Genomic DNA, 72,089 nt, shown 5'->3' on the forward strand with positions numbered 1-72,089 from the left:
TTCCGAAAAGACATTTTTTTTCAAAATTTTTTGAAAATATTTTAAGATATTTTCTCCCATCGACTACTTGTGAGGATCGGAATGGAGGCATCTTTAGGCTCAATGATAAAAACCACCAAAGAATGCCTCTAGGCTGCCTATGGGCACTGAATCAGGGGTGAAGGAGAAAAATAATTACAAAAATTGCGAAAAAACAGTTTTTATGCACGAATTTCGAACTAAAGATGCGGGCGATTCGTCCGCATCTTCAGTGCTCGTTTGAAAGGGTATGCGGACCCGCGTCCGCATCCGCATCCGCGTCCGCTCCGTGTGAAAGGGCCCTTAAGCTTTACATGAGAAATTTTGATTTCTGAATCAATCCTGAGGTGCTCGAGCACCTTCTGACAGGGCCGTAACTAGGATTTTTGGCACCCAGGGCAAACAACATTTTGCCGCCTCCGTGCCTCAAACATGGGCGGAGATACGGGGGGGGGGCAAAGGTGGAGTCGACTGATCTAATGTATATATGAGCTGCCATCATCATCATCGTGCCCCCCCCCCCCCCAGACTTCCAAGTCAATCTCCGCCTATGGCCTCAAAGTACTGGAAGTGCTCGAGCGTCCTCCGCCACTGTGTATTTATGGTTTTGCTGCCTGTAGGCTGTACAAATTTCGCCACCCTTCTTATAAAAATAATCTATGCTGTTTTTTTCCTCTTCATTTTGTACCAATTACTTTGCTTTTAAAGTAGTATGTGTACGAAAATTTAACACAAAAAAGTTTCGAATTGAATTTGAAATCTAAAATTGTGCCTGCGTTCGAGTTTTTGCCTGGAATGGAGAAATATTTCTACAATATTTTAATATAAACAGCTGAAAGGCATTATATATGCTAATGTTTTGCATATATAATGTTTTTCGCAAAAAAAGTCAGATTTTTTCAAACACCGCTTGTTCGTCTTTAAACATTGTATTTCTCTCAGCACTGAGGTGTTACATGTTTTGGCATAATTTTTTTAAAATTAAAATGCCGAGAAGAAATTTTGTGGCACAAGATATGGGTAAATTTTGGTTATTTTTTCAGAAGGTTCCATGTTGTTGAAGTTAATATTCGAAAACAAATAACAACTAAATTATAAAAGTTCTCGTTCAATTGTATAAATATATCCAAAGAATTTGAGGGGAAAAAATCGAGTTCCTAAAGTGAATAGTAAATTTTTAAATGATTTTTAAAAACGGGGATGTTTCTCATAGGAAAGCATGGGAAGCCACGGTTTGTTTGAGCTTACTTGGTCCCTTTAATAGCGCGATCACTGGCTTCATCTGGCAACCCAGATTCACCATGCTTTCTCAACGGAGGCGCTGGTCGCGTCACCTCATGGAGGAAAGAATAACAGGAGATGACATCAGGAACGAAAATTGAAGCCGTTGTGGCAACCCTATGGGCTGACGAGTAAGCCCAAACAAACCGCTCGTTTCCCTATACTTAACACGTGTTTTGCCGGATCGAATTCTTTTAAAATATTAATAACTAAATAAATTTAAGCACCATGACCATTTAATGCGTATTCAGGTAATCTACATGATCTAATAAAGGGGAAAAATAAAATCTTATACTTAATAAGGGGTTGTTATATTTTTAATTTATTTTTGAAAAAGGGGAAGATCTCGACTCGTCATAAGTTTTTAGTTCAGTACCTTCAATTTATTTTAAAAATTTGATGCATCACATTAATGTCTATGGGAATATGATTAATTAAAATAATATGAAGCTGCAATAAAATGCAATTTCATAATTTTTTTCTTTTAACTGTTTATCTTGTCTTTTTGTTTCGTTCATCATTATCATAGATCCGGGACATTTCGAAAGTGTTTCAGGCCCGTGGACGCTCGTCTTAAGATTTACATGAGGAATTTTGATTTCTGAATCAGTTCTGAGGTGCTCGAGCACCTTCTGACAGGGCCGTAGCTAGGATTTTTGCCACCCGGGACAAACATGATTCAGCCGTCCGGGGCAAACAGCATTTTGCCACCCCGGTGCCAAAAAGTACTGGAAGTGCTCGAGCGTCGTCCGCCACTGTGTATTTATGGTTTTGCTGCCTGTAGGCTGTACAAATTTCGCCACCCTTCTTCCGTTCCACTCTCATATTCTTGAATACGTATTACTGGAAATATATGCCGCCCATCCGAACTTTCCACTATGTAGATGTATTGAGAAAAAAATATTAAAAAATAAAAAAACTTTTTTTTACGAGCCGCGATAAGTCATCTCTCTCTGGCCTATAGTATTTCCGAAAATAATCACTTGGGCTGCTTTTTTTCTCTTCATTTTGTACTAAATACTTTGCTTTTAAAGTGGTATGTGTATGAAAATTTGACAAAAAAAGTTTCGAATTGAATTCTAAATTGAAATCTAAAATTGTGTCTGTGTTGGAGTTTTTTCCTAGAATGGAGAAATATTTCTACAATATTTTAATATAAACAGCTGAAAGGCATTATATATGCTAATGTTTTGCATATATATAATGTTTTTCGCAAAAAAAAGTCAGATTTTTTTCAAACACCGCTTGTTCAAGCGTCTTTAAACATTGTATTTCTCTCAGCACTGAGGTGTTACATACTTTGGCATAATTTTTTTTAAATTAAAATGCCGAGAAGAAATTTTGTGGCACAAGTTATGGGTAAATTTTGGTTATTTTTGCAAAAGGTTCCATGTTGTTGAAGTTAATATTTGAAAACAAATAACAACTAAAATTGTAAAAGCTCTCGTTCAATTGTATAAATATATCCAAAGAATTTGAGGGGGAAAAATCGAGTTCCTAAAGTGAATAGTAAATTTTTAAATGATTTTTAAAAACGGGGATGTTTCTCATAGGAAAGCATGGGATGCCACGGTTTGTTTGGGCTTACCTGGTCCCTTTAATAGAGCGATCACTGGCTTCATCTGGCAACCCAGATTCCCCATGCTTTCTCAACGGAGGCGCTGGTCGCGTCACCTCCTGTTATTCTTTTCTCCATGGCGTCACCTCCTGTTATTCTGTCCTCCATGAGTCCAGTCTACAATACAATAATAATTATACAGGGCTCTCGGCTACTAGGACTATACCCTGATCATGAGAAAAAATAGAGGGGAAAATTGACAAGAAAGAAGATGCTCGATCATAACAAGAACCATAAATAAAGTATTTTCATAAACAATGACAATAACAAAAGCATTAATAATGCCTCATAGTTAAACAGATAATGAAAAAAAAAAATTATAACAGTACAAAGTTACGAGTATGGAAATAACTGGAGAGGGAGGAAAAAAAAAAAAAAAATTATATATATACATAGGGTGACCATACGTCCCGTATTTCCCGGGACAGTCCCGGTATTTTCTCTTTTTTTGGCCGTCGCGACTTTTTGGCAAAAGTGTCCCGGTTTTTCCCGTATTTTACACGAAGCCTACTTGAAGTTTTATTCTTTATTGAAGTCGAAGATTGAAATTATTTTTCAACTCAAATTATTTTATGATAGTTACAACTATATATGGGATATTAATTTCCCACATTTGCCTTGGTAAACGTTTTTTTTTTTTCGTGGAATACATTTCAATCCACTGCAATTCGCAGTAATGCATCATTTCCCGCCATTGTGATTTTTCCGTAATATCAACAATATTTGGCAACTTTGTTTGGTTTTGGCGTCGTTTTTGGCGATAATTGGCGATGTCCCGTATTTGGAATCCCGATGTCCCGTATTTCTCTCGAGCAAATATGGTCAGCCTATATATACATATGCACATGCAAATAAGTAACAAAAGAAACAGTAGCACGCATTAGCCGAAACACTACGAAAACAAAGAATCAAAATACAACAATAAATATTAAAATGAGATGTACCTTACATTCAATGAGAGAACCTTAATACTGCTGTCACATAATTCATTAGGAGCAATCAGGAGAAATAAGTAAAAAAAAAAAAATATATATATATAATAAAAAAAAAAGGGAAAAAATACATCTGTTAAAAACAGCCCAGACTGATGGGAGGAAAAAAAAAAAATTTAAACAAGATAACAATGAACTCTTTTCACTGAAAGCGGAAAGAAAAACAAGAGAGAGAGGGTGGGGGAACACAAACACAAAGGCAACATTATCTACTTGATAACAATCGGGGAGGGGGGGGGGGAAACCATCAAGTTTTGAGATGGGGCTTAAAAACCCTTTTTTTTTTTAAATGTTCGACGTTTCTTTGCTCTTGCCGCGGGCGAGATGAAAGAATCGGTACAATCAATTTCACAAGAATTATTGGAACCAGGATCTTCATCAGATGGAAGGGGGTCATTAAAGTTTATACCTGAAAAAATACCTGAGGCCTCAGGTGGCATGCACGTGTTTTGGAGAGATGATTTAACTGAATTCACGATCACCGGTATCAAGGATCTAATAGAGTTATGAAGGGATTCTTGGAGACTGGAGCTAAGCTCCTTGAGAACGATTTCACGAAGCGCATTTATTTCCTCATGTACCAGAGATATGATCTCAAGTTTCAAAGAGTTAATGTCCGACGACGTTGAAATATTAGCACGACCAGCATACGACGAATTATTTGATTTACACCTTGCGCGTGCGATATTTATAGGGACGTGGTTTTCAGCTTTGTATTTGAGGACTTTAGCTTCAAAAATAAATGACGAACAATTCCGGTCAGTGGCTAGGTGTGAAGCTTTGCAGTTTATACAAGAAACTGAATTTTGACATAGCTCAAAGACATGGTCATCACCACCACACTTTTTACACAATTGAAGAGGGGCTCTACAAAACTTCTTTCGGTGCGAGTAACTAAAACATCTAGGGCATTGATTTGGATGATCGATGAAGCGACGGGAATGGAAAATCAAGAACCACAATTTTACCTCACTTGGTATACTTTTACCAAGAATCGTAACTAATACTGTGTGTAAGGGATTATTGTCTTTGATGAAACGGCGAACACTGATAACATGGAGGTTTTCACCAAGAAGCTCTTCAGCAATCTCGCTGACTGGAATATCAGTAGGAACATTATTGAGCACAAACTTAGATGAGATGGATTCCGTAAGAAGGAAAGGTTTAACCGGAATATCAAATATATTCTCAATGTTTAAGAACTCCTTCGCAATTTGTGGATTACCTGTGGGGATAAGAAGCTCACCAGCACGTGTGAAGCGGATTTCATGAACATCTTTGGAATTAGAGATTTGGCCACATATAAATTTTTTCAGTTCAATAGGTCTTGTTTTCGGAACGGCTACCGGACCCGAAAATTTGATAGTATACAAACACGCAGGTTCAATAAGATCGATGATTTCAGCATCACAAATCGAGGACGACCAAACATTAGAAAGGCTGGGCACCTTACCTTTGTTGGCCGAAGAAAAGGAATCCGCCTTGGCAGAACACATGGTTTTCGGGAACTCTTTGGCACCTTCAACCATAGATTGAATTAGTTTATCATTGTTTTCATCTTACAAACAACATGACCACGTGGGGTAACTAAGCCTTTACTTATAGACTTAACTGTATAAAAATTCACTTTGAAGCGAGAAGGAAAAAAAAAATTAAAATATAAAGCAGAATTTTTTTTTTTTTTAACACCGAACCACTCAGATTTATCATGAGTCCAGTCTATGAGCATTGTTTATAACGGAGAACTGAATGGAGAATGAGGAGTATAGTTTTTTCAATTGGAACTTCATTCACACCACATACTTTTGATTTCGACATTAGATGGCAGCACCAACGATATTAAAAAAGGACTAATGGAAGTGTGGTAGCATTGGGGGTTCTAGCCATCGAGCTTAGGGGGATCATCCAACCTCCGCGGCGGCAGTGACATCAAATGCAAGGAAATCGCGTGACTCGGTGGAAACAGAGTTCCCGCCTGGCAATTTTTCCATAGAAATGTACAATTCGATCTTTAAATATTCGGTTTTAAAAATTAAAAAAATGATAGAGAACTCATCTAAAAATAAAAATATATTGAATTATTTATTTCATCAATTCTGGAATTTTCTTTCATCAATTCTGGGATTATTTCCTTTATTAATTATTATTTCTTTCATTACTTGTGGAATAATTTCTTTCCTTAATGCTGAGATTATTTCTTTCCTTAATGCTGAGATTATTTCTTTCCTTAATGCTGAGATTATTTCTTTCCTTAATGCTGAGATTATTTCTTTCCTTAATGCTGAGATTATTTCTTTCCTTAATGCTGAGATTATTTCTTTCCTTAATGCTGAGATTATTTCTTTCATTGATTCTGAAATTATATATAACTAATTCCGGAATTATTTCTGGAATCATATTTCGAATTCATTCTCGAATGATCTTCCATCGATTCTGGAGTTATTGCTTCAATTATTTTGGAATTATCACTTTATTAAAGCTAGAATTATCACTTTATTGATGCTAGAATTATCACTTTATTAATGCTGAAATTACCTCTTTCATTAATTTTATCTCTTCCATTAATTTTATAATGGTTTTCATTAATTTGGAATTATCTCTTTCATTAATTCTGGAAATATTTTTCATTAATACCGCAATTATCGCTTTCATTTATTTTGGAATTATCGCTTTCATTTATTTTGGAATTATCATTTCATCAATACTGAAATTCTTTTTAATTAATTCTAGAATTTTGAAAGAGAATTTCAGTTCATTCCCCTTGTCATAAAAAGCCAGCAAATCGGAAACCACCCCCCCCCACTCCATTGATGATGACGTAATACTTGAACGGCCCCCCAAGCAAAATTTCCTGCTTTGAAATATATTTCTCCCGATAGACCCAAACGTGCTGCCATCTACTCATACAAAATAAAAATTCAAACATTTCTATGCTACGAAAATCGCGATCCATTGCACTTCTTCTGAAAACACATTTATATTTCCAATGAAGCAGGGAGATTAAGCTTCGTAGAGTAACATTATGGAAGCGCTCGAGAGCAATAATATAAGGATTTCTAGCATATATATCCCAAGCAGGAGTTGCATGAACTAGTGAAGGACGTAAAACCATTTTGCAACAAATGAGTTTGTTACCTGTAGAAACACAAAGGGCTCCTCTTGTCTTTTTTCTTTTTAAAGAAAATAGTGAAGTTCGAAGTGAAGTTGAACTTCGGAATAGTGAAGGGCGAAGAAAGTTGTTTGTTGATTAACCCATGGAACTATATAGGGATCACAACACGCTTATCAGAGGGACACATGCATTACCCTACTTCAGTAGTCGCCACAATATCGCAACCTCGCTTACATCATGAACTGACAGCATTAACATGGAATCAAACAGAATTTGTTTTTCCTTTCAGTCACAATCAATTATGGAGGGAAACAATAAATCGTTCCTTTTTTTTCCCCCTTTAACGGTATGCTCAGATAGGAATAGTCTTTCTCCCTCTCACTCCCGGGGTTACTTTAGTACCTTTTCAAGGACGTAATATTGCGTCCAAACGCTAGTGGAATAAAATCTTTTTTTTTTCTTTCTTCCTCTTCTCATCATCGATAATCTTTGTTGCAACCCTATGGAAAAAAAAGTTCTATTTACTTTCGTGATGTGTATCCTACAATATACATACTAGAGAGAAAGAGAACAGGTAGGTGAGAGTGAAAAGAGAAATCTACTTCGAACCTACTCTATTATCTATAATAGAGATAAGTATATCTCTTATACTCATCTACTATACTGTTTTCCTTTCATTTGTTTTTCTTAGTTTTATGCTTTTTCTTTCCTTCCTTTTCTAAACGGGGATTGGGTTAGAACAAGGTTACCATATTTATCGCCGATTCGTTGAACAAAGATCATCCGAATTTTTTTTGCCAATCGCTTGTAAGCGGAGGGGTTAATATCCCATTTTTCGCGCCAGTGACTTAAATTCCATGTTAACATGCGGTGGACATAAAACTAATTGGTGACCTTTCAAAAGTTGTTTGCTTTCACGTGTGCTATCACCAGTCTAACTTCAGTTTCAGAGTTCTTGGATAGTCTGTATGGAATGGGGAACTATGTCGCACAAACACACATAATTATTTTATTCCTTATTTAGTGAATGTTAACATGGAATTTGAGCTGTTAGTGCCAAAAAAAAGGGGGAGAATAAAAAATGCAAAAGTAATCCTGGGAATGAGAAGGGGGAAGTTGTTTTTACACACACACAATACCGTTAGAGAGAAAAAAAAATCCCATATCCCCTTCCTCCATTGCTTGTGACTGGGTGGAAGAAACTTTCCTGTCGCTCATTATGTCCTGTAAACACGGTTGTCGTATTTTGGCAACTTTTTTGGAACATTTCTTCTTTTTCATCTAAAAACATTCATAACGAATGGTCGTATAGTAAAGCTTATTTTACTATTCAAAACTTACATTATCCGAAATTTATCATATTTTCTTATATTAAGTATCATTATTGCTAAACATGGTATATTAACATTTGCCTCTCGTATTTCTTGCAATATGCTGTTATCCGAAGTTTTAAATACGAATTTATATTGTAAATTTGGTCTTAATAGAAGTAATTGCTGCGATACTGAAATAATTAGCTCTTGCATTTAGTGAGTTCAAGTATTTTGGCAACTTCGGAAATTAGGTGATGTGCGTATTCCCCGAAATAAATGGGTTACGAACTCGCGATACAATTCCTTTTTTTGACGTGTGCTACCACTCTTTTTATCTTGATATGGCAGAGTTCTGGGGAACAACCTTCATATATATATATATAGAATACCATGGGGTAAATTGTATTGTGTCACTTTGGTCAAGGTGTCTCTTTTTAAAAAGAAGTCCCTGGGTGTACGGGGCCGGAAGTGGTACGAGATTTATGTCAAGAGTTTGGTATGGCGCAATCATTGTCTTTATGGTGATTCCATTAATAACATGAAGTGTGTTTACATGACTTTTTCCGATCCTCTGGTCAAAAAAAGGTCATGGTTTAATTTGCTTGCTTGGTAACCATAGGGGCCATTCAAGTATTACGTAAGCAGATTTTCACCCCCCTCCTCAGTAGTTTAGAATGTTTCATATCTTCAAAAAGGGGGAGGTTGATGACGTAAGCAACCTTCAAACCCCCGTCGTCATCAAATCCGAAACCCCTCCCCCACCCCCGATGCTGACGTAATACTTGAATGACCCCATATGCAGTCTTTTTGGGATTTAATTTTCCTTACGGACAATGGGATTTTCCAGGATATTCAATTTGACATCTTACCGAGGCACAATTTTTATAATTCGGGGGAAAAAAAAGTACTGAGCACCCAATTTCTCAAAATCTTTGTTTTGAACGAGCATTTCAATTAATGTTAATTGAACTTTCAACGTCCACGTGAGTGAGAATATAATCAACCGGGCCAAGCTGCAACAGGTGCCCGATCAGAATACCAATAGAGATGTGACTCTGAGTAACTTCACAACAATTCCGCATAATACATAATAAAAAATACCTTCATTAAAAAACAGTTGATTAGAATTTGCACATTAATGTGAGAAGAATTAATTGGGGAATATATTTACGGTATATACGAATAATCAACGGCAATAAAACATTTTTCAATTATTAACACTATGCGGTGAAATCTCGATATAACGATACCCTGTGGACCAAAAAAAAAAAAAATCTCTTCCCCCTACCCCCCAAATTAGCCGACACGCCGGGAATTAGTGGGAGAGACCAGCATGACAGGATCAATCGTATTTTTCGGATTGGCGGGAAATTTGCGTCACTGATTCTCGAAAAATTTCTTACATATCTAGTCTAAAAATCTATCGAATTAGCTGAATGCACACTGTGATCCCCCATTAAACCTCGCTTTTACCGGCATGCCGGGAACGGACCAAACTGGTATTTCCAGAGTGGCGTGGTGGTAAGATGCTTGTCTACCTCCGTGAAGGTCGCCGTCAGGTTATAGGTTTGATCCCGGAGGAAAAATTTTGAAAGATATTTTCCCGCCTAACGAGCTTGAGGCGACCACCGATAGATGGCGACTTAATTTACAACCCAAATTTTTTGAACGGCAGTAAATTGCGTAAAGCGATGTGCCCGGAGTTGGTGTGTGCGGTGAAACACACCCTGATATTCAAAAAGCCGGTGTCCCCCGAGTTCTACGACAGGCCGGTTAATGCGGCGGGATATCGAGAGGTAAGGATTGTTATTAAGTGCCGTCAGATTTATGCTGTGGTTGCCGTCTGTTCTGAATTGGCGTTGTGGTGCTATCACATAAATTGCATTTATAAGTATTTATTCACAGAAAAAGAAAAATCTAATTGATTAGCTCAGGGGTTCTGAAACTTTTTCCAACCGCGGCGTCCCTTACCCTAATCAACGTCTATCCGCGGCTCCCCAGAGCAGTTAATTCGAATCTTTCACCTCAACATGCCAGCTTCTTTTTCTTCTTTATTGCCCACAAGTCTTCTCCTCAGTTCTTTTGAAATTCCAAGCTGCGGTCCCCAGCCCTTTTGTGCCACTGGGCGGACGTGCAATTTTTCACCCTGGTCAATGGGTTCAGCTATACATTTCAGTCAAATGGTTTGTACGTCGCATCAAATTGATGGCTGTCTTCATGGGGAGAACCGACGCAAGTGATTTGATACTTGCGAGCACGGGACAAGGAGACCCACCATTATAAATCTTTGCTAATTTTTCCGACACAACTCTGCCGCTTTTGATGCAACGGAAGTAAGTTGCTTTGCATCAGTCCGGGGTTGTGAGCGGTTCTATCTATCCATCTATACCACGTGTGATTAAGTATTTTAGGGGAATGATAAATAAACACACCAAACGTTTGCTTTTAAGGAACGTTCTTTTTTCAAGAACCTATCGGCAACGTACAGTTTTAAACGCGGAGATAGTCCGCTTTACCCGCTATCAATGCTGTTTTTCCTCCAACTTTCCTCCGTTTTTCAAGATAAAATATCTCAGCCATTATTGATACACTTTTAACGCGGATTTTTTTTTTTTGGCATCAGGAGAGACATGACAACAACTTTCTAATTGGGTTTTTGAGCACATTGTGTCCGTATAAAAATTTATTTTTGTATTGTAATAACTATACAACTACTTGCAACATGAATGACATATGTAAATAATACGCGTTATTTGGAAACATATTCTAAGTGGAAGTATGATTCAAGGATAAACGGTTCACCAGTAAAATGCTATATACGCCCTGTTACCTATGTCCCTGTATATTTGTCATTAACTGCTAACTATTTTAATAGTCGGGTTTCTATCGTCAATTCTCTCAGAACGGTGCTCGCTTCAAAAGCATGAAAAGGAAAGCAGTCCAGGAATGCTACACAGAAGAGACCGAATAACACAGAGACAATAATCGGAGTTGGTGAGTGGTAAAGTGATAGTAGAAACAATGAAATATAGTAAGTATTGCAAAACACCATCAATAGTTCAACTGTACCTGTGCACACTTGATACAAATTCAAAATATGGACTTTTACTTTTCTGTAGATAAATATTTGATATGCCAATCAATCGAGATAATTTCCAAAACAAACAAATGAATGAAAGATCCGATTACGTGGAGAAATGAAATTTTTTTAATGTACTTAATGCAAATCGATTTATGACGTTACCACTAGTATTTAACACAACAGAATCATCTCGCAGATTGATATTTATGTCTTTAAGAAAACGAAGCTAGCTGGTTTCATATAATAAAAAAAAAAAAAAAAAAAAAAATTGGACCGTTATGACAATTTTTCAATCTATATTATCGATTCCGATCTGTACTTGGCAAGTACAGGCGTACTGCTGACAAGGGTCAAAAATGGCTGAAAATCTGCTTACGTAATACTTGAATGGCCCCTATGATTACCAAGCAAGCAAATGAAACCATGACCTGTTTTATTTGACCAGAGGATCGAAAAAATGTCATGTAAACACATTTCATGTTATTATGCAATCACTATAACGTCGTGATCTCCTGTCTATCTATAACGACAATGACTTCGCCATACTAAACTCTTGACCTCGGACCAATGGTGCTCCGGGGATATAGAATGTATATAATTTTAACATGTGGATTGAAAAGTGGTAATCGGGAACACCAAATTCCTGCTCGCGGGTTGTTAATGCTGTTGCCCGAGTTTTGTAAGGTGAATTGTTAACCTCGGACCAATGGTGCTCCGGTGATATAGAATGTATATATTTTTAACATATAATTATTATTATTATTATTTTTTTTTTTGATTGAGAAAATAAATGCTCCCTTCGGGGAACCCCCGTATGGCGAATCACATTCGCCGGGTCGGGGTAAGTAACTCATACTAAACTCTTGACATAAACCTCGTACCACTTCCGGCCCCGTACACCCAGGGACTTCTTTTTAAAAAGAGACACCTCGACCAAAGTGACACAATACAATTTACCCCATGGTATTCTATATATATATCTATATGAAGGTTGTTCCCCAGAACTCTGCCATATCAAGATAAAAAGAGTGGTAGCACACGTCAAAAAAAGGAATTGTATCGCGAGTTCGTAACCCATTTATTTCGGGGAATACGCACATCACCTAATTTCCGAAGTTGCCAAAATACTTGAACTCACTAAATGCAAGAGAAAATTATTTCAGTATCGCAGCAATTACTTCTATTAAGACCAAATTTACAATATAAATTCGTATTTAAAACTTCGGATAACAGCATATTGCAAGAAATACGAGAGGCAAATGTTAATATACCATGTTTAGCAATAATGATACTTAATATAAGAAAATATGATAAATTTCGGATAATGTGAGTTTCGAATAGTAAAATAAGCTTTACTATACGACCATTCGTTATGAGTGTTTTTAGATGAAAAAGAAGAAATTTTCCAAAAAAACAAAACAAAACAAATACACGCTCATGCAATATATATATTTATTTCAAAATGAATTTTCGAAACTTGTACTTCATTCACAAGTTAAGTTGGAAGAAAATGAAATGGAGACGTTCATGGAATACACAAGCAGAAAATGAAATGATGGCTGCAAATTATAATCAAAAAGATTTGCATCCCGGAAAATCACATAATCCTCGTAGATCAATTTTACCGCTGAACATTACTAATAATTGACTATTTTAGAGGGAAAATTGTGTTTCACAAAAACAAATATCTATCTATCTATCTTCTATATATATAAAATTGATTTTCTGTGTGTCTGTGTGTCTGTGTGTGTGTATGTTCTCTATACAAATCTACAATTTTAGATCGATCGTCGCCAAATTTTGCATATATACCAAATGCGACCCGACTTGAACGATAGGCTACTTTAAAATTTCGTCAGACCAGGGCAAATGCCCCAAATGGGCAAAAAACTGTCCGGCAACAATGGTTTTTGGGCCTCAACAATCACTTTCCGAACGTTTACTTTGGTTACCGTGGTTCCCTAGCGATGAGTTTCAGACGTGTTTATGTCTTTACAATGGTTTGTCACTTCTTTAATGCTGCCAGTTATGTATAATAGTTTATGCCTTTATAATGGTTTGCCACATTTTCAATACTCTCAGTAATGAGGCTTTTTGAATAGACGTCATAATCATCACCATCATCGCTTTGAGGGTCAGGAAAAGGGTGATCCTCATAGAAATCACTATTAAAATTGCCGATTCAACTGCATAAATACGGAAATTTAGTGGGGGGGGGGGGGGGTTCCCTGCCACATCAATAATTTTAAAAATTAAATTGAATTCTCGATTTTTGAAATATGGAATTCACTTGGAGATACGAAGCCCAGAAAATTAAAAATATGAATAATTAGCCGGATCTACTTTTGAGTTGGATATCCATGTAATAACATTGATTTCAACTTTTTATCTATATCTACTCAAGCATGAAAATTAAGTTCTCCGTATTGTCTCTTGATATTTATTTGCATAAATTCATATAGTTTAGGATGTTTTTAAAATTAGTTATGGGCCCCGTAAAGTGCATCGAAAAAATTCCACAGCTTTAATTAAACATTTTTGGAAGCTCAAACAGGCAGAGATGGATAACTTGAAGTTCAGGGAGAGGGAATCGAAATACCTAACACCCATTAAAAAAAAGGGGGGGGGGACTATTCATTTCTACGTTTCTTTAAATTTAGATTTATTTCTTTCATGAGTCGCGCAGGACGTCGCCATATTGGTTAACTTAGACACGGTTTGCATGTCCCTCAAAGAAAGAGGGAGATATCGCATGATCCAAAAAGCCTCATTGAAGAAAACCCGGGCAGCGCCGGGTATTATAGCTAGTTAATTATAAAATATGTTTTTGAACCTCAGTTTAATCACTTGCTTGATGGGATTTCAGTTTTTTTTTTTTTGCGCAGAAAATGTCGGGTTTATTTTTTCATTCACTTTATATGTCTATGAATAACAACAGACAATTACATAAAATCGTACTTAAGTTTCTAATTTGAAAATCTGTAAGTTTTGATTCTCATTAACTTTTTTTTAAATTAATTTTTCTTCGATATCTCTTATTTGAGTTTTTTTTGCATGAAATGTAAATAATTCATTTTTTACAAAGATTAAGTAACTGAACTACGTTGTGTGTGTTTATGAAATTATACTACAGGATTCTAAATATCATTTTACTGCCGTTGCATGAAGCCATAGCGTTCGTGCATAGTTGAACGTTTACTTTTCGTTAGCGTCCTCTAGGGGCTGACGGGCATGCCAGTTTCAGGAGGAAGCACATGCCCGTGCCAGACACGGGCGAGTGGTTAAGAGTTGAAATAAAAAAATATAGATCCATAAATTAAACAATTAGAAATCGAAGTAAGATTTTCTGACGTCTTAAAGAAACTAGATATGCATCTACAACATTTACGTGCACACATAACTTTAAATGCAATTAAAGGCATATAATAAAATGCAGTAAAAGATTTGTGACTTAATTACGATTAGACTTTCCTCGATATGCCAAATTTTATGCAATACCGAAAATAGAATTATGGTATCAAATATGAGTATCAAAATTCTGAATAAAATTTAGTTGAGTCGAGAAAAGTACTTAATACATAAGAATAACAATTTTCGGATGTTAAACTGAAATATATATAAAATTCCACGTTATTCTCCTGATTCAACCCTAACTTGATTTCGAAATTTCGATTCAAAATTGATGAAATCTGAATGTTTGGTTGAAGAATAAAGCGTTAAACCAATCTGTATATATGACAAAAATATTTTCATTCATGAATACACGTATTAAACTAACATTATGTGACGTGGGTATAGAATAACTTGTTGACAAACTCGTTCCAAAAAAAAAAACGAAGAAAATGTTAAAAGTGTAGTTGAATTTATACATATACCAAAACATATTTCTTGGGTAAACTCGACACGCCATCTTAAGTGACGTCGTGAGAAATACTAAAACTCCGCGAGACCAGTTATGAATTCAAAAACTCAGATGATCTGTAATGCTTTTTTTTTGGTTATTAAGTTATTTTTGCAGTGAAAAAAGAGGTAACGTTACACAAATTTCGTCCCGAAGTCGTTCTCTCGTAGAATAAATATTTACATAGCTAATCTCATATCGTGTGACATGCGCGATTTCTCATGAAAGTATGTTCGTGAAAACGACGAAAAACTGACGGAGAAGTAACTGAAGTACAACAACGATTTCTTCGCTGTAATTCAATTGCGATATTTGAATTCTTCTATAAATGCTCCTAAATCTGTAGATTCCCGATGAATAGGATAAGGAAATAAAGAATGATTATGATTTTTGGGCTTCTACAGTAAATTTTAATGTGAATGAATTTGGTTGATCATTTGATAGTTTTTGTTGCACCACATTAATCGAAGTGATAATTCAAGCATTAATGAAAGATAATTCCAAAATTAATGAAAGAAATAATTCCAGAATTAATGAGATATAAATCTAGAATATCAATGAAATAAATAATTCCACCATTAATAAAAGAAATAATAATTAATATAGGAAATCATTCCAAAATTATTGAACGAAAATTCCAGAATTGATGAAAGAAATTGTTCCAGCATTAATGAAATAAATAATTTAATCTTTTTTCATCTTTAATGAGTTCTTTTTCTTTTAAAATCTTTAAAACGCAATATTTAGAGACTGAACTGTGCATTTCAATGGGGAAATCGCTAGGCACGAAGTGTTTTCAACGAGTCACGTGATTTCGTTGCATTTGCTGTCGCTTCCGTCCTGCCGCTCCTCCAGATAGAAATCCTCCGCAGTCTGCTTGTGACGTCAGTAAGTAGTTCATTTTCCCTCAGAAATATTCAGGGGGAAAAAAATTCCTGTTCGTGTGCTTCTGAGGAAAGAAAATGACCGGGCTTAGAATTGGCGATTTCTATGCCCCATATCCAATCACTATGCGGTATTTGTGAGCCAAACAGAGGCGTGGGTCCTAAAAGACACCGAGTCATGTTCATTCAGGTGCAATTTCAAAAAGCATGTGCGGGATGGGAGGCGGGGCGGCAAATACGAAAATGATCAAGTTATACAAGGAGTTCGGGGAGGGGGGGCCTATTTTAGGATGCCTAGACGACTTTTTGATGATAGCATTGTGACGTATGTATATAAACTTGTTCTCTCTCTCTCTCTCTACGTCACCAACTTCTCTCACCCTCCACTCTATGCAGGAGAGAAAATATATAAAAACGGGAAGTTCCTCCCAGCTCTGGCGATCGTTGATTTAAATTCAAGTATGATAAAATGAGATGATGGAAAACCAGCGTTTTCCTTATAGCATTCCAATGAAGCCACAACCAAGTCTAGAGAGCTTATCTGGATCAATTTTCTCCTGCTCTTCATTATTATTTATCGTTGAACCACAAGTGAAATGATATGGACCCCTAGGAATCCGCGGACTACTGGTTGGGAAATTTCGTATTGCAATGGTGCTAAAAAGAAAATCAGATACCCGCGAATCTCAATAAAATAATTTCACCCTCAAATTAATGTAAGAAAAGAACTTTTAAGGGAATTTTTTTTCTCCGGCTATATTGAAGAAAGGTAAAATACAAAAAGATTAATAGATTAATAAAGGGAAAAAATTAAATATGTAAAAATCCGTCAGCCTTATAAAGTTGAGGTAAGAACTACGAATGTGAGAAAAAATCTCAAACGTTCATTGGCAAACAGTTACGTAATAAAAGTAGTAAACTTCGTTTCGGGCGAAATAGAACCGATGAGTGCAGCTGGATAAATACCACTACTACTATTTAACCACGCATGCACCTCGTACGCATTCCTATACGGAATTTCTAACTATTTGATACGCCCCGAAATGTGAATATACGTGTTATGTAGTACTTGAAGTTTGTTTCTGAATAATGCTTGTTATGCGTAGCGCTGCCATCTGAAATCAATTTTTCTCCCTATGAGTGAGCTGTAATGATTGAATAATTGCATGTTGTGGGCTCTCTGTGGCGAGACTTTTTAACGGGAAGATTAGCTCGGTGAGATCAGGGTAAATACTGTACTTTAACCGGCACAGTAGAAATGAACTGAACCTCCAGTGTAATATCATTTCTTTTCTATGATGTATGTAGGCTTTTCCGATTTTCAGCAAATGCGAAGTAACGGGGATAGGAAAATGCGTTCTCATGAGAATTACAAAATATAGTATCTGGGCTTGTAATTGCTAAAATAAAAATCATTTAAGGTGGCGAGATATTTCGCAAATGCCAGTTTGAGGGTTAAGCAAACTTGTTTTCTAAGAATATCGATATTACTAAAGCCTAAAACGGTTTACTAATGGAATTGATGGCCGAGTAAATGAACAAATTGCGATCGATGGAATATAATATTTTCCTGGAAATGGATTATAAACTGAAGAGCCAAAAAAACTGGTACAGGCATGCATATGCAAATAAAGAGATATGGAACCAATCAGAGTACGGCGCTGCGGTCGGCAATGCCTATATAACACAACAAGTGTCTGGCATAGTTGTTAGATCGGTTACTGCTGCTACAATGGCAGGCTATCGAGATTTAAGTGAGTTTGAGCGTGGTGTTATAGTCGGCGCACGAGAGATGGGACATAGCATCTCCGGGGTAGCGATGAAATTTGGATTTTCACGTACGACCATTTCACGAGTGTACCGTGAATATCGGGAATCCGGTAAAAAATTAAATCTACGACATCGCTGCGGCCGGAAAAAGATCATGCAAGAACGGGACCAACGACGACTGACGAGAATCATTAAACGTGACAAACGTGCAACCCTTCCGCAAATTGCTGCAGATTTCAATGCTGGGCCATCAACAAGTGTCAGCGTGCGAATCATTCAACGAAACATCATCGATATGGGCTTTTGGAGCCGAAGGCCCACTCGTGTACTCTTGATGACTGCACGACACAAAGCTTTACGCCTCGCCTGGGCCCGACAACACCGAAATTGGACTGTTGAGGACTGGAAACACGTTGCCTGGTCTGACGAGTCTCGGTTCCAATTGCTTCGAGCTGATGGACGTGTACGGGTATGGAGACAACCTCATGAATCCATGGACCCTACATGTCAACAGGGGACTGTTCAAGTTGGTGGAGGCTCTGTGATGGTATGGGGCGTGTGCAGTTGGCGTGATATGGGACCCCTGATACGTATAGATACGACTCTGACAGGTGACAGGTACGTAAGCATCCTGTCTGATCACCTGCACCCATTCATGTCCATTGTGCATTCCGACGGACTTGGACAATTTCAGCAGGACAATGCGACACCCCACACGTCCAGAATTGCTACAAAGTGGCTCCAGGAACACTCTTCTGACTTTAGACACTGCCGCTGGCCACCTAAATCCCCAGACATGAACATATCTGGGATGCCTTGCAACGTGCTGTTCAAAAGAGATCTCCACCCCCTCTTACTCCTACGGATTTATGGACAGCCCTGCAGGATTCATGGTGTCAATTACCTCCAGCACTACTTCAGAAATTAGTCGAGTCTATGCCACGTCGTGTTGCGGCACTTCTGCGGGCTCGCGGGAGCCCTACATGATATTAGGCAGGTGTAGCAGTTTTTTTGGCTCTTCAGTGTATATAGGTTCATCAAAAACATTATCGAATTTTTTTTTAAAGCACAATTGCTTGTTTTTTTTCTTCCAGCACAACATTCAAGAAGCTAAATTTATTTCCATTAATGGTAATCCGTTACTGTTATATATAAAAAAGAAAATATTCATGAATTCCGAAACGTAAAATAAATTCATAAATGTAATTCGTAAATTCTACGGAGCTATTCTTGTACTTCGATGAAAGTCTTCGTTGATCTGTGGTATTAACCCTTTAAGCGGCAATGAAGAGATATCTCGCCACTCGGCCCTAGCCTATTATTTTAGCATTGACAAGCTGCGAGTTTTGTAAAAATGATTTCTCAATGGAAAACTTTCCCCTATAACCATCTTAGTTTGCACTTACAAACCGAACATGTACCTCGTACATATTCAGTTTGGCCCTACTGTAAATAGAAAAAGGAAGACTACTTATAACATTTTGAAGGAAAGTTTAGGGATTTTTTTAATTGCCGTTTAAACGGTTAATAAACGCTGACTTCCATGAATGGCAAAATGTTTTGTGTATATCTGTACATCCGATAAATGAATTCCTCGGCGGAACAAAACGAAAAGAAATACATTCTTATCCTGTACGTTGAGACTTGAACCGATGCCCACGCATTTTACATACAAATAGATATTTCGTTTCATAAACATAACTCATTTTAGAGAGATATAGATGGCTTTTTTCTCAGCCAGAGATATCAAGGAAACAGTTATTTTCCGGATATTATGCTGAGGTGAGCTCGGAAAGAAAAGTCATCACGTCTCCGCCGGGACACGAACCCAGGCCCTCTTGCATACCGGGCAAGCATGCTACCATCTACACCACTGGAGACACATGAATCTGCCTTCCAAATTTCACGCACTGTGTCGTGAGGCGCTGAAGTAGAGGCAGTAGTAGAGGCAGTTTCCTGAAATTAAGAGAGGCTACTAATGCCTCTACTTCAGCGCCTCACGACACAGTGCGTGAAATTTGGAAGGCAGATTCATGTGTCTCCAGTGGTGTAGATGGTAGCATGCTTGCCCGGTATGCAAGAGGGCCTGGGTTCGAGTCCCGGCGGAGACGTCATGACTTTTCTTTCCGAGCTCACCTCAGCATAATATCCGGAAAATAACTGTTTCCTTGATAACTCATTTTCTCTATACATTTTAAAATACATATTTAGCACATTGGATTTTATATTTCTAGTAAACGTAGATTCTCTTTTGGTTCTTCGTTGCTTGTGATCTCCCGAATTTCATTTGCGTATGATTTATCAGTGTCACATCACTTACATCCACTCTTAATCATAATCCTCGAAATTTCCCAGAAGTAATATTAACTTCCGCAGACATGAATATCCTAGAAAGTGCCGTTTCTGAAAGGGGGGGGGGGACAGTAATTCAATTCAGTCGGCATTTATATTTACAATGCCGTAAAATATTTCCGCTCCGAGTAAAACCGAGACTGAAGAAAGTTGATTCGATTTGAGACTTTTTTTTGTTTGAAGTGCCTGAGTTTTGAGTAATTTCGTCGTCACCGCCTATAACCGAAGACGTGATTCCATTTGACATATCATACAGTAAACCATTTATTTCATAAATAAACACGTTCTTTTCTTTCTAAATTTGAACTCACAGCATGAATAGAGATGAGACATTTTATTTCAATCAGACAATTTTTTATCTTCAATATATCCGAACCAGGGCTAGTATAATCGCTAAAGCGGTATCTGTAGACTCCGGGCCATTTTGCAAGAAATTTAAACTGGTGGGGCACTAGAAAAAAAAGGGCACTCAAAGCAGAATAAGCTCCAGTGTGTTCGTACAAATGACATAGCAGGCGAATATTTTAAATTTTAATAAAAGTATTAATTAATAAAATCATTGACTAATGAAATAGTTAATTAATAAAAGTATCAACTAATGAAATTATTAAACTCATTAATTAATTATAACTCTCTACCTCTGTGTTGACGCAAAACAGGGAGGGCGGCGATGTACAAATTTGAAAAAGCATAGCAAGAAATCTTTCGAAAGTTACAGAGCGAGCTGCAATCGAAAATTATGCACAATGGGGATAATGACACATTGTGTTGGCATTGATTCAAAACAATATAAAAAACATATGCGAGGTAGAAAATTATTGAAAGTACAAAAGGGACTAAGATGACATTGTATAGCGCATGCCGAAAAATTATAACGTTTTTCAAAAAAGAGATGCATCGCTTTATCGAAAACAACTAGAAACCGGACTTGACAAGAATCAATTTTAATCATTATTTGGATGACCATACGTCTCGTATTTCTCGGAACACTCCCGTATTTTCACGTGATTTAATAATAGACTAATACACAAGAAATTTTTTTGAAAAAGACAAACAACTTGCAACTAGATGTGTATTTTTCCATCCAAATGGCCAAGAAAAAAGGCCTGCTGATCTAGTTTGAATACATAAGTTGTCAACACTGTTCTAGCTTGAGCAGGCACTGAAGAAACACATGAAAACACTCAAACTTTATAGAAGAATGACGTCACTCTCCGCTACCATACGAAGGTTTCTTTACAATTGGCTGTTGCAAAGATACATTTTGGAAAGAGAGAAAATTCAACTGCCCCTGCGAAGAATCGAACCCACGTCCTTTCACTTTCCGGGTGAACTCCCTAGACTACTAGACTACCGAGGCACCGAATCTCTCAATCTTTCCTTGGAGCTCGTGTACACTGAAAGGGACCGTACATGGACGGCCGGACCAGACTCAGGCCAAGCTCACAACTACTGACGCTGCCACCAGATGGCGACTTATACAAGGATGACGTCACGAGAGTGGGTTCGATTCCCTGCACAGGGGCAGTTGAATTTTCTCTCTTTCCAGAATATATCTTCGCAACAGCCAGTTGTTAAAAAAACTTCGACTCAAAATTTAGAATGGAAAATAAAAACAAGAAAAAAAACTTTCTACCTTTTTTCCGATGTTAAAATGTAGATGTTGATTTCTATCTTTTTTTCAATTACAACAAGAAAACAATCAAACAAGGACGCAAGATATGAAAAACAAATATTCAATTAAAAAAAAATAATTTTATACAAGTCCGCGTTTGTGAATAACAAATTATCAACATGGAATTCCCGGTTATAATCATCTTTTCAAATTTCATCTTACGTTATAACAGCTTCTCCTAATATGATGCATGTTGTCATTTGAAACCCCGGGTATTGATTAGTATTTTTTTATGGCTTGTTATTACTTTATGGCCCCGTTTGAGAGTGGCCATTGGCTAACTTCATCACAAAGAGATACTGTCACCGACAAATTCCCCCAAAGAGAGACCATGTGCCATTCTCCCTTTCCCCCACCTCTCTAATTATTACAAACATTTGAGATTCAATAGTGACGGAATCACTATTGAACCAAGTATTGTAATACGACTCTCATTTATACACACACAACTTTTACTCATTCAATATACACGTTTGGCTTCGGTTGCAGTTTATTCCAATACATATTAATGTTAAAATATGTAATTTATTAGACGCACAATATCATTTACACGTTTTCATTTCCCGTAGTAGCACAAAACCAAGCAAATTCGGACATTGGGTTGTGCTTATAGCCTACAACCCAATGTCCGAATTTGATTGGTTTTGAGGTGCTACACTGATGTTTAGCTATCTATATTTCTCTAAAATAGAATATTTTAACCCCGGTATCTGACGACGACCCGGTAACTTTAGATCCTTTCTACTTCCAGGGTTATATAACTAAATCGTTCCTACTTTAATAAGCATAAAAAAAGTCAATCAATGGTCATATCATTCACCTTGGCTATCCTCTATCTGTTCTTTGTCAGACTTTTTATGAGAGAAAAATACCTATTACAGAGAAGTCAGTCCCTGGAAACCTTTTCAGTTGAACTTTCCTTTTCCTTCGTGGAAAAAAAGAAAGATCAGTCATAAAAAATCGGTTTCACAAATGGCAAAATCTCTTTCTTCGACTCTTTTCATATTGGTAGGGTTTGAAGTTGAAGCTGCTTCAGGAAAACAAGAAAAGGGCTTTGCCCCACCAGTGGTCATTTTTAATTTTCACTGGTGGGGCAAATAGAAAGGCTAGTGGGGGAAAAATCCTCACCAGAAACATCCGAACAACGATTTCCGAATAGCGGCTACTCTTTGAAATTAAGAGAAAAGACATGTGACGCATTTTATCGCATAAGAAAAACAACCCTAGAGAATTGATTTGAAGGAGGTTTTCCTTCCTTGAGCCCCTCGAACATAAAAGTAACTACGGGTACTTTTGCTACATCAGTGGTTTCCAAAATGTGGTCCGCGGGGGTTTATTTAGGTAGGTGTTAACAGGTGCGATAGACGCGCGTTTTAGAAAAAACAAAGCAGAAATTACGGTTTGGCAAGTGGCTATGTCATAGACCGAAGAATCAGCTAAGCAGTAACTGAAAATACTGCCTGGATAACAAGAGAAAATAGCTGATTGCATTTCAGATTCATTGAAGACATTCAATAAAACTGATCTGAAGAATACATGTTCCAGGATATATTGTATATTTTGTATACATTGTGTATTTGGACCATTTTCAAATCTCTCCCACTTCAACATGCCAACTTCAACTTCTTCTTCTTACTTGCCCTACAAATCTTTTCCACACTTCTTTCGAAATCCCAGACTGCGGTCTCCGGCACTTATGTGCCACTGGGCGCACGTTCACTTTTTCTCCCTAGTCATTGGGTTCAGCTATACATTTTAGTCAAATGGCTTGTACGTTGCATCCAGTTGATGGCTGTCTTCATGGGGAGAACGGCGCGAGTGATTCGATACTTGAGGGCACGGGGCAAGGGGAGCCACCACTATAAATCTTTGCCAACTTTTCCGACACAACTCTCCCTCTTTTGAGGTAACGGAAGTAAGGTGCTTTACATCAGTCCGGGTTTAGTCAGCAGTTCTATCTATCTATCTATCAAATTTGCAAGCCCGTTTTCTGGACCGAAATCAAACTACACACCAAATTTTGTGGATAGCAATTTCTAAAATAAAGTTTTCAAAATCATGTAAAGCGAAACCGCGTAAAGTAAGGGATACCTGTATTTATGTGACAACGCCGGTTGAAATGATTATGTATTTATGTGATTGTGCCGTTGAAAGAGTTATTTAAGCCACGTCGATAATTGAGCAATACGCAGTACTTCAATTCAGAAAACTACATTGATAATTCAGTGAAGATTCCGTTGAAAATTAAATTTAGAATTTACAAATATATGGATTCAGAAATTTTTCTTGCGACAATGTTTTTTCTTGTTTAATTTATACCCTAACTTAAAAAAAATGCAAAAAATGCTATTCGAAAAACGTTTTTTACAAAATAACTTCATTCAATAAATCACTTCAATGTAACAGAGAAGAAAGAAACAGTATTCGTTTCACGTGAATAGTTTGAACTGTAAGAACACTTCTTTTTTTTGCTAATGTTACTCCGCTATGCTCAATCAACCATTTTTAATACATTAAGTGCTCGGAGTTGCTTAAAACAGTTTTGCGCTTTGTTTTTGTTTCATTCTACTGAATGAAAAGATTAATTTTACGCTTCTCTTGAAATCGTGTAGCAGCCGATGAAATTTGACATGTTTTGTTTTTCTTCTCTTTCAAACTTTACTACTTTTGGTAAGCACATATATTTTTTCTACGGAAAGATACAGATATTTACTAAGGGATGGATATAAACAAAACGTGAGAAAACAAACACGAAATATTGAAATGATTTCTTCCATATTTGTCATACTTACCAACCTCATTTGCGAAATTATGCATGATTACCACCGGTAAAAGTCATAAATTAAGCTTTCTGAGACGATGGGTGACTATGCATAATAACCGGTGATTACGGATTATCACGGATTTATCATATTTTCCGGAACATTAATTTCAGGCTGAAAATTCGAATTCGGCATGAGCTAAGAAAAAGAGGTTCTGTTATGTTGAATTCTCAAAATTCATCTTAACATTACATTAACTTAATCTTAAAATAGTTTTAATTGTAGAGAAAAGAAAAGATTATTATTTTGAATAGATTTTTGCCTTATGTTTTATTTGTACAGTGGAATCTTGCATAATTAATCATTTGATTATACCTATATTTAATTGTATATATTATGGTACATATAATAATAATAATAGTGGAAAGCAAAATCTATTCAATAGAAAGTTTAGGCCTTAAGATACAGTTGTACACGGTACTGCTGCCTTGGGGCCCCAGATGAGAAACACGGATCGAATTACAAAGGGTTGTAAGAGAGTGAAGGAGATGGCCATCGAGCCATATAAGGTAATGTTTGTTTTTCAGGGGGTGTGATTAAGGGTCCTTGGAATTTCTCCGAAGGTCTTAACGGTCCCCTTAAGATTTTCCCCTTTTTCTGTTGTACCTCATTCCCCCCCCCCCTCTCTCTCTCCCTTCTCCGCCAACTGTAAATTAAAACGCCGAATAATTCCGTTCAGGACCTGTACTCAGTACATTTTCATATAGTTTTGTATCGCCAAGGGGCCCTTTTAACATACCCTCTGGGAAAGTACTCGCTTGCAATTGAAGCTTGCGTCAAGGATGTGAACTCTCGATACCTTTCATACTATGAGCGAGTTGTATATTTTTCACTCGCTGGTGATTTAAATTCACTATGTGTCTCGCTTGAAAATAATTACGCTGTCAGAAATGTAGTATTCACGACTCCTGTGATCTCCAGTAAATCACGTGCGTCTACCGCTATGTGCTAAATAACGAATGTTTTGTGTGTACGAAAGAGCAGAAATCCTATGGATGGAGGGTCAGGATCAATGGCCATTCCAGCAATTACAATGATAGAGGAAAAGAGAACGGCTTCGCCTTCAAAGAGGCCGATAGTAGCCAGCTAGCGATAGTAGCTAGTCGGTGAGTGCCCCTACCAACCTGTCCCTGAAAGGTGCTCCTAACAACAGGGGTGCTCCTACGAACCTGCTCCTGAAAAGTGCTCCTAACAGCAGGAAAAGGATTCCTAGCCGCCTGTGACCTTCAGAATACGTGTGAAAATAAATTCCGTCATCATTATGGACAAACCTCCATGTTCACCTCTTCGAGATAATATGTAAGTTTTTTATTAAAATCATTGTAAAGCGATGTTTCTTGTCTCGGAAAATCTAACCTTCATTTGGTAGATGTTTACATTTATCTGTATAACCTTTTTAATTGTTAAAAGCTACCTACCTACACCTAGTATTTTTTTAATTGTTAAAATTAAATATTTTCTTTTTCCTTAAAATTTGACTCTGATTTACTTGCTCATGAAAGTGTTGTGTTGTTTTCTTTCATCTTATGGATTGCTAAACCCCTTGTCTTGATCCTGCAATATTTATTCGAACCTGGGTGAATGGATTCCAATTTTGAATCAAAGATAAAAATAAATTAAAGAAGAAAAGGATCAAGACAGTTCAATATTTTTCCCTATAATTCTAGTTATTCAGAATTGTGATAGATCATTCTTGAGGGGTTGGTGTAAGAACTTGACTTCCCATTCTTTACTATAGTAAACATCACACATTTTAGGGTACATAAAAAAAAGTCTATATAAATTTAAAAAACTCTTTTGTCCGTTAAATTTTGTTGTGTATTTCATACACTTTAAGAAAAACTTGTAAAATTTTAATCGTCGGTTTTTTTCGAATATTGCAACATGAAACTTTTCAGAAATGACTGGATTTTACTTCATATTTTTAACCATGAAATTGTTTGAAATAATTTCAGAAATTTCAAAAGATGAAATTAAAAAAAATATATAAATACTTGGTGAAATCAGTATAAAGTGCAACAACAAGGCTGTTGTTAGCAAGATATCTCATTTAATTAATTTATATTTATGAACTGGAAAGATGCTCAGACCCTTGGGGGTCATGCAATTTCTGTATCATTGTCATCTTTGTCATTTTATGTTTTCTGTTTTTCTTATGTTTTGTCTTTTCTTGCTTGATATGTACACTTGTCTTTCAAGTGATGTATTAATTAAAAAATAATATAATGATTTTATTAAGCACCCTTTTCTCTTCAAAGCATGTAATACCACAGTATCAAGAGACGTATGAAGTTTCGAAACATTTCAACATGTAGTGTTTGAAAGAAAAGCAAGTAGAACAAAACTTCGAACGCCGTTACTCGCAGAAATGTTTGAAAAATTTCAAAAGCACGCATTTTCCGATTTTTGAATTTTTAAAGTATATCAATCACCTACAAAGATTGATTATTTTGAATACTACAATAAATGAATGAATCAAAATGAAATTTTAATTATTTTGTTCCAAACCCTCGTTAAAAAGATAAATTCCTTGCATACAAGAATGGCAATGCGAGAAAAATTTTGCAGTTGAATATAACGCTTCAAAATAATGCAGTTTGAATTCTCAAAAATAATTTTCGATTTAAAAATGAATTTCAATAAGAGAGTTTTGATATTTCCATATCTAATTTCAAGGGAACACGAGCAATGAATACTGATTAAATGATGTTTCTGCAAAGAACTTAAACTAATATCGAAGTTCAAATAACGTTTTTCGTTCATCTAAAATTCAGTATTCTTCATAAGATAACATTATTAATCAGCACTATTCTGAAAATTGATCATTAAATACGGCAGAGCAGATTGAGGCTGAAAGGTAATATTTTTTGAAATTCAAATCATTGAAAAAAAGATCAATCTGTTCTGGATCGTTTGCTGGAATTAAACAAAGGTGTGTACGAGGCATGAGCTAAGAATCGCTTCCGCTGTACCGGAGCGTAATTAATGACAATTTCGAACCTGATGTTTTTTTTTATATCTTACATGTTCAAAAAGTAATTACTCTGCATGATAAGATTATCAAAATGAAAAGAATAATCATATTCTCGAATAAGGGGAAGCTTCTTGGAATCGGCAGAATTTTGGTGCAGAATTCAAAAATATTCCTCGTATTTAATCTTAACTCAATTTTGATATTGATGCGTATGAAAATTTATGAAATTTGAATTTTTGTTCGAAGAAGAAAGAATTGAACCGAGAAAAATTCGGTATTTCAAAGTAAAATATTCTCGCTTATGTGCACAGAGTGAAGCTAACGTCACGTGAGGCATATACAGATTAACTTGTTGACATAGACGAGCTCCGAGAAAAATCAAAGAAAAGTAAGAAATAGAATTTATATGAAACCCACGCGGATTTCTTAGGTAAACGCAATACGTCATCTTATAAATATATTCGTCACAAAAAATTTCAAAATTCACTATAAAATACTTGTGAATTCCAAAACTTGAAAATCTAATTTGTACTAGACACTAGAAAAAAAATGTGTAACGTTAGACGACTTTTGTTGGCAACGCCGTTTTTGCTCTCCAAATACTTGCATAGAGGTTCGGCCACAGAGCCCCCCCTGACGCCTACGGCGTCCAACCCCCCCCCCACTCAACTCATCCAATGGAGCTAACTACTCGTACCATCTTCTTTAATTATAAAGCAAAATATTCCTCAGGCACTGCGAATGCCTGCAAAATAGTCATTCAATTGCCAGTTTCCCACTCTGATTTTGATAAGCAATGCACCGCCATCATAAATACAACCGAATACTCGATGCACCGCAATACATACGTGATACACCACGATAAGCAATACAGCACAATAAGTAATGCACCCACTATATGCAATGCAATGCACCACCACCATATCAGCAATACAGCAAATTTAGTAGTGACTCACTATATACGGTGTATCACAACACGCAAAGCACCACCATCGGCAATAAAGCACAATACTCAATCCACCACTATATGCAGTGCACCACAATAAGAAATATAGCACAAAACGCAATGCAGCAATAATGCACCACTATATGCAATGCACCAATATCAGCAATACAGCAAAATAAATAGTGCACCATGATAAGGAATGCACCACAATACGTAATATAGCATAATACGCGATGCATCGCAATAGGAAAAGCACCATACACCGTAAGCACTGCATTACAATAAGCAGTACAACACAATATGCAATGCACCACAGTACGCAATAAGCACTGCTTTGCAATAAGCAATACAGCGCGCGATGCACTACAATATGGAATGCACCACTATTTGCAGTAAGCCGCAATAAGCAATACAGCGCGCGATGTACTACAATATGGAATGCACCACTATTTGCAGTAAGCCGCAATAAGCAATACACCCCGAATACGCAATAAGCACTCATAAAAATAAGCAATACAGCACGCGATGCACTACAGTACGCAATGCATTACAATCAGTAATGCACCACTATTTGCAGTGCACCTCAATAAGCAATACGGTATAATATGCAATCCACCACAATATGCAAACGCGATGTATCGCATCAAGCAAAGCACAATAATACACTGCACCACAACAAGCAATAAGAATTGCATTCCATTAAGCAATACAGCACGTTATGCACTACAGTACATAATACATAACAGTACAAATCAACAACCAAGAAAATCAGCAATGCACTGCAGTCAGCGAAGCATCGCAATAAGCAATTTACCACAATACAGACTGCATCGGACTGCATTATAATAAGCAATACAGTATGCGAACGCGATGCACTAAAATCAACATTGTATTTGCAGTTGCACCACAATAAATAATACCGCACAATAGCAATATCTACTGCATTAGCTTAAGCAATACAGCACGCGATGCACTACAATAAGCAATGCATTACAATAAGAAAATACAGCAGGTGATGCACTAAAATAAGTAATACAGCACGCGATGCACTACAATAAGCAATACAGCACGCGATGCACTACAATAAGCAATACAGCACGCGATGCACTACAATAAGCAATACAGCACGCAATGTATTACAATAATCAATACAGCACAATACGCAATGTATTACAATAATCAATACAACACAATACGCAATGTATTACAATAATCAATACAACGCAATACGCAATGCACCTCAATGCGGAATAAGCACTGCATTATAATAAGCAATACAGCATGCAATGCACTACAATGCGTGATGCACAACAATACGCAATGCACCACAATCAGCAATGCACCATATTGAAGTGCACCACAATAAAGCCTACAGGACAATAAGCAGTAGGCACGGCATTATAATAAGCAATACGGAACACGATGCACTACGTAATGCACTACAATCAGCGGTGCACCACAATACGTAATGTACCAATACATACGTGATACACCACGATAAGCAATGTACCAATACATACGTGATACACCACGATAAGAAATACAGCACAATAAGTAATGCACCCACTATATGCAAAATCCCGAAATCTATAAAAAGTTAAAAAAATCTTTGTCAAATTTTATGAAAAAAAAAATTTACTTAATTTTTATAACGTAATGCGGCCTAAAACAAAATATGTATAATAGCGCTTCACGAAATAATTTTCAGAATTGTTTTTACACAAACTTTGCATTAAGATTAAGTAGAAAATGATGTCCTAATATTTAAAAACAATTAAATCCAGGGAACAACATAAGAAATCAACATAACACGTGGAAAAAAAAGTGACAGTTCATTGCGAAATGGGTTTGAAAAAAATTTTTTAATATAAAAATCGGCTCTCACGCGATTTCGTAATTAGACATAACATCAGTGCTCAGTGTTGGATACAAAATATAATTTTTTCAATCTTTCTAAAAGTTTTCTTTCTTAAAATACTGATGGTTTCAAAACTTCCTAATTTTTCCAGAAAAAAAAAATAGACTCATTTGGAACTTGGAACTATTTTACATAAATGCATTTTAATAAATTTTATTAAAAAATTTAAGAAGGGAAAAATAGTGTGTGGTGACAGTGTCCACCACTGGATGACGCTGTCTGCGTAATAGTCAGGGAGAAACCACTATTTACTCTCTATGTGGCCCCATTGATTCATAGACTTAATTTTTCAGATATCCCAGCTGTTTATCTGGATTCGAACACTGCAATCCATAGCCTTTTCTACGCCGATGATACAGTTATCCTTAGGGATAGTCAAATAAGTCTACAAAAGAAACCGAACGTTTTACATCAATAATTGATGTAAAATGTTCGGTTTCTTTCGAAATTCGAAATCAAGGCAGAATAATTCTGCCTTGATTTCGATCTTCAATTAAACTTGGGCGAAACAAGGATTATATGGTCTGCAGAAGAGGTGGACGCCTGAAAAAATGTGAACATTGGTATTTCGACAGTGTCACAGTACCTTTATTTAGGCCTACTCTTCCAATACACAGGCATGTTTCACTCCGCAAAGCTCCACTTTGTTACAAAAACAACATCGGCCAGTACAGCTGTATGGCCAGTTCTGACTAGCTGTCGAACTTCCTCCTTGAAAGCAGCTATAACGCTATTTCCGTCATTAATAAGTTCAACAGCATTGTATAGTGCTGAAATTTGGGCTGTTAAATATCAAGGTGACATTGACACTTTGTTTCGCTCTTTTGTCCGTAGATTTTTCACTCTCTCAAAACTGATACCACCTTACATGATTCACGCTGAACTGGGTCAATCGAGCCCGAGTATAATAATCAAAAAGCGTATTCTAAATTTTTGGCTTCGCATGTTGAAAATGAATGAAAAGAGACTCCCGAACATAAGTTTTCTTGGCCTTTGAGAGAGGGCTAAGGACAACTCAGATTCTAAGTATAATTGGGTTTGTTCTCTCTGGGATATCCTTGATAATGTAGATAATGTAGATGTTGATAATATCTACAAAGCAAGAAGCATACACAAGATGTTCACCTTGTTTAAACTTAGAATGCCCATTCAAATAGGAACGAGACAAATACAAGCCAACGAGGTTCAAGAAGAAGATCAGGATTTTGACGAACCGTGGAAAATGACAATTCTAAACTACGACAGAAGAGAGGAAATAGACACTAACAGATACTCAGCATACACAGATGGATCAAAAACAGACTTTGGGACTGGCCTGGCCTATATCATATTTGAAGCAGAGAACATTTTATATCAAGATAAAATAAAATTGTCAGATAATACTTCAGTTTTTATGGCAGAATTGCTTGCAATAAAGCTGACAATTGAAAAAGCAATTGAGATAGGATTATCTCAAATCGACATCTACAGAGACTCGATGTCAGCCTTAGAAAAATTGAAATCATTAAAGAAGACAGATAATATTATCAAAAATATTAGACAACTGCAAGAAAAGATCAGAATAAGATTACATTGGGTAAAAGCCCATGTAGGCAACCCTCGCAATGTACTTGTAGACAGACTGGCTAAAGAAAGTACAACGAAGACTACCATCGATATTCACTGTAAATATTCAAAGTTCCAGATACGAACTTTATTAAATCGCGATAACATGATCCAGTGGCAAAACCTATGGGACAACTCTACTAAAGGTCGTGCTACATATTAATTATACCCGAAGGTAAGCTGTGGCAGGATTAAAGGCAACTTTTATGTTAACCAGATACTGACCGAACACGGCGCTTTTGGTTATTATCAAGGGTGGAGACACCAGAAAGATGACTCTTGTGTATTTTGTGGTGAAAGGTGTGCAAGAAGAAGACATTACCTGTACGATTGTCGTTACTGGAAAAGTGAAAGAGAGATAATCATACCTCCGGATAAAAGAAATCTCGACATATTAACTCTTTTAAGAAACAAGGAAATTTATGAATTTTACATAGGAGTCATCAGAAAATCAATGGAGATATATCTCGAATATTGGTAGGGAATAGTGAAAAAAAAAAAAAGGGGAGGAGAGAACTTTTCCTAACTATATTGCGAATAATGTGTGAATACTGAAGTTTGTGTCATTTTGATTTGAGTTTTATATTTTTAAGTTATCCCATGAGATTATGGGCATATATTTCGTATTTATTTTTACAGAGTGAAGTTGTTGTTTTGCATAGTGGATAATCTTTCTTTTCTTTATAAAACCCCAAAAGCAGAGGGGATTGTTATTATTTTTATGTATTTTATTATTTTATTTATTTATTTTTCCTCGCGAACAGGCTGTTCGCTTTGATGGTGTTTTTGTAACCGTATAGAGTCTCGTGTGATCTTTCGTATCTTTAATATTGTTTCCGGCGATTTGTTAATTGGAAGCTCCGGTCCGGAATTATGATCTATATGTTGTCGAAGCCCTGATTGTCATATTCCACCATTCTTTGTTATTTATTTTTTTATTTACTTGTTTTGCTTATTGTTGTGCAATTGATTTGGATGTAATTTTACTTTTATTCGTTGTTTTTTGATATAGAGTTGAAGTAAACGGAAAGGGGGGGGAATGGAATGGAATAAATGGGAAGCTTAAATAGCCAAAAAAAAAAAATATATATATATGTGTGTGTGTGTGTGTATATATATGTGTGTATATATGTGTGTATATGTATATATATATATATATGTGTTTTTGTAGACATCTCTGAGAAAATTGGACTCTTTGTGCTGAGAGGGATTGATTGAAATATTGAACTTCAGAACCCGCTGTATGCCTCTAGGGGCGGGACAGCAAAATATATATGATTGATCCTTGATAATGCTGGTTTCTCCTTCCTCAAACTTGAAACGAACTATCTAATTGACAAATCCCCCCTACCATTTATAATATTAAATCTGAAGGATAAAAATGCTCAACATGTTTCATCTCGAATTACTAATTCCGTTCGTTTTACCCTCTCTGTAAAAATCTAAAAACAAATATAGCTTCGGAGGAATATTTAAATTTTAAAATTGATCTACGCATAAAAAGATTTCTTATTCAGTTGAGATTCCAGAGCGATGCGCTAATTTTGGATGGAGTGAGGCACCATATTACACCCGAGTGAACTTGCACACATTGCACTTCTGGAGAGTATGAATCCTGGACTTACACATCATTATAACCTGCGATAAATATACTGCAATACGAAGTACTGTCTTTGGTGATTCTACTCCTATTAACCTTGAAAATATTTTGCATTTTAACGACTACACTCATCACCACCTAGAGATAGAAGGCCTCTGCAGTGTTTGCCATAAACGTCATTCAGACTACCTAGCAAGTTTGCCACATTTTGAAACACAGCATCCTATTTCGTTTCTTCTTATTTTGGCGTAGAATCTTCCTGATTGACTCACAAATAGCGCATAGTGATTGGATGTGGGGCACAGAAATCGCCAATTCTGAGCCCGATTATTTCTTTTCCTCGCAACGATGATACTGGCACGATCAGGGAATTTTTTTCCCTGAATATTCTGAGGGAAAATAGATTGCTTACTGACGTCACAAGCTGAGTGCGGAGGCCTTCTATCTCTAGGTGGTGATGCTACACTACGTGCTTTAATACATACAAATTTATTGTGTGTATCTGTGCAATGAAATCAAGATCTTTGTGAGTAACTCCTCACTGTAATCGATTTCTCATATGTTTTGTATGCTTTGTTTATATTTTTATCCCCATGTCATGTTTAAACTGTCTTTTAGTTCTTTTGCCTCCCGCCCCCCTAGCCTTTTTCCCTTAGTTATTTCATTTTGTGTTTCATATGTAATTTTGTGTTATGAAACATACTTTTTTTGCCAATCAATTGTGTTAAAGGCCAGCGTCCAAAACAATAATCTTGATTGATTGATTGATTAATTTTGGAATTATTATTTTTTCGCCAAAGTTGCAAATTTCAAGATGTAAAATTATATTAAAACCCAGGGCCGTCATTTCAACTTTTTCCGGGACGACGACACACATGTACTCAATGTATGTATATATATATTTGTATATATATATATATATATACCATTTTTAGTGTATTTTCGAAAGCCGGGGGGGGGGAGGGTAACGGCCCCCCTGAAAAAAAGTGTTCATTCAATGTTCCTGATCATCTTAAAACAGAATAATTTAAGCAATGTGCGGATGCCTCGCGTGAGAGTGGGCTCCGACAAGCCTGCTGGAAAGAGGACATGCAGTACAATGAAGGTTTATCGTAGGCTGGCAGCGTTTCGGGGTGAAAGGTTTCCGTGCCTCATATTTGGACCACCATTTGAAAGATTACGATATTCGAGACTTTTTTAATTAATAGAATACGAGGAATAGTTCAAATATGTTTTCCCTTCATCTTAGCATATTTTGGGTTATATTAACCTATCAAAACTTTTAAAAAGCAGGTACACATGTATAGCTTTCTTTCTTTAAAACCGAGCACAACTCCGATCTATGGCTATGGGCAATTTACTACCGAATCTGTTCTGCCGGAAGTGCTCATGTACCTAACAGTCTGAGTGCGTATAAAGTGCTGTTCGTGAATCTTAGAGACACTACCTATATTTGAAACTGTGATTGAAGTGTAATGATTAAATATTTGTAGGTCCGCTGCCCGACTTTTCAACGGGGAGATTGCCTCGCATTTGCACCTAAAAGTTGGGAACCACAAAAAAAACAGCCGACAACCATTGTACTGCCAGTGAGATTCGAATCCGAGTCAAGCGCTATGACCACAGGACCACACGGCGTACATATATGGTACATAGTACATCCGACTTCAACAGGCCTGTCAAAGGATGACTTACCGCCTGCTGCTCACGATGGGGTGGGTTGAAGCAGAAGGCTTCCACACTCCGGAGCCTCGGACAACTGCATGGGCAACTGCGTCCCTCTAAGCATCTGATTCCCCAGGCCATCAGGGTAACCCAGTGGGTATCCCACTGCTCACATCTCAGCTGGATCCAGGTCTCCCAGGACTGTTTAGTGAATTCAAAATCGGTACATAAAAAAATGGGTGGTAGCTGCGGAAACAGCAAATCGCAGGCCCTACGCACATTCCAGATTATAGGAAGATATTTAGGAAGAATATAAATGCTGACTGGGGACGATTTCGTTGTTGACTATAATTCCTCTTGTGGGGTCATCCAGACACCAAGGGATACCATTGGAGGTGCTTCCTCTTGGTAGGCCCCAGCTTGACACCAAGGATCTCCTGCAGGTTTAAGAAGCGATGGTGGCAGGTACATATAGCTGGTCAGACCGCAAAATGAAACATGTAGCCCATATTTGGACCTTCTCTTCAAGAAAAAATTGAAAAAAGAAAAGAATTCATATTCCGTTCAACAGGATAGTCAAAAGGAAATCCCGTTTCACCCGCATTCAACGCTGTTCTTTCCCAAATTTCCTCCGTTTTTCGAATTCGAATATCTCAGTGACTATTGCTTTTAGACACATTGCATTTTTTTTGTGGCATCAAGAGAAAAAGGACAACAACTTTCTTATTGGAAGTTAAAACACGGGGATCGTGTAAAATTTAGATTTTTTATTTTGTTACACACGATATTTGAACTCTCAAAACTGGTACAGGGTAATTTTTGAAAGTCTGTTGCACATTTGTTTAAATTGGAATCATACCTCTACGACAACGGCTGATGAGATAAAGGCCGTGCTAGCACTTAAAGGATATTCTATATACATATAAGAGCAAAAAAGAGCAGGTAGGGTGAGTGTGAAACGAGAAATCTCTACTTTGTATATACCTACTCTCTACTACATCCTCTGTCTCTCTTATCTGTATTTACCTATTATACTGTTTTCCTTACACTTCTTTTTTTTCCTTCCTTTTTGTTCTACTTTCCCTTTTTCTAACGTGCGATTAGGTTAGGACAAGTTTACCATATTTATCGCCCATTCGTCAAATAGAGATCATCCGAATTTCTTGCCAATACCTTGAAAGCGAAGTGGTTCTTCACTCATTGTGTGGACACTTTTTTTCTAATAATCGGTAACTTATACAAATACAAATACAACGCCACAACAGGCAAAATGCCCAACGAGGGGGCTGAGAAAAAGATGCCCATAAAAATACGGATGTCACATATTTCAAAAATACAGCAACCCAATTAAAAATGCAATTAACGCCATTGAACTTAAAATTTAGTACCTTCTTAATCACTTAACGCGTGTAAACGGGCCTTTATTTGATGTCGCAAGAAAGGAGAAAAATACAAATTTCAATTAAATATTGCATATACCTAAGATACCGGGAATAAATATAATTTATTGTGTTTCTAATATGGGCACAATTGCATATATTCTGATGCAATGTTACATAATGTGAATAAAGTCGATAATTCCGTTGTGGATTTGATCTACTTATATTTTCCCTTGTTTATTTGAAAATCTTGCAAAGCGGCTCCTCCCCTCCCCGATGTTTGTTACATCCAAACCCTTCTAACCAAACGTAACTACCACTACAGCTACTAAACCACACATTCATAGACCTAGTAAACATACTTCCGAGGAATTTTCAATGAATTGGTGTGTGCCGAGAAGTATACTGTGCGCGTATATTTTTTATTTCTCTAACGTAGTGCTTCTAAATCTGTGGTTGAGAGGCAGACATGAAAATTGGGATTCAAATTGAATGAAAAACTATCCAATTCAATTAATACTAGGAATATCCCTATGGGTACAAATAAAAATTACATTTCATACTTAGAGAAACCGTATCGTATCGAGATAAATACGAGACATCGCGATCACAAATATGGGATACAGCAAAAAATAAAATCAATTTACAACATAAATTAGGTAATTCTCGGAAAAATCGCTTAACAGTAAACAAATAAAGGGCAGCTGCTGCAAATCACAGCGAAAAAAACGAGATTCGTCATGACTGGATCACCACATTTCATCGAGAAAAATGCTGGACATCACCAATTGCCACTAAAAATAGTGCCATAAGTCAAGAAAAACACACGGACATGCCAAATATGTGAGATCAATATTTATACGTTTAGTTCATACTTATATCAAAATATAATTCACCAGTTTTGAACATTATTCAGTGAACTTAACCCAAATACGCTATAGTGAAAACAAAAACGTGACCGGTGTAATAAATGTCAGAACAGTCAAAAATAAAGGACGTTATTGTATTTTATGCATTATTCCTGCATTTGTAGGTGTCCCTCTAGTCTTTATAGTTCTGTTCATTATGCAAATGGTCCGTCGAAACAGGTACCCGAGTGTTTATTTAAATAGCCTGCTACTCCTTTTTACGGGCCGGGGATGCCTGCTGGTGGTTTGGTGTTAGTGTTTGTAGTTCTTTGCATGGGTCGGAGGTCGGCCCGTGGTCTTGATGGCTGGCGGGGATTTTTTTTTCTAGCATGGCCCAGCCGCAAGGTAGCCTGCTTATATCCCACAAGGGACAGAGCGGGGGCCATGTTTGGTGTTTGCATAACTCAAGCCCCGTGTGTCAATAAGGACACGCGTAGCTCTTCTCTGCACCCCTTCAACCAAGTCTATGTCCTGAATGGTCTCCAAAACCTTATTGCATACTCCAGTCCAGGACGAAATAAGCCTCAGAAAATCGGAAGAATGACTTTGGGAGAACGCGAAGAGACATTTTTGAAAATGGGACCAAGCATTCTATTCGCTTTTTTGACCACCGCTGAACAATGTTCAGAAAACCTAAGCCGCTCGTCAAGTGAGAATTCCTAAATCAGTGACCCTAGTCGCATCCGGGATAGTGACACCATTTAACTCGTTAGAAAACCGTGGGTTGTTCGAACCAAAATGAGCGACCATGCATTTGTCAACGCTAAACGTCATGCTCCATTCATTTGCCCATGCTGCAATCCTGCTTAAGTTGGTCTGGAGCAACTCACTATCGCTTTGATTCCCGATTACCCCCATTAGCTTCACGTCATCTGCGAATTTGCTAGTAATCCCATCGATACCCTGATCGAGTTTATCGATAAAAAGTGAAAAAAAGTATGGGGCGAACGACACTTCTTTGAGGAACTTCACTTGTGACGCCTGTCCAATCTGAGAATTCCCCGTTCACCATAACTCGTTGTGACCTATTCCAATTCAACAAGTTGCCCCCAAATCATTGCTTGTGAATACCTACTACTACTACTAAACCAGACATGCACCTCGTCCATATTCCTCTGCGGAACTTCTAACGAATTGGTACATGTTGGAATGTGTGTGTATGTATAGTGAATTCTCCGTGAAGTTTGTTTCTGTGTAATGCTTGTTATATGTAGTGCTGCCAGCTGCAATCAATTTTTTTAAACTATGAGTTTTTTCTCAACTCATAGTGAGTGAAATGTAATGAATGAATAATTGCAACGTCCTAGGCTTGTTACACTCAGCGGCGAGACTTTTTTTAACGGGAAGATCAGCTTGCATTCGCGCCTCGAAGTTGGGAACCGCAGAAAACCAACTTCTTCCGACCACTACTGCGGCGACGGTGGGGTTTGAACCCGGATTCTGGTATTGCTGTTCCGTTGAACAAATCTATGTTGTCCGCTGAATGGCATCGCACTTTGCCATCTCGAGTGCTTGTGAGAGACATTATCCGTAAAATAATTGAAAAGTATAGACAGGGTGGGCAAAAAGTCCATAGAAACCCTAAGAAAATGAAAGAAATCCGCAAAAACAATCGAAACAAAAAAAGCCCCACAGAGCCAGCACCGCCAGATCACGGAAATATTTTTAAGACAAGAAAAAACAACAACAACAACCGATAGGTGGTACTGGTACGAGCGACTTCGGTGGAAATATGCAAATGAGACGGTTATAAGAACTCGCTCTCCTAATCCACAATCTGTTCACCATTGTAAACCGTGTATGTGGACCTGCTGCACTCTGCCGTTGCTGGATCTGTGACTCGCCTGCAATGTGTTATCCCTTGTGGTGGGGATCATGAGGAACACATACTGCTGTAATAAACGATTCGAAGGCGGTTCGTTATTTGCGTATCTTTCCTCTGACTTGTGTACGTCAGCGCCACTCATCGGTTGTTTTTTGAGTTATTTTTTCGTCCCTATCTCAAAAATTTCTCTTAACCTAGCGATGCTAACCCTGCAAACCGTTTTTTATTTCGGTTATTTCAGGTTTTTATGAATTTTTAAAGTTTCTGCGGACTTTTTGTCCACCCTGTATTTGATTAAAAAAAGAAGAAATATAAAGAAAAAGGAATTTCTGCATGCAGTTTTAACCGATTACTTTCAATTCCAGAAAGCAAATTTCTAGCCCCTTTGCTTTTGCAGTAAAAATCAGAATCAATTTGCAATCAACTTTACAAAATATTTGCGCTAATTATTGCTAAAGTAAGAGAATTTTGAGCGGGCGAGATATATCGTCGGTGCCAGCGGAAGGGTTAAAGTGAAATTATTTCTGGAAGAGGCTCTCTCTTTATTCGACCCATTAGCGTTGCCTCCACTGCAGCAAAAAAAAAACTTAGAAACAGATGAATCCGAATAAAATCATTGTGTGCAAATTTTGTCGGAAAATAGAGCACGCACAGTGAATATCCCATATAAGATTTTATTTGATAAATTTTTCATAATTCTGATATGAATGTTTTTCTTATCGGCCCTTGTGTACTTTCAAATGGGTTTTTTTTTCTTTTCTATATTTTAAAACTCGTCATAATAATATTCCATCTAGCGGCTAAAATAATCACCATATTTTTTGAACTGATAATTACAAACTATCAAAATTCCAAATAACCATTGTGGATAATATACAACATGAGAAAATACTAATTACTGTAGCGCAAAGAATTTGAATACTTCGGCGCTACGGCAAAGAACAAACACTACTTAGTGAATAGGATATAAAAGTAGATTATTATTAGTCTTTAAGGATTCACTGTTTTTCTTGACACGCGTTTGTACATTCTGTGCTAAGAAACGAAACCAATTGAAAGTACAAAGGCTGTTAGAAACTTTTTTGACTAGAATAATGAAAAAAGTACCAGAAAGGAATTTTTGTTCCCATTAATGAATGCCGATTGCATTTGATGTAATTTACGCAGCAATACTTAATCATCCAGTTCTGAGCATCTAGACTCCAGAGTATATTTTGACGCATGTACGTCCCGAAGATGGGTAAATATCAGAATTTTCTTTTGTCTGCAAAAGTTATAGAATATAAATGAAAATATTAATCTCACGTGAACGCTTCACATTCTGAAACACTGGTGGAAAAAACCCAGATTTTTGTCTTTGTTTTCTAAATTATGTTTTCAGCCGTTGCTTGTTTTCTGTTGTATTCCTACCAGGATAAAGTATGTATAAATGATATGATACACAAGAAACATATTGTTGTTCTGAGAATTTCATCATATGGCTAAATAACACTTTGTTTTTCTCGGCACAAGCGTTGTGAGAAAAAAAAATGCAGAAAATATTTGAGGTAAAACGTAAAAGACTATTTTTCAGAAATTATATGACTAAAAAAATATTTTTCATTGATTGTGAATAGGTAGAGTGCAATTCAATTTACACGTATCTGAATCTGAGAATACATAACTACGTTGGCATATTGATATATGTCGTTCTTGTATGCAGCCCCACCACTCCCAAAAAAAAACTTCGAAACAAATGTTTCCACTGAAAGGAATTTCGTACAATAAAATTGGCATTTTCAATCTAATTTTTGGTGTTCTATAAAACAATTTCTGTTTACTCTTCTCCGATTCTGAACAGTTTAAGTGCAGTTTAACTGGTAGACAAGCATAAATCTGACAACATAAATACGTTCATACACGGGCCACGCATACACCCTTACGTTCTTGCATGCACCAATTCGTTAGAAATCCCCAGAGGAAAGTTTACAAGGTGTAAGGTTAAGTAGTAGTCGTTGATACAAAATAAGACAGACAATAAATGCAACAGACAATACCCCGTAGATTTTCGAATAGTTCCATTAATGGGTTATGGCTACCCTTTTCAAATATAAGAGGAATTGTCTAATACAGTGATTCCCAACGAGGGCATTAACGCCCCCTGAGGGCGATAGAAGGTTCCGGGGTGCGGTATAGAATGTGCGGTAGAAGTTACGGATATAACACAGGATCCTATGGGTTAGATTACGTTTTGGGGGCGATGGGACAAAAAATGTTGGGAAACTATGGTCTAATATAATCCTTCACATCCTATGATACTGAGGATAAGTGTATTTCTGTGCTGATTTGGTAATTTTATAGTAAATTTTTTAGCCCGTGTTTCCAATTTTTATTATTCATGAGCTTGTAAATGAATGAATGATCAAGTTGGCTCTCTCATTTTCTGAATAACATAGTTGAAATTAATGATGATACCAAAAAACGGAATTGAAACAACAATAGTTTATTCTGAAACCTAATATCAATGAAGGAATGTTTTATATATGACCTAAGATCATGCAAATTTATATGCGCAAAAACTATGGTTTTTAATGAAATATTAATAGAAATAATAATTACATCGTTGTTCCACAGTGAATACAATGTTCATTTAAACGCACGCGATCATTTGAATTCTGTTTCTGCTGCGTTAATTTTCCTTCTCATAAGCTCGATTTTTAGCAAAAATAAGTTATTTGAGAATTGAATGAAGGATTTCTAGAGAGAAAACTCCGAACAAGGGAAATTTTTGTTTTCCTTTCAGTTTCCGTAAATATTTAAATAACAAAAAAACCTTAGTCAGGACAGTCATTAGCGATGATGGATTGCATTTTCGAAATGTGTAAACTCTGATTCTTACAGATCGTAATACGTCTGAAAATTTGCAGGGGGTGGGAATTGTTTAATAATTTTTCTTTGTAAATGTATTTTTTTAAAGAGGCATATGCAGATCATAAGTGTAAGACTTCATTAAAAACCTCTTTGTTTGTGTGTAAAGATATGTTAGAATTCCCGGGATCTTTCCTAATTATCAAGAAGAATGGACTCATTCAGAAAAACAATCTTTTTGAATGTGATACTTTTTGTTGTTTTTTTTCACACTAGAGGGAGATTTTTTAGTTAAGAAATCTCGAAGATTGCTCGTAATAATAAGGGCTCTGCCTGTACCATCTCAATGAATAGTTATCTTTCCACGTAATACTTGTTCGTTTCCTGTTATTTCAACCAATGAGTTCATTATTCGTAACCTAGAAAGTTAATGAAACTGAATTACAGCAAAATTTGTTTTTGTTGAATTATAGAAGGGAAAAAAAACGACTTTCATGTAAATGGAGTAATAATTCTTTCTCATACCATTAATTTCACGCATTAACAACCTCGTTTTGTCCACGGTATCGCATCATAAAAGAAGAAAAAAATCATTTTGGGAATTACTTTTTGATTCTAACCTTAAAAATCCTTTGAAATTTTCTTTACCTTCATTCAAAACAGAAATCAAATATAATTCACAAGGGGCACAAAACGATTTTTTTATAATTCTCTCTAAATTTCCTGCTACTCCAGAAATACGATTTTCATAACGGGATGAATGGAGAAACTGTCAGTAATGGGGAGGGGGAATAATTAAGACGTTTAAAAAATTTACTATAATAAATATAATAATATACTATACGGCCTAGCCGGTCCACAGTTGAAAAAAAAATGACGATAAATAATCAGTAATGGTGGAATAACAAGTATTTGAACGTACAGGGTGGTTATAAATAAAGTGAAACTACTCCGACCTATGCCATGCCCGTTGTAGCGGACGTATTTCATTGAAACTTGATAATGTTATTTGGACCATAGGAAAAATATAACTGCGATAAAAAAGCCTCACTTTTCCAGCTGGAGGCCAAAAATTTTCAACTATATATTTTTTTGAATCTTTCTTTTTCCACACGACTCATATATCCTATATACCAAGTTTCACCGAAATACCTGCATCAGAATGGGTGCTACGAGCGTTTGGCTAATATCAGTTTATTTCATAACCATCCTGTACAATAAAACCGGGGTGGCCAACAGCTGTCCCGCGACAAGATGAAAAGAACTATTATATGTTTGATATTAGTTTCGATTGACGAAACTTTCATTACTATAGAAAAAAATATATCTCTGATTTGACGAAAACAATTTGTATTTGTGTGTGAGAGAGAGAGAGAGAGAGAGAGACTCTCTAAATACACAGGTCACATGATTGATATATTGATATGAAAAACTTAGTGTGGGAGTTACAAAAGTATAGCCGAGCAGATGTTCTTGAGTAATCAATAGGAGGTCTGTGATGGTATAATCTCGACGAACAAAATTCCCCTATATGAAATTTTCTTTTTAAGTAAGTATTTCCATAACAATGCAAAACTAATTTGCTGTCGTGTATTGGTAAAAATATTCTATCAAGTATTCAGTAGGAAAAAAGTCAGAGAGAGGAGAGACTAGAAAACAATTTTTTCAAGAAATTCAGAATAACAAATTTCAAAATATCAAATCCTCTTTTTGTTTAATAAACTTTGAATATTTTACGAAGTTTCATACATTGAACGTTTTATTCTCCACTCTGGTTAGAGCATTAACATTCATAATTTGCTGAAAGAAAAGAAACCTGAAAAAGGTATCTCAATAAGAATTCTAAGACAAAATGCCCAACGAAGTGGCTGAACAAAAAAGATGTCCTTAAAAAATATGGATGTCGAATACATATCTAAAGTGCGTCAAAAATACAGCAACCCAATATGAGCGATAAAAACCAATAATTATGATAAGATGAAAATATACTACCCATAAAAAATTAGGGTTGTCTCATCTTTAAATATGGATAGCTTCTCGGTTCATCCCAATATACACAGTCTGTCCAGTGGGAAAGGTGACTGATAAGAAATAAAATAAAAGACAATGTTTATTTTTTACTTACTCTAGCTTTTATTCAAAATAGACTCCTTGCGAGTCAATCACAGAGTAAGGATAATAGATATATTATTAGATTATTAATAATTATTAATAATTTATATCTTTAGTCTATGGAGTCAATACAGCACTGGAAGCGGTTGTAAAATTTTTTGACGCACTCCTGAAACTCATTCTTTGGAATTACCTCGAGAATCGCGGTCGAAGCCTTCTGGATGTCTAAAATCGTGTCGAAACGCTTTCCTTTCATTGCCAATTTTAGTTTTGGAAACAGCCGGAAGTCGCATGGAGCTAAATCAGATGAGTACGGTGAATGATCCAGCACCACACAATCCTTTTTTTTTGGCCGAGAAAGCGCGCACAATCTTGCATTTGTGGGCCGGTGCATTGTCGTGCAACAACGACCATGTCCTTGTTCCCGATATTCGGGTCGAACTCGAACAATTGTGGTCCATAAACGATTTAAAACACCCACGTAATAGTCACCATTCACTCATATTGAAAGCATCATGTCTCATCATCTGTTACAATAGTTGACATGAAGTCTGGATCCGTATTAGCAGCTCTTTGCTTTGCTCCACTCTGCAATCTTTTTGATCGTCCGTCAGTGTGTGTGGTACAAAGTGACAATAGACCTTCCGTTTGCACACATTTTCCGTTAAAATCAGATGAAAAGTGATTTTGAATTCCTGAGAGCTCCTTAATTATCCTGGTAGCTGCACAACGGTCATTTCAAAGAATTTCTGCAACTTTTTGGACATTTTCTTCAATTCGAACTGTCAATGATGGTCCTGGCCTTGGATTCATTTGGATCATCTTCAGTACTCTCTCTCTCCCATCACGAAATCTTGCGTACCACTTGAAAACGTTCTTTCGACTCATTGCTTCATTACCATAAACAGTCTGAATCATTTTAAAAGTTTCTGAGGCACTTTTAACTAATTTTAAACCAAATTTAATGTTGGCGCGTTGCTCCATTGTTACTTTTGCGACAGAGACTCGGAAGGTACTGTCAGTTGTCACGTGATTATAAATGAACTAGAGATGCTAGCGACGTGAAACTTTTACGAAAGATAGACCAAATGTATGAGTTGTTAATCCAATTATATTCGCCCACAGATGACGCTGGTATATATAGTTACACGTGTATAAAATCGGTCACCTTTTCCACTGGACAGACTGTGTATTTATCGAATTTTTTTTTAAACGTGTCAATTGTGTCAATCGACCCCGACAGGTAAGCTATTCTTTCAAAAACGTATGAGCAAAAAACTTCCTGCGACAACATAACCTACAACTGCCCTTTACTAATTGACACCGGTGTCCCCTTGTCAAGCAGTTGATTGACAATGTATCAATAACTCATGTGATCCATTTTATTCATAACATTGAAAATTCGAAACACTTCATTCATATCCCCCGCCCCAGACATCTGCGCTGCTCCAATGTAAACATTTCGAAAAGCTCAAGTCTCTCCTCATCGCTTAATCAAGAGCACGCGTGGCTCTTCTCTGCTCCCCCACGACCAACTCAATGCCCCTCTGTAACTATGGTCTACAAAACCTGACGGCATAACTCTAATCCACGAAGAACTAAGTTCCAGAAAAGTGGAAGGATCACTTTAAGAGAACGCGAAGAGACATTTTTGAGAATGAAACCGATTATTTTTTTCGATTTTTTTGACCATTCGTGCCGCCAAGATGGATATCGTCGTGCCATGAGCGACCAAATCCTCCATTATTTACTTGGACAAATCCTTTCTTTTGTGATATCTGGATGAATAGTGTAATCTTTCGATTAGATTTCCTTTCTTCGAAACTTCCCTCATATCACCAATATACGTAGAACTATAGTGATACAGTTAGTTAATTTATACGACGCATAGTGGGGGTATATTACCCGAAAACTTGGCCAAAATTATTTTTACATTTTCAGTGCACTATTTTGAGCTGATATGTCGACTAATTTATCGTTGAAATGCTAAAGGAAATAATTTTGCGGGATAAATTGTATAAAATATGAACATATGGCAATTTGTTTTGACATAAATTACATAATTCATTGAATCCACGTAATTTTTGTAGATTTTAACAACTAATCTCTAAAATTGTTTCTCTTGCATATTGTCACCACAAACATCACAGCCGGCTGACTGGTCATCATTCTAGAGAGGAGTGACGATAAAATCGTTCTCAGAAGGTTTAACAAATTACAGTTAAAATTTTTAAAACTTAAAGTGATATTATCACAAAAATTAGAACTTTGACTAAAGTTTTATTAGGTCGACTGGTCATCACTTTTGTATAAACTTAAAGTGATAATTATAGCCAGAACACTTGAGTTTAAGCAATATATGAATTTCCGAAACAGACAGCACAAACCTTGAGGGGGTAGTGTTTTATTTCGTTTTAGATAACTCTTTTTAACCTCAGTGAGTTCAGCCCTGGCTTTTGAGCACGGTAGAACCAGGTTCCACCTAGTTTTACTGTTCGGTTTTTCACTTAATTCATAATTTTTCGAGTCCACTATGAAATGACAGATTTTCATCAAAATATTTTATACTTCACTGATCAAAAAGTTCCATAATGTATAATTTTCATAAGTTTCATTCCAACTTAGATGTTGTTATTGACATAGATTTCCAGACATTACATTATAAGTAATTAACTTTCATTAAGAGTTAACTTTCTTAATTTAACTTAATTAAGAGTAAGTTTCATTGAAAATACGGGGAAAAACGGGCCGCTCACGAGCTTCCACAAAATTGAAATGTAGGAATGGGGGGGGGGGTTCCTTTTTAGAAGTAGAACTTTTTCTGTTATTTTTCCCTTGAAATTAAAAAACAACCAAAAAATCAATAACGATGCTCATATAGGTAACGCGAAGAATTTGCAAAAACTTCTCTCTCTCTTTAGAGGCGTCAAGTTCAATCATTAGACTTCACTCACAATTCGAAATATAGAGGACAGCGCGCACTGAAAATTCACAAACAGCACTATACATTCATATAGCACACTGATTATCAACGTGGGCGTTAACGCCCCCTGGGGGCGATGGAATGTTCCAAGGGAGCAGTAGAAGCTACGGGTATAACATAGGATCCTATGGGTTAGATTGCGTTGGGGCGATGGGAGAAAAAAATTTCTGAAGAAGGGGGCGATGGGACAAAAAAGGTTGGGAACCTATGATATAGCACATGGTTTTGCAAACTTTTTTGTTCCATCGCCCCCTTCTTCAGAAAATTTTCATCTCTCATCGCCCCCCCCCCCCCAACTCAAACAAGCCCATAGAATCCAATGGTATAACCGTAGCTTCCATTGCTCACCAGCGGGCGATATTGCCCACTTTGGGAAACACTGGTTTAGCAGATTATTAGATACTCACAATCATACTCCAAGCACAACTCACTCTGTGCTCAGTGTGAGGGAAGGAAACAGAGACGGGGGCCGGGATGTTTTAATGTCTGCCCCCACTTCGTCACAGGAATCCTAGCTACGGCCTCTAGCATATACAGTACGTAATAGTTTAGATTATTCGGAAGTGTGAACTTCACGGTCGCATTTGCATCCCATCGATGAATTATCACGAGTAATAAAAAAGACAAAAAACATAGTAGAAAATCTTATAAGAGCATGAGATGTCATTTGCCACTAAACAGAAATTCTCAGACGTTTTTTTGAAAATGGAGCAGTTCTTCCCACTAATTACAAGAAGGATGAAGTCACAGTATTTCATACGACGCGACACAGAGGAAAATAGAAAGTCATTGGTCTCTGATATTTCAACTTCTGTCCGAACTGGACAAAGGAAAGAAAAAAAAACTTTGATTACTAGAAGCAATGAAATCTAAGTATCTGAGTTAGTTTCGGATGATGAAGATAAAAATAAAATAAGATAGCACCTAACAAATAAGAAACTAGAGTTCAGAAGTAAGTCTATTTTGCTGCTAAATAACTGTCGGCAAACTTGAGTCCGTAAGACAAGAGACACGCGTCACAAAAGCTGCGGCGAAATATTCCGTTAGAGTTTCTCACAAATGAAAGGAACAAAAAAGAGAGTTTCTTCAGGGAATTAAAGTTTCCGGCGGAACCACTTTTTCCGTATTCCATTATTACACTATTGCGGCCGGTATTTCTGATTGGGTTATTTTTAATAACACCCTTTTTTATGCTGCAGATCTTTTTTTAAGGGCGTTGGAAATTGTCCAAAAAACACATTTTCGAATTTTTCGATTTTCAAATACTATATAAGTCTAACTGCGTCTAACTGTGTCAAAGTTTGTTATACCCTGTACTACAAATATTTTTTAAATATTTTAACATAGACTGCTGGCAGGCATTAGATATGCTAATGTTTTCCACTAAAATGCTCTTACCTCAAAATTAAGTTTTTGTTATATAACGAATATTTTTTCGAACACCAGTCATTCAAACTGGTGTGCCTTTCAATACCATGGTGCTACCTACTTTAACACGAGGATTTTCCATTAAAATCATAAAAAAAAAATTATGGCCCCAAAATATGGGTAAATTTTGACGATTTTTGAAAATGCTGCATGTTGTTGAATATAAAATTCCACAGAAAAATAACCAAGAATTAAAATCCTAAATGCTCGTGTTAAATTATATAAAAATATATGTCCATAGTATTTGAGGAAAAAAATTGAGTGCCTAAAGAGTGAATAGAAAATTTTTAAATGTTCCTTAAATGAAGTAGATTTTTCCCATAAGAAAGTGTGGGAAGCCAAGATCGTGCACAAACCCCCTTAATTGGTGATATGTTACAGAAAATTCACAAAAAGTGCATATATGTACAAAAATAAGTAAGGAAGAATAGCGTAAAATGAATATTTAGATAATTTTTACGTGTCTTATTTTGTTTTGATTGATGGACTGATTAAATAAATTTATACCCAGCAGAATATTCTACAACTTATAGATAGAAATCCACATGCACAATGAACTTCAATTTTCATAGGGATTATCGATCACTTTCTACATCACTATTATAGCCAGCTATAATAGTGAATAGTGGAACCTTAACACCAAATTACACGTTTTATTTTGTAAACGAAAAAATTCTTTAGCTTCAACTTCAAATAATTTGTCTAGATCTAATGTAATGGTTTTTTCAACACGAGGCCGTATGGCCCCCTTACAGCCCTGGGATATTTTAAGGAGATCACGGATGAAAATGAAGTTTGAGAGAGCCATGACAGGTGCGGGGGGGGGGAGAGGAAGCATAGAGATGTGGGAAATAAAGGGGTATGTTGAGTCATTACACGGCAGCTAGTTCTGACGTGAATACGTTTTTGTGCCTTGAATCGCGTGGTAGGTACTGACAAAATGAAAATAATTACGTCATTCGAAGTACGAAAGCCTGGATAACCAAGCGGAGATCGAGATGTTGTTCGGGAAGAAAATTCACATTCCTCTGTGGGGAATCGAACCACCAATCTCTCACTATCCGGGCGAGTGTTCCAACCATTGAACTACAGAGGACAGACATTTTCAATCCTTAGAGCATATGTATGAATGCTGAACGGGACTGCGCATGGACAGCCTCCAAGCTCAGCTAATAGCCCTTACGACGTTAGCCCCCAGATGGCGACATATAGAGAGAAACGATGTCACTCTCCGCTTTTTCATACGAAGTACGAAAGCCTGGATAACCAAGCGGAGATCGAGAATAGCCATTATAGCTCAGCTATTAGCTGAGCTTGGAGGCTGTCCATGCGCAGTCCCGTTCAGCATTCATACATATGCTCTAAGGATTGAAAATGTCTGTCCTCTGTAGTTCAATGGTCAGAACACTCGCCCGGAGAGTGAGAGATTGGTGGTTCGATTCCCCACAGAGGAATGTGAACTTTCCGAACAACATCTCGATCTCCGCTTGGTTATCCAGGCTTTCGTACTTCGTATGAAAAAGCGGAGAGTGACATCGTTTCTCTCTATAATTACGTCATTATAGCCGTGACTTTGGTGCCGTTCGTTAGCTATTGCAAAGACAATTTCGTCTATTTTCGATGCCAACTGCGCGATTTATAGCGTAAAACAATTTGTTAAGAATCAAGGCAGCTTGTCTGGTGCCCAGATGAGAAGACATATTGAAGCCGAAGTAATACCGTTGAACGCACCTTTGCAATTTACATACTGATGATACCGTTGCTTTGACTTTCGTTGGGTACTTCCTGGGATATGAGCGTTTAAATACGTCGTCATGCAACTTTTTGCGAATTCTTCCATTATCGTTAGATGATTTAAAAGACGTATTCAAGTCAAAAAATTTAGATGTTGAAATATGTTGGGGAAAAATGTGACTGCTGTACTTTCAGAATCTAGCAGAACTGTTATGTCAATAACGCATGGACCCATCCAGGAGATTACGTAGTGTCTCATTACATAGGCATCCTATGGACATAAGACAGTACTTTTATATAGAGATTTGGACATTTTCTTTCCAGTACATTACTATGATTTTCGTGAGTTTATGTGTAAATATGTAAGCTGTTACACTTATAGGTATGTAGAAGATTCCAGAGCATAATATCGAGATAACCCCGGGACCCTCCGCAATTGAGAAAAGTTCATTGAATCCGGATATTAACGTTATATATAAATTTAGTTAATAGAAAAAAAATCAATTCAACAAGCGAAAATGGTCCCGTTCCTGAGTGAGGGCAGGGAGATCTGGATAAAACAAAGGGGAATATGAGAAGAAAATATGGAGGAAATAAATAAAGATGGCCATGAGAGCGAAAAAAATGATAAGGTACAGTGAGCTAATACGTATCAAAGCTGGTAATACCAGCCACTGAAGTAGGCCCCAGAGATCACATAAGTACCTCGCGACACAGTTCCAGAACACTTGAACGATCCATGGCACATTTAGAGATCTCTTGAATGACATGTGGCACAGTTTTAGAGCACTTAAGCGGCCCCCAGTGTAGTTCTACATCACTCAAGTTACCCGCGGAACATTCCTAGATTACTTAAGTGATCCGTGGCATAATTACGGATCACTTGAGTGATACGTGACACATTTGCAGAGCACTTAAGCGGCCCGGACACATTTCCAGAGCACTTGAAGGATCCGTGAAACATTTAGAGATCACTTAAGTGGCTCTGTAGGGGGACTTATCAATAGGGAGGGAGGATGTTAGTTCAGTTGCCCAATAACTATCGAAAAGTTTTTCTCGGTTTTTGGGGCACCGAATAAGATGTCATTAAGAATATTTCATATCTTCATAAAGGGTGGTTGATGACGTCATCAACAGTCAGCAAATCGGGAAACCCCCCCCCCCCCATCGATGCTGACGTAATACTTGAATGACCCCCTAAGGGCACGCAGGCCTCTCGCAAGTTTTCATACGGTTCTCGAAGCATAAAAGAATGAGAACCACTGTTACAATCGTATATATCACGCCGTGTCGGTGTTTACTCATTACAAGAACTGATAACTTTTACTTTTAGGAAAAATAAATCGATAAAATTTCCGACTCATTTTAATGACTACCGAATGGATTCTACCGAGATTCACTAGAGCAGCGGTTCTCAACCGGTGCTCCGCGGAGCCCTTGGGACTCCTTGTGCACTCTCCAGTGGCTCCGCGGCCGCTCTAGGGGGGAAAAACAAACCCATTAAAATTAAGAAAAATAATTATAAATATTTTTAAATAGTAAAAAATAAATCAGTAACTTTGAAGAATTATTAAGAACGGGCCTGCAGGGCTCCGCCATAGAATTTTTCTACTAAAAAATGTTGAGAACCGCTGCACTAGAGCTTCAACGCATCATACTTCTTCACACAATTTATTCTGACAATATATCCATATGGCCGCTGTGGTGGCCGAGTGGTCATAGTGACGGACTCGCGTCGGGTTCGAGCCCCACCGTTGCCACAGTGGTAGTCGGCTGAAGTTGGTTTTCTGTGGTTCCCAACTTCGAGGCGCAAATGCGAGCCGATCTCCCCGCTAAAAAGTCTCGCCACAGAGAGCAACAGGCCTACAAACAGTACAAATGTTCAGTCACTACACATCACCCACTTCACTTCTGAGATATAGATGGCAGCACTGAAAAGTCATACACAACACTAGATACGCACTCAGACTGTTAGGCACACACACTTACAATTCCAGCACAACTCGCTAGGTAGTAAATTGCGTATGGCGATAGACCTGAGTTGTGCTCGGTATGGAAAAAAAATATCCATATGCAGTAATTAAAATAACATTTATGTATGCATATCGTATGACGTGGTCCAAACATTCATACAGACAGTTTGAAATTTCTACATTATAAACGAGTCTATCTGCTTCTAAACTCTCTCGCTCTCACACGCGCGCAGGACGCGTGCTGAACGTAGCCAGTAGTTGGATATATTTACGATCAAGTCATTAAATAAAAATGAAAAAAAGAAATAACGCATTTGAAAATAAAAATGCAAACAAAATGATACAGACTTACACTTATTCAGTGAAACTAACGTTCCGCTGTATCATATAACTTGAGGAAATGTTTGAAAGCTTATAAACACATGAATAACTCAGTGAAAGGAATGAAACATGTTTTCTCGCGAAAATAAATAAATTTAGTAATTCAAAACTATTTCCGAGTTCAACATCAAAAATTCGTAAAAAAGGATTCCGAGAATTTTTCTCTGTAAAGTAAACGCGAGCTTAAAAGGAAGCCGAGATGGGGTGACGGAGGGGAAAAAACAAAATACACATACATGTCAAATAAAAAATATCTAATTTTAAGCAAGCACATGGATAGGAACTCGTGCGTAGGATGCTAGGGAAAATCAAATAACAGAAGTTTTCGAGAAAAAACTGAAATGATAAATATAATATATTTTTTTTATTTCAATAAGGGTGTTTCTCTTTCAGTATTTCTGCAGTACGCGAGGCATCACAAACATATTTGAATAAGCGATCTATCTGGCCGTTTTATGCATTCGAAGTCATTACACATAACTACTACTACTAAACCCAGACATGCACCTCGTCCATATTCCTTTGCGGAACCTCTAACGAATTGGTACATGCGGGAATGTGCGTGTACGTGTAGTGAAACCTGATGTGAAGTTTGTTTCTGTGTAATGCTTGTTATGTGTAGTGCTGCCATCTTCCACCAGTTTTTCGAACTATGAGTGATGTGTAATGATTGAATAATTAATCGTTGTAGGCCTGTTGCGCTCTGTGGCGAGACTTTTTAATGGGGAGATCGGCTCGCATTTGCGACTCGAAGTTGGGAACCACAGGAAACCAACTTCAGCCGACCACCACTGCGGTGACGGTGGGGTTCGAACCCGGATCCTCGCGACGCGAGTCCGTCATCACACATAACTGGAAGCCGATCTTCAATCGATAGCTTTGCTTTTCCCTTTAAAATGAATTTGTACTGATTTTTTGGTGCCTCACGTATAATTGATATTTACGTAATTTTCACATCTGATGGCCTTGATTTTTATTTTATGATACTTGAAAGAATCAGAAAAATGAATATCATCATAACTATACTTAAAAAAAAATACTTTGAATAATAACAAAATAAGCATCGTTTATATAATAATCTCATTTGAAAAATGTAATTAAAGAAGTTAGGCCCGCAATGTTGGATTATACTGCAAAATATACTGAGACGGGAAGATTATGAAATACAGCATCTCTCATTGCACTTATTAATTAAATTTGAAATGAAGTTAATTGCTAGAAAAAATGTTTCTTTCAAAGCGTCTGTATTTTCCTATCGATAAATTCACTTTTAACTATTCATTATTATTATTTTTAGCTGAAATTTTTATTTGAAATGCTTTTCATTAATTTGGAATTTTTTTTAGGGGCTGGGTTAGAAATTTCTAATAAGAAAAAAAATGTAATTTAGCAAAGGGGAAAGTGTTGGCAAGAAAATAAATGTATTTATTTTTTAAAAAGCTTTCTATTATTTACTCAAAACCCAACTATCAGTTGTAATACTTCATTTTTCAAAATACGCGTCGGTGTAGTTTGAATGGATGACGTGATTTAGCATAACACAAATTGAGTGACGCGTGGAGTATATCATTCAATTAATACACTATCTACCAATAAGTATTTGGACACCTATGCAAATGACGACATCTGCGGTCCTGAGATACGTCACGCCCTCCGCCGGTATATATCGTGTAGGAAACAACATCGGCATTAGTCGCACGCAAGATGCCGCGCAGTTCGGAGCTCTCTGATTTCGAGAAAAGTATAATTATCGGGTATCACAAAAATGACCGATCCTTAAGGGACATATCTAGCGAGCTGAAGTACCCAAAATCGACAGTGGCCTATGTGATTTAGAAGTGGAAGGTGAGCTGTGATTGTGGGCAGACCAACGAAACTGGGAGATAGAGACCGACGGGTGCAGTCCAGAGAAATTCGGAAGAACCGCACCCATCCGATGGCCCTCATCCGCGACGAGTTTCAACAGGTATCCGGGTATTGTTTCAATGAATACCATCCGTAAGGAAGCACATCTGATTGGTTTTCATGGTCGTGCTGCTGCCCATAAGCCTTTGATCACAAAGTCCAACCGCATTGCTCGGTTAATGTGGTGCAAAGCACATCGAAATTGGACCGTAGATCTGTGGAAACGGGTTCTTTGGAGCGACGAATCAAGGTTCACCCTCTACCGTTCGGATGGCAGGGTCTGGGTCTGGCGTCTGCCTGGAGAACGTCTCCTGCCAGAATGCATTGTGCCAACAGTCAAGTTCGGCGGAGGTGGAATTATGGTCTGGGGGTGTTTCTCCTGGTATGGACTGGGACCCTTGGTTCCCATTCATGGTAAGCTCAACGCCGATGCCTACTGCACTATTTTGGATGACAATGTGCTTCCTACGTTGTGGCAGTTTTACGGGGTGGACCCCTGTTACTTCCAGGACGACAATGTCAGCTGTCATACTGCGAGGTTAACCAAGGCTTGGTATGGTGCCAATCGGGTTCATCGAATGGACTGGCCTGCCCAGAGCCCATACCTGAACCCTATCGAGAACCTCTGGGACGAGTTGGATCGCCGAATTAAGGGGTGCCCTACCCGTCCAAAATCGGTGAAGGAACTGACATGTCTTCTCCAAGCCGAGTGGAAGAAAATACCACTAGCCGTCACACAAGGACTTGTGGAAAGTATGCCCCGGAGGATTCACGCTGTAATTGCCTCTCGTGGAGGCTCCACCAACTATTGATTTTGAATAAAGTTAGTTTTTCTTTTCTATCACAGGTGTCCAAATACTTATTGGTAGATAGTGTAGTAAAGTTAATCGAGGAGATGCTACATTTTCTCACGAACAGCAATAAATATTTAGATATTCATAAAAAATAAACTTTCAGAAAATTAAAACGAAGTAATAGCATCACATTTGTGCTTGAAATACTTAATTATTTATTTAAATAACATTTCAGTTCGTCAAGTGAGATAGAACGTATTGCTCTTGATGATCAATCAGCCATCAGCGATCATCCCCTTCAAATTACGGCGAAAGATACCACCAGTGATGATATTTACGATAGCGTGCATAGGCAGGGCCGTCTTAAGAGTGTAATGGGCCCCCGGGCCAATTGATTTTTCTGAGGTCATACCAAACAACTTCTCGAAAATTTCAACCAGATCTCATTTTTGTGAGGCCCCTCTTCGCTCGAGGTCCCTCTTCGCGGTGGGCCCATACCTTAAGACGGCACTGTGCATAGATGTTAGTGATAATTAATTTTCTAACGCTGTTAAGTGGGTTGGTGCACGCATTTTTTCCAAAAAACATATTTTCCAATTTTTAAATACTATGAAATTTTCTGCGTCTAACTGTGTTAAAGCTTTTGTTCTACCTGCATTAAAAATATTTGTAATGTATTTTTACATTAACTGCTGGCAGGCATTACACATGCTAATGTTTTTCACTAAAAATGCGTTTTTCTCAAAACTATGTTTATTGTTAGATAAAGAACATTTTTTCCAACACTTCTTATTCAAGTGTATTGAAACTTTGTATGTCTCTCACCAGTGTAGTGTTACGCACTTTAACACGAGGATTTTTTATTAAAAATAATTTTAAAATTTTTTATGGCGCAAAATATGGACAAATTTTGATGATTTTTGAAAAAGTTGCATGTTGTTGGAGTTAAATTTCGATAAATAAACAACCAGCAATTAAAATCCTAAAAGCTCGTGTTAAAGTATGTAACACTATAGTGTTGAGAGGCACACAAAGTTTCGTGGCATTTTGGAACACAAACGATTAAGAACTCTTGCCATTCAGTTATATAGTTATCATCCTGACACAGTAAGTAATGAATGACCAGACGTCCCGGTTTGAAGGACCTTTCGGGTTGTACCGGTCTGAGTTGTCTCTGAAGCACTTTCATTCAAACTGAGCACAACTCAAGTCTATGACTATTTATGGGCGATTTAGTGAGTTGTGCCGGAAGTGCAACTGTGTGTGTACCTAACAGTCTGAGTGCGTATATAGTGTTGTGTTTTGCCATCTATATGTCAGAAGTGAAGTGAGTGATTGTTATGATTGAATTACATTTGTACTGTTTGTAGGTCTATTGCTCTGCGGCGAGAATTTTTAAAGGGGAGATATAGGCTCGCATTCACGCCTTAAAGTTGGAAAAGACCACAGAAAACCAACTTCAGCCGACCACCACTGTGGTGAGGGTGGGGTTCAAACCCGGGACCTCACGACGCGAGTGCGTCACTGTGACCCCTCGACCACCACAGCGGCTGGAGAACTTGCTACAGTTTAACGTGTTTCGGTCGTACCACCAGTCGCAAAAACAATACGTATTTGATTGAAACTGACGATATAGGGCCTATATTTGGCGTGAGAAATTCGACACATTTTTTGTTCGAACTAGAATAGATCGAGAGAGTGGGGCACATAACACAATTTATATCATCTTTTCAAGATTACTTTTTCAATATATATTAACAGTACTTGTTAAAACAGACAAACTTCGGATTATTTAGTACAAACATTTTTGTTTCTTTATAAAATTAAAAATAAATATATATATATTACAGATTCGGCTCCGTCTAATAACCATTGGCGTGTAATTAACGCATCTAATTATTTATAATAGACCATAAAAGATGGTCTCGAAGAAAAAGTGAAATTATCGCCTTTAAGGCTTACGAACGTACGTCCAAAAGATGGTGCGCCTGCCCAGAAAATTACGTTATTAATTAAATTCTTCAAATGAAAGACTGGTTATTTGTGGAGATGAAGATTACAAGGAAGAAAATTCAACTCGCACTCGTCCGGCAAGCGAGAGACCGGGGTTCGGGTCCCCGTGGGGGCAGAGATAAATTTTATTTCTTGTAATCTTCATCTCCACAAACAACCAGTCTTTCAATGAATCTTGTATGCGATCAATACCTTGAAAATGCCCAGAATATGAGCCCTAGTCATAAAAATGTAGAGGCAGTGTAACAAATTATTTTTCGACATTCAAAAACGAATTATTAGTACCGTAATAAAATGTGCATAGAACCGTTCACAACCCCGGACTGATGCAAAGCGCCTTACGTCGGTTGCCTCAAAAGAGGCAGAGTTGTGCTGGAAAAGTTAGCAATAAAATACTAGTAAAACACAATGTAAACAATTACCCCTTCCTCAGAATTTTCTGTGACGAACCGCCAATGCTTCAAACTGCGAAACCCCGGTGGATCCATCCCGCGACTTTCATTATCTTGATAGCTTTCGAATTTTTTCTACCTTAAAAATACTCTTTCCACTGACATAAAAATCCGAAGAAAGCCTTGAAAGAAACGGAATTTCAATCTACTGGTCGTTATTTACTGTTTGGTGTGAATATATCTTACGCTTCAAGCATCTAGCTGGAGGTTTAAGAAAGTTAATTTCATTTGAGAGATTTCTACTTCTTGTTCGAGGAAATGCGAGAGATTCGAGTAATTTAGTTGTCAGAATGAAACGGAGAACTTGAATTCATCCGTCGTCTTCTCGCTTCAAACTTCAACCACATGTTCGATACTTTGTGGTACAAAATAAAAGAAATCCTTCTCGGATTCATGTCAAACGGATTTGGTTAACTTATTTTACAGCATATAAAGCATTTCAGTACTGACTCAGGATTGGGAATTTCCAATCTCTTGTATTTGAAATGTCTTAGGCCGGGATTACACTCTATAAAATCTTTAAAAAAGTTCTTTTATATTAAACTTGAAAAATTCAACTTATAGGTTTATTGATTACATCCACTCGAATATAACCGATGCCATGGGCTTAAATAAAACCAGCCATATAACCGATATGGGGGAGTGGGGGGGGGGGGTTGCCCCCAGCGTCACAGGTGGAGGCGACTGATCTAATGTATATATGTATATATGAGCTGATATCATCATCATCGTGCCCCCCCAGCAATAATGACCTTGCCCCCCCCCAGACTTCCAAGTCAATCTCCGCCTATGACCGATGCGCTCATTGATTGCATTTTTCAAGTTTTATAAAATAATTTGTATAAAACTTTTATAGTGTACTTACCAGCCTAAGGTGAATAAACACATAATATATATTTCGGTTTTTTATTTTAATATTTTTCTCGAGAGAAACCTTGAAATGTTTCTTTTGCGAGTCACTTATTCCGAATTATGTGATGATTTCAATTATTTAGAATTGGGATGATTTTAGTAATTGACTATTTTGATAATTTTAGTAATTGACTATTTTGATAATTTTAGTAATTGAATATTTTGATAATTTTAGTAATTGACTATTGTGCTGTTTCTGGTCATTAAATATTGTGATGATTTAATCAATAACTAATGTAATTTCACTTATTCAAATTGCGATTATTCTACTTACTTAAATTGTGATTATTTCACTCATTTTGAAATTGTGATGACTTCTTTATTATAAGGCTGGTATTACACTATAAAAGTTCTTTTATAAAACTTGACAAATGTAACCAATAAATATATCTGTTACATCCGAGCGAACTTGACCGATCCGCCTATTGGTTGCATTTTTCAAGTTTTATAAACGATCCTTTATCAAACTTTTATAGTGTAATCCCAGCCTAAGATGGCTTCACTTATTTCGAATTGGGGTGATTAAATTTTATTTTAAATTGCAATGCACTTATTCGAATCGAGATAATTTCACTGATTTCGAATCACGTCGATTTCACTTCCTTCAAATTAGAATGATTTCAATTATCTTGAGCTGTGATGATTTCACTTATTTGAATTTACATGTTTGGAATTGGGATGATTTTACTTATTTCGAATATTCAACTATTTCTGTCTCTTTTGGCAACAAGCGAAACAATTCGAAACGCAGTCCTCCCTTTATAGAAACTCCGTATAGCACTGCGAGGAGCATTTTGTAGTGTGTAAGAGAATATTTCCAAGGCAAAAAAGTCATCATTGGTATCAGTTAATTTTTGTCAATCTTTTCCTAATACCGATGATTGGCATCATCCGAATTGCGTAACCGGATACTAAATTCGAAGATTCGCTTCTACCAGCAAGTCCACGACTTTCTGTCTGCTGTCCAACCAATGCTGTAATTGCAGCATGTACTGTCAGACGCTGCTTGTTTTGATTGGTCGCACGCACGCGCACACACAGTGATTTTTTAATTCATGTTTCAGTGTCTCCCGAAGGATGTAGTTGGGCGTAAGACACAGAGTAACCCAATCGGTTGACTCGTTGATTTCGTTGATGGTCTCTCTCTCTCGCCTGTAGCCATCATATGTTACCAATTACAATTTTTACTACCTTTTTTTTTCATTTGTTTAGCTGGTTCAATACAACCTACGCATCCTATATCTGTCTCTGTTTATTGATAAGGGACCTGTAATGAACTCGGGGTCCATCTTAACCGTTCCAAGTGATGTCCTATAAATCGTTGAAAAAACAACAAACTAGAAAGCGGTTGATAGTTGATAACTATTGACTACAGTGACAATGCTACGACAGATACGGAAAACTGGCTGATTGAGGGGATAGCGATGTTTCCGGAAAGGAAAATTCACCTCTACCCTCACGAAGACTCGAACCCCGATCTGTCGTTTGCCGGACGAGTGCTCTACCAACTAAACTACAAAGACAGATTGAATTTCTCCTCCTTCCGGGGGGGGGCGATAAGGGAGAGTGACGTCTTTCGTCATATACCGCCATCTGGTGGCCCTGATGTCATCTGCGAGCTATTAGCAGAATGTTGCCACCGTTCATTGCACGGAGCTATTCAAGCATATACATACGCTCCAAGGGGGCGAATCCTATCTGTTTTCATAGCTTAGTTGGTAGAGCACTAGAGGGCAGAGATGAATTTTCCTTCCCTGAAACATCGATATTTCCTCAATCAGCCAGTTTTCCGTATCTGTCGTATTAACAAGGGAGAGTGACGTCTTCCATCGAATGACAATACTGACGTCACACTTTAGCTCAAAATTGGATAAGTCAACTTAATATTTCAAGGAGATGTATCTCTTCTTCTTGATATCTTTCTTGTGTGAGAGCGTAATTTGTTTTTCTCAAGATAATTTTTTTTCTATCGTTGAAACTTCTGTACAATTGCTCTGTGACTTATTTTACAATCGAAAAAAATCAAATTAATGTCGTAAAATTGGATAAAGCTAACGATGTAAGAACTTGTCACTGTAAAGAACCGAGATTACACTTATAGTGATATACACACTCATATACAAATACAAAAACAACGCTACAACAGGCATAATGCCCAACGAGGTGGCTTAGAAAAAGATGCCCATAATTTTATATCCCTTTTTCTTTACAGGCACACTTTCTATTTATATCATACACAATAACGAATGCATACCCTTGTTACTAGCTTTCGGCCTACCCATTATACCAGGCTCATTTACAATTTGCCAATTATCGTGCTTCTTCCTATAATTAGCCATACTATTCAATACGTTGTCGGTCATTTGCCTCTGATTTATTCTTATCACACATATGATTACATTTTTAGCAACATATCATTATTACCATTGTTACCCTCTGCATTATTAGATTGCAGCACACTATTGTTTGGTTTCAACTCACAAGTGTCTCTGTGTTTGCACCTTTTTTCACCTTACCATCACCATTATTAGTCACTTGCTTCATTTGAGCTGTCATTGTCAGATACTACCACATGGGCGTACCCAGCGAGGGGTAGAGGGGAGCAGCTGCCCCCTCCCCAGAAGAGAAATTAATGTGTGTAGTAATTGACACATAGCATAGACGTATCAATTTAGTACCAGTAAGTTGCCCCCCCCCCCTAGTTCAGATCCTGGGTACGTCCTTGTACTACCACATTATTGTTAAACAGTGTTTTATTGCTATTTATGTGTTTTACCTTACTTACTCTTCCCTCCAACTTTACAATCAGCGATACTGTTTTCATCAGTTACTATTTCCTCAGATTTTTCCTTAACCCCTTGTCTATAACTGCTCAGTCGTTTGCCAGTAGTATTCCCCAGGTAGCATGCACTCATACACGAGTCATTAACCTCTCTTCGTAATGCTCTGGCCATTATATGCTGACAAGGAGAGTCGTTTGCTACATTGCACAATTTTACGGCTTGCTTGAACATCTGATCACAAGATTTTTCTGACTTTCCACACTCAATATAATTTTTCTAAGTCGTTACTTGGGTCAGCCATTAATGCCACCAGTTCACAATCATGTGCTCACACTTATCAAAGTTATTTCTGGCTTCTTGCCAATGTTTAGTCAAATATATAATCAAAATACTTTTAAACAATTTTTCTTGAGAGTTATATTTACATTCCAGGGACACACACTGCGTAATCCATCATTATTTACAGTTCCAACAACCTGGCAATACTTGGTCATGTTGAGAAAAATGCAGAGACCCCTTGGGAATTCCAACCCAAAAAATGGGGGTGGAGTAACCTCGAGCCATCAATCTCAACTCTAGTTTGCTGTCCAAAAAAAAGCACTGCTTCAAGAATTTGAACTTCCCACCAAGACCGTTTCACGACGCCACTATACGGCGATCGCAAAATTATCGGTAATTTTCGAGTGGCACAACACAAATTATTTCACTTTATAGAATATCTTATTTAATACTTTTTAGAAAATTGAACTTATAAAAAATCTAATTCAAAGTTATCTAAAAGTTTATTTTAATAAATTTTTATTAATATTTTTTTCACGGTCTTCTAAAAGTTGGCCAAATTTCTCTGTTTCTGCTTCGTAGATAGTGCTTTTATTTGATGTAAATTCCGAGAGATAACGCGCTAACTAAGAATTTGCCAGTTAAATTTCAATTGACGCGTCTAGAATACGCAGGAAACGTTATAGAATATTTTTATAAAACACATACTGGATTTCCACATTGTTCCCACATTGTTCTGATTTTGAGTATATTTTGATTTGTAAGAAGAGTTCGGTAAATTGAAAAATTCATTTTACACGTTTTAAAATAAAACCTGAAGAGCAAAAATGGTAGAACAACAATTTCCCTTCACAAGTGGTTCCCAAAAACGTTTTGAAGTGCGATTCCCTAAGAGTTTCATCCGCGACCCTTATAGGGCGACCAGGACATTCCTGATTTTTTGATTGAATGTGCTTTAATTTCCGTAATCAATGATGAATGAAATTAAATTGTTTCTCAAGATTTGATTGACAGAACTGTTTTATTAAAAAATTTCAAACAAGTCACATGCTTTTTTTCAGCTTCGAATCTTGCGGAAGTATCATCAACGCAACCGTAAGTTAGGACGGAATACGTATCTTGTGCATCGTAATGGTACAGAATGGGAATAACTTGGTAACCAAACTCAGGGTGGCCATTACCAAACACAGAGCGCAGTGCGAAAGTATTTTCGGGTTCTTTCTGTTGGAAGAATATGTTAGTCAGGGGGCGGCTCGTTATGAAGGCGCAACCCCTCCCCCAAGAGAATTTCCTGGCATCAGTTTGATGCTCGAAGTTATCTGAATGTTAATAGGATTTCTCAAAACTATATTACGTTATTATAATATAATAACAGTTTGAGAAATCCTACGGATATAATGTATCCACTGGATATATTATATCCCGTGGATTTTATTACTATTTGATCGAAAAAATATTAGGAAGCGAAATGTAGTTTTTTCATTTGTAGGAGGAATTATTTAGAATTTGTAGCAAAAGAGATTCAATTAAACTACAAGTTCAGTTCATATTTTCGGTGCTCGAGGAGCAGTGCCGAAAAAAATGAGCGGAATGCAAGTAAGGATGTAACAGTAGAGAGGGAAAGATAAATCCTATACAGTTTGTTATGTCTTCTTCGGCTAGGGTGACCAGATGCAAAACCGGGACAAATAACGGAAATCGTTGTTAAAAACCGGCACATTAACAAAATTCACATTTGGTGGGCATTACAGTGTAAAATTGCAGACTAACAATGCATTACGAAAATATTATCGCGATACTTCTACACAGAGGCGCAAAAACGAGTATAACATGAGGATATGGGAGCGAAGGTTACCATACTTACCGTCCCGTTTATACGTGATTGAAGGGCGTATGTCATGAAAGGTGTGAGATGCGTTACATTATATACTCATAAATTACTGGGGGGGGGGGGGTTTAACTTAAAGTAATCTTAGTTTCATATTTTCAGATATTTTCAGAGTGAATTTTCACAGAAGTGCTTTAAGCTCAAGTGTGTAACACAAAATCGATTGAAATCATTACATAATACTGAAAACGCTCTACCCTTGAAGATATAATCCCAACATTATACGAAATAACAGGCTTATATCACCTATTGGAACAGAGGCCGAGCTACGTCAGCTTTCTTTAATGCATCATCTATAATCACAGTGTGAAAGCCCTCTAAAAATTGCTTCCTGCAATATGACCATAATTTTTTTCCAAACATCCTTCATTCATTTCTAAATGGACTTTTAATGGAAAAAAATCGCCGAGCGGGTTTATATTTACCAAACTACCTTTATTCACGCCACAATATTGTGCATGCGAACGGGGACTACAATGTTTGAAAACTGGTTTGGCGTCCTTTGGTTACATGGTGGGCAAAAAGTCCGTAGAAACTTTAAAAATGAATAAAAATCGGAAAAATAATCGAAATAAAAAACGGTTTGCAGGGTTAGCATAGCTAGGTCACGGGAATTTTCTTTGGACAGGAAAAAAAAAAAACTAAAGAAACAGCTGATAGGTGGCACTGGCGTACACAAGTCAAAGAAAAGATACGCAAATAACGAACAGAATGCCTCCAAATCGTTTATTACAGCAGTATGTGTTTCACATGACCACAGGGGATAACAAATTGCATGCCAGTCACAAATTCAGCAACGACAGAGTGCAGCAGGTCCACACGGTTTACAAAGGATTACACGGTTACAACTGCTTGTGGATTAGGAGCGCAAGTTCTTATAAGCGTCTCATTTGCATGTTTCCACCAGTGCCACCTTTCGGCTGATTTTTTCCCTGTCTTGAAAAATTCCCGTGACCTAACGATGCTGATTCTGCAAACCGTTTTTTATTTCGGTTATTTTTCCGGTTTTTATGAATTTTTATGTTTCTACGCACTTATTATTACACTTAACTGTAAAATATTAACATGGCAAAAAATATAACAGTGAAATAATAAATTTCTAGTATAATATTTAACGTAGCTAAAAGTTAAAATGAGGAAATATATTAAAATAAAATGCTATGTCATTGCGCAAGCAAAAACCTTTTTAAGGAACGGGGCGAAAAATCGGTCATTTGATCCTCGGAGCATTACAGCCCCGCGCCTAAGTGATGGTATTTAGCTAGTGCTATTATTCCCCCATTTTATACTTGAGAAAAATTAATCCCATAGGAATTTTATTGACATTCGTGGAAATCTAAAGTTTACCCAAACAAAAAAAAAAAATTTTCCTCTAAATTATATGTTCAGTTCAATAATTGACTACTTATTTTCACCGATAGCTGGCAGCACATTTTTAAAAATTGCTCCAAAAATATACTCTAAAGAGAAATTTTTGTCGGAAATTTTCATTGAATAAATAACCATAAAGAGTGATCAAAAAGTAACAAAAAGACGTAAAAATTCAATAATTCGAAAAGCCAACAATTTAGTTTCCATGGAAAAACTGGATTTTATTAAATAACAAAAAATTGTTGTCAGAATAGTTGCATTCATTGCCAACAGATAGCAATAAATTTACAAACATTTCTATAGCAGCATCTGTCGACAACAAATACGACTATTGACGCAATGAAAGTTTTCGTTAATGAAAAAAAAACATGCCTTTTTTTTTGAGAGAAAACGTTAGCATTTTACCCTCGCATATACAATAAATGTAATAAAAATATGTCGGTTAAGACCAAATATTTTTGAAGGTTTTGTCTCTGCAGTATTTTATATTCAAATTATTTTCTTTGGTTAGTTTTGCATCCGGCCTGCTGTTGGTTTTAAGATATGAGGGTATACAAATTTTCGATTTCACTCTCTCAGTGTTTTTGAAATATTCATTTTAAGTAGATTGCTCCATTTTTTCCATACGGGAAATGTATTTGTGAGAATTTGAATATATATATAGAAATTGATTTTTTTAAAAACCTTTGCATATGCAAAAAAATTGAACATAATATGCAATAAATTGAACATAATATGCAATAAATATGCTGAAATGTTTTTCACAGTTTTAAGGGATACATCGTGTTTCATTTGCAACGAAACACGTGGCTGCATTCAAAGTATAGAACACACCCCCCCCCCCCAACTTCATTTCTAAGCTTAAAAATTTTAATTATGAATATGTGGCCGAATATGTCCGACCCGCCAAAATTTTGTCCCGCTCCTAAAAACGTTCGTCCACCACTGGGTTAAGCCGATTTTTTTTCCTTTGCTACTTAAAAAGTCGGAAAACATAAAACCCTGTGTTATTTCCAGTATGTCATAAGTTTACTCGACTTGTATATCAGCGCTGACGAACTGGCTACACGTAAAGCACGAAATCCGAGACATGTCCGGAACCTTCCAGAATGCTGTTCAGGATATCATGCGCCGGAGACTGCATTACAGCTCGTAGACGACACTTTGAACACCTTTGACCTGTGTTATTTGTTGAAACACATATTCACTCGCGTGGAGGTTTTTGTGTGTTTGTTACCGTACCAAGAAAGCATTTTCGACTCTGCATTGCTATGTCATTCCGAATCGGCTGGGTGCGCCCTACACTTCCTAGAAGTTTTTAAACCTGTAAACTGAGACACACTGTATAAATTCAGCATCTTTTGGGAAAAGTTGTGGTCAGTCATACTGTACTGACTACTTACTTCGATACAGCTAGCAGCTTGAATTTTTTTATTTCATTTGAACAGACGTATTGAAAATATATATAATTTCAATAACAAATTATCTAATTAAAAAAATTAGCAAAATCATATCTATGAAAATTTACTGCTGGTATCTTAGAATTAAATTTTGTTTTGGCACCATCCAGAACATTCGACCACAAGCCGCAACTACTTCACCAAATACCACCTCTGGCCATATCGCAATTTACTGCCATTGATGGGTTGGAAATGAACGCATTGTTTATTGGTGATCGCCTCAAGTTCGTTAGGGAAAATACATTATCTATATCCTCCCGCGTGTTCGAACCCAGGACAGTGATAACAACCTTCACGTTGCTAGACGAGCATCTTACCACCCCGCCACTCGGGCGTTATTCGATGAACAGACACTGGTTTTAGTTGATTTGTTATATTATTTTGAACATTTTCATGGTAGCAACTCTACTTAGGCTATTGGAAAATAAAATTATTTTTCAAATGATTACAGTAGTATTTTTTATTGTAGCTTGTATTGGTGTACTCACACACAATGTTTTAACTCACCTGTGCGCTTTCTTCCCGATGTTCTTGAGCCCTCCCCAGTGTTTTCAATAACTTGATTTCTTCATCAAAAGAGCTTCATAAACTACTGTTAATTATTGTTCATTATCTAAAATGTAGAAACATTTCCCCTGTACATTCACACATCACATCATTCAATGTTTTTAATTTTTAAAAATATATAAACCTATTTTGAATCGGGTGATTTGTTCTGCATCCCTCTGCATAAAGAGTGACTTGATTACTAAGCACATGTAGAATTCGATAAAATTACATTTTAAGCTGCATATATGATAAGTAGCTAACCAGATGAGAGAGTTGTTGTTGCATTTTTTAGTTTCGACATATTTTTACTTAGTTGCGAAAAATAAAAATAAATTTCTAATTAGGACGTTTTCATTCTGGAAGATATCTCGCGAACCCCCTAGTTCTTTAATTAGGTGCCAAACCCCACGGGCGGTAGCGACCCGCACTTTGGGAATCAATGCTCTACATCAAATGGATATCATTTGCATAAAAATAATATTTCCTTAATATACGAAAAATACATTATCAGAAGAAAAACATACAATACATCCTATAATAAATTCGGGGTTCGGTAGCCCGGGTCAATAAGATACTCGTCTAAATTACCAAAAGATGTTCAGAGGTATCGCGTGTTCGATACCCGGTTTGTCCTTGTCAGAAAAGATTTCCTGACTCCGGGGTACAACAGAAACGGTGACATGACCGCAGGAAAAGATTGCTACGATTGCTACCGCAGGGAGTCCTACACCGAGGATTTCGCGCATCAACCTCTATGTTACGGGGTATTAGTGCACCAACCGTGAATATAAAAAATAGGTGAATATAAAAAGGCTGCCGTTCTTGGAATCGGCAATAAATTATAGGAATTGTAACAATAAATTATAGGAATTGTAACAATAAATTATAGGAATTGTAGGTCCCGGTCTAATTAGCCCTCGCGTGCACAAAGCGACCGTAGTGCGACAAAAATGATCAAATGTAATAAATTCAGGTAATCATAAATCACCGAAAAAGATGCAGAAATGTAATTTTCAATTATAATCTCATAACCGATTACCCCAAACTGCAAATAATAACTTCTTATATTACCATTAGAAGTGTAATTATTTTTATAGAAATTAAAAAAAAAAAGATCTTCACACACACACAAAGTTCATTACAATACAACTGCACTTCTCATATAAATTAATAATAAATTTACATAAAAACTAAACTTGAGAGATAAATCCATTTTCACCATAAATAGAGATAAATCGTTTTCAGTTTCTTAATAGAAAATATATTTCCCCCCTTTCAGTGTTTTTTTTCCAGATATAAAGACGCCCTCGGGTTTATCCGCAAGAGTAAACATGAAGAAAAATAAGCAATATTCGATACAAATTGAATTTATGAACCGCATTTGTATCAACTTTATTCGGTCAAATAGCTAGAAGCCAACTGCGAGAAAAGTTAATTGCTCGAAGCATCAAACCACGAGAGCAATTTCTTCCATAATGTAATCCTATTTGAAATAATTATATTGTCTTTTTTTTATGGTCTCCCGTTTCTTAATTACTTCGGGTTTTGTTTTAAATTCTATTATAAATTAAGATCCATTGGGAATTACTCTTCGTAGAATCTCTAGAGCATCTTGGAATTATTTTTTTTCTTTTGGAGGAATTTTTTGTTCTTTGGTGTGAAGAGGCTACTCACAAATGCCCTTTTACTTGAAGTAAATCATTCTTGCAGCAAACTTAATATTTTTAAATGGTTGACTTTTCTGTTCGTGTATTGTTACAATTACTGTAATGTGGTATTTTGTTCCTGAAAATTATTGTTATCTTGACGTTTCGAATAATTTTCCTGCAGACATGGTTTTTGCTATACCTTAAACGCATGAAAATAAATACGTAAGATTAAACCTATATTGGTTTGATGCAAATTTTTAAGGATCTTTCGATGATAACGTGCAAGGATGAATGCTTTTATGTAGTAAATATGCCATTTAATCGACTGAAAGCAGTGATTCTGAAACATTTGACCCCCCAGTGGGTTCTTTGCCCTAGTGATAATTTATTCACATGAGAATCTTTACCTTCATCATCGTTTACTGATGGTTTTTTTGCACAGACGTCTTTTACCATCGCTGTGCTGAGTCATCATTCACCAGTCACCTTATTTAGTGGTTCCATAATTGTAATTCCTCAGAGGAATATGGACGATTTGCATGTGTGGGGTTCAGTAGTAGTCACCTTACTTAGCTGTCGTTTACCAGCTGCCTTACTCAGCCCCCCATAATTTAGCTTTCTTTCTTTCTTTCAAACCGAACACAGCTCCGATGTATCGCCATGGCCAATACTACCAACTACTGCTTGAGTTGTGCCGGTAGTGCAAGTGTATGTACCTAACGCATATCTAGTGTTGTGGGTGTGAGATCTTTGTGCTGCCATCTTTATTTCAAATTGTGAATGAGGTGTAGTTATTGAGCATTTGTACTGTTTTAGGCCTGTTGCTCTCTGTGGCGAGACTTTTTAACGGAGAGATGGGCTCGCACTCACGCCTCAAAGTTGGGAACCACAGGAAACTAACTTTAGCCGACCAACCACTGTAGCGCCGGTGGTTTTCAACTCTGCTCCTCTTGCTGCAAGTTCGTCACTCTCACCACTCGACCACCACGGCGGCGAATCCATCATTTACCGTCAGCCATAACAACTCCTCGACTCCTCGTTTACCAGTGTCCTCACTTCCCAAGCGTTTACCAACTGCCGTCATCGGTAACCGGTGGCCTCTGTCAAACTTAGTGGGCTGACGTATCCTTTGTTTATCTTATTATTGTCAAGTTTACTTACTTGACTACCGTTTACCAGTCTCCTTACTTAGAAATCATTTCATAAGTTGTGCTAATGCAAGAGTAAAGTCTGATTCCTACTTATTATTATGCTGGCATACATCAATGTTAAAACTGGGTGAGACGCCCTTAACAAATTTGGCGAAGCCCCGGTCGCCGTGACGCACACCTCCAGAACCACTAGACTGAAGGATAGTCAATTTTCTACATTAGTGCAACAATCTTGTAGCAATAATAGCATCTATTCGTCAACCCAACCTGCCCTGGGAATTTGTTTAACGTCACGAAATGCATAATATTTACTTACTCTCTCTATCAGGGTGTGTATAATGTTATTACACAAATTATTCTCCGTTCGCTTCTACCATAGGAAAAGTCAGTTTGGCGATGATTCGTTTATCAATTAAGGGAAGTGACGTGATTAAATTCTGTGTGGTAAAGCAATCAAAACTTCGTTGATTCAACCTACACAACATCGGCCGCTCTGAACATAATCAGCCGTGAATCTTGCCAGCTTATATTAAAATTACGTTAGTGTTTGTGTGAAGTTTAGTTACTACTTAATGTTGAAAGAACGCGAATTTATTTCTCTGTTGATTCATTTTGATATATTATATCGCCGATCACACAAACATATTTAAAAAAGAACTGATTTATTTATCTATTCAATATTGTTTGGCCGAGGCCTATACAAGAGGATACGGAAGCTATATATCACGAAAATGATGATTAATGATACAGGAAAATTCGGAAATCGTACTAAAAACTACAATATTTGGCGGTAATTTAATTAATTTTTGGATAATTGCAGTTTATAAACACGTGCCTGTGTAATCAGAATGACTTGAGTAATACGCAGAAAAGGTGTGTGTGTTTATCTTTTATGTATGTATGATTTGGCGCAAGACCATTAAGCTTTTTCGCATTTGTCTTTTGTTTGCTGTCTGTTTCCTAACTGTTTTGAGAGTGATAGTAGTGCCAATCTTTTCCAAAATTTCTCAAACAACTCTATCATGACTCTACAGGGAAAAGCAATCCAACAAAGTAAAATTTCTGAACAATTTTCTAAAGCTTTTGAGTTATTGCGTATTATGTTCTTGAAATAAACGTATTTTCGCAACTCACGTCAGTTTTTCACTGATAACTGCCGCATATATTCAATTTATTTTTATACTCTTCGCTGTTTTGGCAATGAGCTGAATAGTTGGAATATACACTTGAGAATCACACACACTCCCACGTTACCATTCCAACAGGAACCCCTAACGCATAGGAAGCAAAACTGAAATATACACTGAACATTCTCTGATATTTGCAGATTTTCGTGGAACAATACATTAATTCTGACAAGAAATTCAATAATTTATTCTTTTAGCAGCAGCCATATTTTACGTTCTAAACATATAGCCAAATTTTCAGTTTCGTTCTTACACAGCAAGTATAATATTTATCACTTAAAAAAATTCATAGAAATATCTCGCATACTTTTCGAAGTTTTCTAAATGCATGCAATAAAGTACCAAAAAAACACATGATTTTTTATAAACATGTTTCAAAATTGTCCGTTGCAAACCATTGATCCAAGTGAATTGACACAGCTTTAACTTTGTTTGCGCTTCTAGTACGTATAAGAATAGACCAGTTTCTGATTAATCTGGCTGAAAAATAAAAATATCACCAATTTTCACCAAAATTTGCCATTGAAATTTGGTAGTATTGGTCGCCTTACAAATGATTCAAGACTTGCTACTAAACATTATAATTCGGCTTATGTAT

General features: G+C 36.9%; 1 protein-coding gene and 1 non-coding gene across 2 annotated transcripts; both read left to right on the forward strand.

Moving 5' to 3' along the window:
• The first annotated feature begins 31,799 nt into the window (after positions 1–31,799).
• LOC149084424 (uncharacterized) lies at positions 31,800–32,426 on the forward strand. Its single transcript, XM_089235313.1, has one exon. The coding sequence runs from the start codon at positions 31,800–31,802 to the stop codon at positions 32,424–32,426; it is 627 nt and encodes a 208-aa protein (XP_089091439.1).
• Positions 32,427–50,391: 17,965 nt separating this feature from the next.
• TRNAS-GGA (transfer RNA serine (anticodon GGA)) lies at positions 50,392–50,464 on the forward strand. The gene has a single exon. It is a non-coding gene; the product is annotated as a tRNA-Ser (tRNA).
• Positions 50,465–72,089: the final 21,625 nt, after the last annotated feature.

This window comes from Pholcus phalangioides, unplaced genomic scaffold (genome assembly GCF_987345545.1).
Source record: "Pholcus phalangioides strain wild (caught in Gottingen) unplaced genomic scaffold, Ppha-v1.0 ptg000008l_1, whole genome shotgun sequence".
Classification (NCBI taxonomy): domain Eukaryota; kingdom Metazoa; phylum Arthropoda; class Arachnida; order Araneae; family Pholcidae; genus Pholcus; species Pholcus phalangioides.

Coding starts and splice junctions, on each gene's coding strand:
- LOC149084424 (XM_089235313.1), top strand. CDS start 31,800: ATGCCCATTCAAATAGGAACGAGACAAATACAAGCCAACGAGGTTCAA.